Source organism: Saccoglossus kowalevskii, chromosome 8 (genome assembly GCF_978046115.1).
Source record: "Saccoglossus kowalevskii chromosome 8, keSacKowa6.1, whole genome shotgun sequence".
Classification (NCBI taxonomy): domain Eukaryota; kingdom Metazoa; phylum Hemichordata; class Enteropneusta; family Harrimaniidae; genus Saccoglossus; species Saccoglossus kowalevskii.
The window spans coordinates 21,751,792-21,823,880 of NC_140648.1; the positions used below are offsets into that span (position 1 = coordinate 21,751,792).

The window sequence follows — 72,089 nt, forward strand, 5'->3', positions numbered from 1 at the left end:
TATAAAAAGAATGCTACAAAAGCTAACCTGGAAACACTGATGGCAATCTGGCAATCGTCTGAGAATCAAACGTCGGTGTATCTTTACGGAATAGAGTGTAGATGTTAAAGATATACAGTCGCCGCGTAGCGCATTCGAGTTTTATATAAACAATGTCGTAATGGTATAGATGGGAATAACATGCTCATATACTTACATGTTTGTAGGCAACACACACCATACGCATCTGTTATCATATAACAGGACAAAAAACTTGGACAGGTCCTAGTTAATGTACTACTAGAGCACAATACGTTCATGTTATACTCGTCTTGGTAGGGTGTACCGCTGGGACACATTTTATCTGCAAATAATTGTCTTATAAACGTAGATAATCAAATAGTAACTTGTACAATTACAAGAAGCAAACATTAGAGCATTTTCACCGACTTGGGATAACAGTGTTTCTCTTCAACAGCATAAAAAGATTATTCTAACCTGTGCAAAATATATAAAGTGTGTTTTTCAGGATTGTATCAAAGTAAAGTTTGTGCTAATTTCTCGACTTAAGCTGTTTTCACCAGCTTTTCGACCAGCGGTCCGCAGCAGCTCATATAGAGCCCATATGAATACATTGTGCAGCGGTGCCTTGCCGGGGAACATAGAACGCTCCGTGACGTAGCTCCGCCCGAGAATACATACATTTATATCTAAATCATAATCGCTGGCTCAAATATTATACTTCACCGAACACCATAATGTGATAAGAGTCCTGTTGTTCAAAACTACGTGGTGTATTTCTACTTGTTATACAAAACGTTTAATGAATATACACGTACCACACAATGGTGTATCTTGACATGTAATCCGACCGTCTTTACAGTGACTGAAACGAAAGGAAAGTTGATAATTACAGTATGAAATATAGTTTTAGAGTATTGCTTGGGTTTGATGTTACAAACATGTATCTAAATGTTGAGTACGAGTAATTTCAAATGTTCAGTTTGTATGTACTCCATGTGACTATTCATCATTAGCTTCATTAACCTTGATGTGCAGATGAAAGAACAACATTTAATCATGGTTAAAGTTCAGGTGAATCGAATTATTGGTGTATGAGTTTTTTATATTATGTTTAGGACACCCCAAGTAGTCACTGAATAACACAATTTGGTTGTATTGGGTTAATCCATTATAGTCATAAGCCACACGACCGATCGAAATGATGTGAGTACTGCCTGCAGCTGTTACACTGTAAATGTCTCATGTGACCAACGGAATACTTTATTTGTGCCTTTCATAAAAGATGGGCCATGTTACAAATAGGGTGGAATTTTCAACATTCACCAGATTTCATATTTCATATGGGTCACATCGACAAACGTTAATAAAAGTTAATAAAAAGTAATCATGTTAAAAGGCATGTCAATGAATATATATATATACAAATTAAAGCAAATAACTTTCTCACAACTAACTACTCTAACTCACCATTCTGTGCAATTATCGTCAATATAGTAATCACCATTAGGTATAAATGGACGATTCACAAAGCAGCCCGAAATAGTATCTGTCGGTACAACAAATCGTAATAATATTCATAATTGAAAGGGTAAATTCATACTATTCATACAATTGTGGAAACTGAATTATATTAAAGATACTATAAAATTATTTTACCATCAGGACAGCACAGAGAATATTCATAGTTAGAGTCTGCGAGACAGGAATACCCGGATGGACATTCTTCAATAATAAGATTTTCAATTTGAGGAGTGCCACCACAGAACACTAGCGAACCATATGACATCAAATGAGCACCACCAAAACACGGATGGACATCTGTTGAAACACAACAATTTTACTTTGTCATCACATGACAGTACGATTTTGAGAATTTGAGATAATATAGTACACTAAAAAGTGTTAACAAATTAATGTTTAACATTTTTTGGTTATGTATATACTCAATCAACACACACTTTAAATCGATTTAAAAACAAAGCAAATGCTTCTACAATCATTGAGTGGAGAATAACAGATATAAAACTTCATTAAATAATTGATGCAGAACGAAAATATTTACATATCAGCATGTGTGGTGGATGATAATTATCTTAAACTACAAAAAAGGTAATACAGTGCCTTGATTGGATGTAACAGTAAAAATTTGCAATCAAACACGTGGCTGAATATAGATGTGAGTATGCTGAATTGCTATTTCACATGAGTTAAATTACTGAGTAATTTTGCCTTCACATATTTGAGAATAAATCTCTGAAATACAACAGGTTTTTTAAACATGCTAGTAATTGATTAAATTAAGAATTTTGAATTATCCTGTTTACAAGATTTGGAAAAAATATTATGATTAAAACAACTCACCACAAATCTTATCAATACACACAAACAATGTGCTTTTGCATAGACTGAGTTAAAAAAAATATTGTAAATTTTGACTTTAATCGAACACGTACTACATATATTACGTTAAACCCACATGGCAGATAATGTGTGGCATTATATATGTTTGTACGTACCATAAGACACAGTCCATTATACGATAAGAACCAGATGGCCAGAATGTTCTATCTCCCATCAGACATCCAGATGGTTCTATATAAAAGGAAAATGCATACATCAACTATATTTATTTTTTGTAGACTATTCTCTCACAAGGAATGGTATATATGATTTTGTCTAAATTAATATGTGTACAGTCGACATTGATACATAATGCTCACTTGTTCTGCGAGCATACAGCACTGATCACAACATTTTTCGAATGCAGCGCATTGTTCATTACCCATTGTTCATTGAACCAGGCGTACAATGTTGAGTGATAATGTAATACAGCAAATTTAATTGTACAGGGAAAATAAATCGAGCATATGTTTGGTAGGAATTTAAACCAAGTTTTATATCAACGAAAATGTCTGTACGTCGGACACGGTTCCAATATCGCAACCATACACAGGGCTATCAAACAGAAAAACACTCTACAGAATCAATGTCTGATTGCGACTAAGAATGGACATTTAATTCCATGGAATAAGTGCCAAAATACAATGTTCAACAATAATTGATAAATCATCGGTAGTCTGCACACCGCGAAATCGTGTCTATAATCATGTTGAGAGAGGGAAATATGCTTTCGTGGCCAGTGTCTGTGCACAGAACTATAACAATATAATGTTTTTTTTGTTTTAAATTCATTATTAAGCATGAAATATTTCAGATCCCTGAAATTGACAAAATCAAGAAATTTAAATATAAACACCCACCTGTTGATATATCGGGAGGTATATTTACCATCTGCTGCTGAATGTATAAATTATATATAAGTAGGTATATAAAAAGTATTACACTATTTTAGTTAAAATATTTTTTGTGGGAAAATTATACACTTTAAGTGTAAAATCATATTTACGAACACGCTTTCAAAGATTTACTCAATACGCAATAAATTCAAATAAAATTTGTTTCTTGGCAACCTAGAAAAATGTCCATACCAACGATTTAGTGATTTTGAAATCGTACTTTATTGAGTCAATATTTAACACAACATCCACAATTTTGATGAAAATCATGAATTAACATTGGCCACGTTTAATGGAATGAGAAAACCCACGGTCTAATGCCATTAAATCATTGCTAGGCATGCCATTTTATACATTTTGCAGACAATGTCCAGAGAATTACTCAAAGTGCTAATAAGAGTACATGGACGTACAGATGGACACGTGATTAAAAATTCCAATATACCAGACTCGTGGAATGATTCGATCTTAAATTTGCTTTGTATGATTTGTTATATATCTAAATAATTATACGTACCCTTAAATCACGTGCATTAACGACGGCAAAATAGCCCATTAATAGCGATAATAATGTAATCAATTTCATAATGACGAATTCTGAAATGAAACATACTACGAATATAAGCTGTAACAATTACATTTTAGCGATGGGTTTAATTAACGTTTCGTAATAATTACAAGTGGTATACAGCTGTACTAATAATCTACGGCGTTTGGTAGTGTTTGAAATAAAATATTATGGCACACAATCAATCAAATGTCATAATTCAGGAGAAAACCAATAAATGAAATGAAACACAGTAATAACAAGTTTAATGTTAGCGAACTAGTTTGCAAGCAAATTAGATTATCGGATCAACAAGTAGAAAACCAACATATTCAAGGATTCTTTTTTGAAATTTGTCAATGAAGCAGATGACACATGTCATGTATGGCGGTATGCCAGCTCTCTCGACCGGAGACGTCGTCGTCGTCGTCGATAACTCGCTAATTCACCATAATCGTGGCAGTGTACTGTTCTATTTTTATATCATATGAGTATTCATAATCACTCCAATTTATTCGCCCGACTTTAATGCAGCAGAACATGCTTTCGGAAATTTGAGATATGTCTGATGAGAACAAAGAATACGCGATTCTTCAGGCAGTACTAGAAATTACTGCTAATGTTTGTAACGTTTTTTGTGCACGAGTTTTTTAACAATGGCTCAAATTTCCGGAAGAATATTCAAATAAGTTGGGATGAATATAAATTGAATATCCATCTTTTGAAAAATCAGCTAAATAGTTCACCACCACGATTATGGTGAATTGGCGAGTTATCAACGAAGACGACGCCTCCGGTCATGAGCAGAGTTCGCGCGTCTTGGAAAAATTAAAAGTTAAAAAGGAATCTGTGTCGGTGAACCATTGACGAAGTTTGCATGAAAAGTCCCACGCAAAAGTTCGTTTTTGTCGCGCATCTTTAGATATACTCTGTTACAAACACTTGGGTAGCTGAATCCCGAATAATTCATAAATAAGATTCGGTAAGGGTAAATTCCCTGCAGTCTATTAAGATAGCTTTGAGTGGAGATTACATTTTCTTAACGCTGGTCCTGTCATCCGTTTGCATTTTTCAGGAAGTCGACGTTTTACAATGTTGAACACTACGATAAAGATTTCCCGTTCTCGACATTATGAAATTCTTCCTTAATTGGAAAAAAAAAACTGAAAAAACTAATTTTGACAAGATAATCTAGAAATTGATATTAAGAATAATTCATAACGAAATGTATTTTTGATTGACATTTAACGAAATTGTTTGAATTTTGAATTTGATGGCTGGTTCGAATTTAATTTTATGGTGATCAATGTTGCGTTCGAGTTACTAGTAATTACAAGCCTGGTTTACATTTTCTTGTCGTGTTTTTTTCTTGTTAATGTATTAATTATAAGTGCGTGGGGAAATAGAATAATTATATTGCGTGAGTGAAAGGGTTGATGAGACTCATGGTGTTTACACGTGGGGAAAAAGCCAGCTCCAAGGGGGAGCCGGTGATAAAAAATTACGTGTAAACAGACGAAGACGGCGTCGCGCCATCTTAATTGAAGCCGCACTAAAGGTGGTGGTTTCGAGCCAGCACCCCGATCTAAAAACAAGACCTTGCAATACGTGTAAACACTTGAAGCCGTCTTTGAAGAGCGTCATCACGTGACCAGCCTCGTTCTGACGCTTAACTTTCACATTTTGTCTATTCTGGGGGGGGGGGACATCCGGGCATTTTCAACGCATGGCAACCATTATAGTGAAAACAAAGGCGAAAACTCTCAGAAAACGGTACTTTGAGATGGTTTTTGAGACTCCCCTGAACAGTGTAACAAGATTACCTTTGTGTGTGTAACGTATATAAATTTGATTGTTCAGAATTACTTCAAAGTTCAGTTCTTGCCGTTTTCTCGAATTTTCACTGATTCTTCGCTCGGCGCTCTGCGTTCCTCCAGCAGCGCGCGCAGAGCCCTTAGAAATACGTGGTACAGTGGTACGCGTCTTAGCAACGTGGAACGTCTTGTGACGTTGCTCCGCCCCCGATGATAGTATTCTCCGCTTTTCTACTGAAGAGGGCGCAAACAATGATGACGTCATGCCGATCTAAACTAAACTAATCCAGCAATACGTGTAAACGCTCCATAGTTTTAAACCACGGATAAGGATTATTGACCGACCTAGTTTAGGCTAGCCTTCTCCCCACGTGAAAACACCATATGTGTCACAACGCGTTCTATTTTCTTCCGCGGCGCGTGGCCGGCGTTTATTTTGTTCCTTTATTCTCGAAAAAATATCTCTGGCAGCGTTTATTTTGTCATGTCTTACAACTGAATGTCCAAGCTGACTTTGTTTTGTCTGTAAACCCATATATAAAAACCAAAAATTGCAAAAATATTCATCACAATTAGAGAATTAAATATACCATCACGAAATGAACAAATCTAACAGAGACGTCCGCTCAAATTACATATATATTAAGTATCAAAGCAATAAGACTTGTAGTTTTCAAGAAGAAGTCGAAAAAGTAAAAGGTTGACAAGGACACAACGGACACAACGGACAATCACTGATATGATAAGCTCCGCTCGACAAAGTTGACAGCGGAGCTAATAAAACTGGCGAAATATTCCCGACTTTCAGACGTTTCATGACTTTCCGAGAAACAACTGTTCATCGTAAGGAAAATGATATTTCTTCTTCACTCGCACATTTATTCTCAGGGGATATACGATCGATGACGATAACTAAACCCATGAATAGCCATGTTTATATTTGTAGGTACAACGACAGCTCAGTGACGACAGCCGTAAACGTAAACTGGAAGATAACAGGGATGTTTTTATTACAGGATATAGTCTGTACATATAGTTTTTAACAAACAAATAAATTTATGCATGCACAAATAATTCTTATTGATGGTGTGTTTTTTTTCAATCCCTGGTACTTTCTGAAAAAATCCTAAAGTAAATTTCAACTGTACGTATAACGGTTTTGCAAAGTACGACGGGGCTTACGCGATATTCCACAATCGCCAGGCACCAAAGGGACGAAAACTTAGTTTATCAGCATGTTCTGAAAGTTCAATAAGCTTTGACTTTCGTGCATTAGTGCACGTTATGCACGCTCCTTGGAGAATTTATGAATTTTGGAACATTCTTCGAATTACAATTATTCAATATGTTACGCCCCGATCATTTAAAACACCCCAACTCACAATGCGCACGCATGCGATCGAACATTGCAACTAAATATTTTATTTCACTGGCCTTGATTTCCTGTATTCGACAGGACTGAATTCTGAAAGACGAAACATGCGAAGGGGGCATTGCAACGGACTTAGTTGATTGAAGTTTAATCTGGAATATTTCAATCCCAAATAATTAACATGTGTTGTATATGTCACGTATGTTCACAATGCGATTAACGATACACGTACTAACCACGATTCTGAAATATAAACTTAATAACTGATGGATGAAACACTATCTCTACGATGACTCATTGTCTACGACTTGTTGAAAATGTCCAAATTTCCATATTTATATTACCAATTAATAGTAAGAAACTCCCCTTATCTTTAACTGCAAAGTGTTGAGCTGGGACAATGTTCAGGCGGTGGGCACGCTCGCAAATACAAATAATGTGTAATAAAATACGCGTAAATGTTGAGTGTATAACGGTGCATTCAAAACAGTGAGCTAAAACAGGTGTTTCCAATTCTTCTACATGAGGCAGGCTTCTCCAATTAAAAAAATATGGCGTTGTTTACCGTTTAAGGTAAGGTTTAAGAGATGCAGTTTATTTGTGAATTTCAATCAAAAATAGTTTTTTACGTTTTTCATATAGATTTTTATCTAAAGAATTTTCTGTGAAAATTTGACCAATGAATTCTTATTGGAACACCGTTAAAATTGCTGTTTATTTTCTGGTTAAAAATAAAAAACACTCACACGTGGCAATGTTTATGTCCAATTGCCTAATTTGCATGAGTAACCAAATAACAGGACCTTTGATTGACAATATGCAAATCGAGATTGTACGGGTCATAGTTCATTCAATTTACGCGCATGTGCAATTATTCTCAAGTCAGTTCTCAGCAAACCAAACATTATATTTCCTCAGCGTTTTTTCCTAATTTTTATCTTTACATTATGCGTGGTGTGAAAAGAAAGAGTGGTAGAAAGAAGATTCAGATGATTTCTATGTCGGAAGAGGCAAAAGCTACACTGAAGGCATCAGCCCACCGAACGAAAAACAAAATCGATGTGAGCTTCCAAACATGACTTTCCCTGAAGGCATGAGTCCGAGTTTCTGATTGACTGAGAGATTTTATTTTTAAATAATTGTTCTCAAAAAATAAACTGAGCATGTGAAGAATAATTTAACATTGTTTACAGTGGTAACTGCTCATTGTCGAAACGAAGCTTACCCATTCACGCCAGTCACAATAAACATCATACTCTTGAATAGGCGTCAATGACTACGGTAAAACTTAGAAAATGACGCCAAAATACACCTTAAAAGTCCTTTTTTTTTTTTTTCTAAATCCAATCCAGAATTTACGGCAGAATCTGGTCGCTCAAATAAAGGGCACGTGAGCTTTGATTCTAACCGGATATATTGCACTGGGTCGGGGAGATACAAACTTGTGTGTATCTTTTGTCCAATGGGTACCTGTACTTCGATCATTCGCAAGTTTTGCTAGGTGGTGCGAGACAGCTTTGTTTGCAACCGGACGAACTCCGTTTAATTCAATGAAGCAAACAACTGACAATGCTAAAATAAATTGCAGAGGTACGCTAAAATTACTTGAAAACAACCAAATAATTTCAATGAAAAAAAAATCACAGAGAGAGGTAACTTGATACATTACGGTAAAAACTCTTTTGACGCGCTGACCGCTTCTCCGCGTCTGATGTTTTGTTTTCCTTGTCATAATACTTACTGATTGATGATTTTGTTTTGATTTTTGAGTTTTTTAGCCTGCAACTCGGTCACGACCTTTGCTTTTTCCGTGAAAAATGGGGAAGTTTACGTCAATTTGACGGACATTCCATCTTTTTTAAACTAACGAAGCACACTGTTTAGCACTCCTATTTTTTTCATTTGCCGATTTCTATTCAGAAAAATTCGACCGCTCGAAAATGCACCTTAATTTTGCACTCTTAAGACATGTCAGATTTCCAACACAAATTATTTAAAACCGGTCGAAATTTTAAAACTTTTACGTTAGGAGCTGGAGCTCTCTTCTTGCAGGCGACCGTCGCCGGTAGTACAACAGCATGTTTTGTACGTACATCCGTGCGCTGATTGTCTGCGACTGTCTTAGAAAATCCCTGAATAAGGCGTTGCCAAAATCGAAAAAAATATAAAAATGCCTCCTTAAAAAACGAACAGAATTCAAATATTTCTTTTAACAAATATGTTGCAGTGGGAAAAATGGGATTGGAAACGATGAACAAAACTTCTGTGCCTCGCGTTTCGATTCCAGGATTACGCGATTATTCATTATTGTGCGTTTGCTTCCTGGAGTTGGTTCTCAATACTACATAAAAATCATCAAGGATAAATAATTTAATATCCCACTTTGTACTCTTCACGATAAACCATAGGCTCTGAAATACTCGTAGATTTTTTATTGAAAATACATCGAAGAGAAGCCGTGATGTTTTGATCGTGATAAAAGGTCACCTTCCTAAGACCGCCCCCTGTTTAATAATTCATGAGATGACGTCATATTTACTGGGCATTGCCACGTGTTTTTACTGACCCCATCAAAACACTGGTATGCATGACGTATTTCTGATTTATATATTCAAGAGCAGTTGTTCTGGTCCAACGATTTTACATAAAATGTCTATGTCTATACGTTAACTTTCAATTTCAATAGTCTAGAAAGTATGACAAAGTATGACAAAGCCGTAATTCCCGGTTTAACGCGCAAATATACAAATTAGCCTTTTTCTCGTCTTCTATTTTTGGTGAATTCTTGGGTTTTAAATTAAAATAGCTGATAGACGCTTTGGCCATTTGCCTCGAAATTTTCACACATTATTGACAAGGTGTTCCCCCTTCAAAATGCGTCCGGACAGTTTATTTCGGCGAGTGGAACAAAAATAACAAGTCCGCAATTAACATGGATATATAAATTATGCATAAATAGAAAAGAGTGAACTTTGAGGTCATGCTGTGCGACTTTGAAAGCCGTTAGAGAGATGTGTGGACGCATTTGAATTAGTAGTATACCAAGGTATCCAGTGATGTAATTTTACCCACAAACGGACTTGAAGTTTTTAAGCTATTTTTTTTTAAACCACTTTTGTCCAAAAAAGCATATTTTTGACCCAAAATCAAAAACGCATTCTGGATATTTAAAATAAAGACAAGTTTTACAAAGTTTGTATAATAAGCTTTCGGAAAATATAGAACATGTTGGATATATAATACCATCTTCATTGTCTAATTACTCAATTAAAAAGCAAGCCAAATATACTGCATCTCTACCTTAAAACACATATTTACAGTATAGCAATTTGACATTAATAATGTCGTATATCTTATATCAGTGCTTTGTTACAAATGATGTTGACATACGCCTAGAGTACTGAATAGCGTGTTTTGGCAGTTTATAGTGGTGTGGATTTAAAGTAAAAACTATTAACTTAGCATTCCCACTTTGCAAATATGTACGGTACCACCCCATGGCCAATATGTACACCATAGCATTTTAAGATTGGTAATGAAAAATGAACTGTAGACTTTTTTTAATTCAGTTTAATTTAATTTGTAAATATGAGGCACTCGTCGGGTTAGAAGGGTTTGTTTGTTTTTGAGGGTAGGTTCTTTGTCTACTTTGTTCGTCTAAGGGATTCATTGCGTGATTTGGTATCAGTCTATCTATCTTTTTTGAACTGTTTACACGTTCTATGTTTTAGCTAGTTATGGGAGGGGTGATAGAAAAAGTTGAAACGCAACCTTACGACTGATGTGGTTGAGGTTTCACATGATTTGTTCTTAGTATTCTCAGTTAATTATATGCATACTTTTGAGAGATGCCCTGTAGCCTGTCAATTGTAGTAATTGCAATGAAATCCGGAAAACGTCTGTACAATCACGATTATGTAAATGCAACCCCATATCGTTTACATGTATTGTTATAAAATAATGCATCTTTTCTTTATTCTGCTAAAAGTAAAAAAAATGCAATATGGATCGATTATCATCGAGTTCTGAAGAAGTCGTCTATGGCATTACTCTAGAATATATTATGAGCTCAGATGTTATTTCTCCCAATATATGCGCATGATCCAGACATTACAACATTTCTTCTCATCACGACTTTCTACGACTTTTACATATGCTCCGTATGGGCATTTTTCCCATTGGACGGCATAAACCATACATAGATTTGCAGTGCATGAATAATGCATGTGAATCTATTTTTTTTAAATCGTAATATTTTGAAATTCTCAAATTGTACATTTTTAATCGAAATGGTACTATTTCGCATTCTATCCAATGCAAAACAAGACAAATTTGAATTTCACTGTGTCACATGGCAGTACAGCTTATCCATATAGCGTGTGTATTTTGGCACTACAGCCACTAGGCTTGGAACCCGATGAATTATGCATTCACTAGTTTGTAACAGCCATGTTACTCATATCCAAAACCTAAAAAACTGAAGATGGCGACAAAATTTGTAGTAGTGAGATAAGAGACTGATCATATCAACGACTGAATTGAAGATGGAATATTAAAAAAAAAATATTTTACGGGATTTTGTTGGCCATATGATTAGACGTCAGTGGGTAATTTATCACGGGTAAATATAATATTTGCAGCTGCAATAGAGTTGTTAGGAGTCAAGCTTTAAACGATATTGAGACACATTGTCCTAATTTTATATTCCATAACATAAATACAAAGCTTAAATGGTAGGTTTATGAATTAAGTGACCACATGGCAGACAGAGTTAAACCGAATATTTAAAATTGTGTATAGAAAAATGTGTTACCGTTACTTCTAATACAATGTTCATGAGAAACGAATAAAAGTAAAATGTGTACTTTCAAAGCAGTCTGGTTAAGTTTTCGTAATTTGCAATGAATAAGGCCGTATATTGCTTGTAAACATACGTCCAATATATATTGCGTAGCTGCATGTACATTTACCATGGCTTGATAGAAAGTCTTTCCAATTATTGTGAAAACTAGTAATTAATATCATAGAATCGCAAGAAATGGCTCACCACGTGGACCTGAAATACACAGAATTGGTTCACCATGTTTCAGGCTCGACAACTAAATATAAGACCCACAGTAAACGTGCAAGACTGTCAAATAACCGGAAGTGTCAAATAGACAGGTAAAGTAAACGTACGCCAAATTAACGTGTGCAAACCGTGGAAATACAGTGACATTAGAATTCATTTGATTGAGGGTCTAGTTATGCTGGGTCAATATGATGGAGATGAAGAATGGAATACAAAACAAATCGCTATCAAGGCGTTAATGAATAAAATATATATTCATTTTACAGTCACTTTATTTTATTTATCTGAATTGAAAAAATGTTTTGTTGTACACGGACGTCTATGGCAATTCCTGGCAACTGGAATCGTGTTCTAAGCTCATGTGCGACACATGTGTGGTAAACATGTATTTTCCAATAATCCAATGCGTTCTTTTAATGAAAATCACGAGTACGAGTTTTGACCTGGGTACAACGTGCACTAATTACAGCTGGTGACTCCTTTGATACCCTCCAATCAGCTTGGAAATTACATAGTTAAACTCGGTAAAATCTCATTTTGTACTAGTTGGCCGGCGCAACAGGCTAGGTAGTGTTAACATTTCGGAGCTTTGTCAATGTTGGAACGTACTAAAAAACGATTTTAAAACCAAGGAACGCGTATGTGATTAAAAGTCCCGAAAGTTTGTTTATGTTGCTCTTGATGTTATATGCAAGTGAGTTGCTGCCCTCAGTTCGTGACTTCCTGTCCTGGCTCCCTGATTTACCTAAAACGAGATTAACTAGCTTAGCAAACAACAAAACAAAGCTGACAAGACGTCGGCAGTGCCAATTACGTAATATTGTCTCTGGTGTCTCAACTATTCCCGCGAAATACCCTCTCGCCGCGAAATCCCTAATCACCACGAAATCCCCCCGACTTGTTGTGTCTGCTGTATTCGTATATGAATTTTTAATTAGATTATGCAGGCCACGTGCACATTATGTTCAATGAGTTCAACAGTCGTGTTAAAGGTCATACACAAAAATGGCGCAACTTCTCGCGATTGTTTCTCATCGCGGCTGGAAATATACCCGTCAAAAATTTGCTTCCAATTCTTTCCAATGCCGTTATATGCAAGACTTGATAATATTTCGGGAACTGTTCAACGATCTCTTCGTCTGCTTGTAGTATAGATGGGCGGAGCGCTACTTGCTTCTTACGCTACACTGCCGCAAATCATACCGCCCTCTGATAGGTTAAAAGAAAACTACTCACTACCGTACTAGCATTAACAGTACACGCTAAAAAAACATCGTTTTTTATGATTCTGATAGAGGGCGGACGCCATCAGTCAGGGTGACTTCGAGTGGATAAAACATTTTTTTTTCAATCTAAAATCACACAATTTTTTTAAAAATCGTCCCGACAGGAACCAGTTTACGTACGGTGTGGCGGGAAACATGTACACAATAAAGAGTACGTTTAACACGACAAGAGCTAACAATTATTTGTAAATGTTTCCACAATTCATGATGACCTAAAACAAGCAATAATGCAGAAGGAACGAGTTATCTAAAATCAAAATATTAAAAAATACAAAGTTGGAGGGAGGTTGTTGGTACAATAAATGTCATTCTCCCTCCCAATATAGCGGGCGTCGTTTCAAAGGTGATCTTTACATATTGCAGGAAAGTGAATAATAAACCAGCTGTTGTTGTAGTTGGTGTAGTGATGTGATAAAGTCAGAGAGGGGCAGTAGAATGTTCGTAGGATGTCGGCAGAGCATGAATGGATTTATGGATATGTTGGTTGACAGTGGATTATGATTAGTATGTTTGCCTTTCTATATGAATTACGTGATGGCAATGCAGAATATTGTCACCAAGATGATCTTGCTAACTATACTGTCTCTAGTCAATGCAAATGGGTATAGCTAAGCCATACTGAATTCGGTTGTCGAAAAGAGTATATGCCATATTAATCACATGTCAAAGAAATAAATTTGGTACTCCACTTACAATGCGATATGCATTCGCAACACATTCGATGTGCTTACACATTCATTGTTTAAAGGGATATTGTATTTTTTCATCTAAACAATTAAACCAAGATTTTACCAGAGAAAGACTAACCTTAACATTTGAAAAGTTGTTTTTTGCAGACATAATTAGCGCGTAGTCAAATATGAATCTCAGATAACATCAATATCACTTGTCTGATTGATGCAAGTGTCTTCTTAACAAGGCAATTATTACCCAGAATGACACGTGCTCAATGTTTTCGTATCACCTTTTTGTTGTATACAGTAATTGTTAATTTACCCTGTTGTGTGTTGAATAGTCTGCCAATGGGTATGTTTTAACTTTACTTCAATGGTGGTCATATTGTTGTCGTCCGAAAAGTGCGAAAACAACAACAGCAACAACAACATTATTTACAGGCCGAGTTTATTTGAATAAATTCGAAGGAACAATTATTGAATATTAATTAGCTGTCGTAACCAGCCATAGTTATTGATCGTATAGTTTATTTGCGAAGAGGGGGTTTGCCGATTAAAGGATGACTTAAATAGATGAATTCAATGAAGTGTTATCTCAGCCTATTGTCAGTCTTTCAGCGGTAGCCTCGAGCTCGACTGCCTCGATAACTGTAAAGAAAATGAAATGAATTATTTTAATTTTATAATATTTTATGGATGTAATAATCACCTTTATTGTCAATAACATCCATATACATGGTATATTTCATGAATAAAACGAGATTTCCAAACTTGCTTCACATGAATTGTTTTACAGTAGTTTCCAAGTTTAACTTAAGGCAATTCAAAATTCCCATCTGCTTTCTGAGATACGTAGTTGTATTAAATGTAGAAAATTGTGACTCGGTCAATTTTGTCGTTTGCTTTGGTCCGAATATCTAGAACTTAACAATATAAGTTGTTAAATAAAACGTACCTGTATCCCCACACAGAATCTTTGTGCACGCCCAAGTTCCATCGCTCGTACAGTAACTGTCAAAGGATATAATAATTGTCATTAGACTGATGTAATTTAAGTGGTTGGCTTACATGTGTTATTATGATGGTTCAACTGGCCACTATAGAATCAATATACACACAGACTGTTGACTGCTTGGATTGGCACTTCAGAAACGTTAATTTGACATAAGGTTGAAACGGATCATTAAGCACGAAGACGAATCTGGTGGATACGTTATGGTAACGAAATAAGACCAGGTAGCATTCATTATTTTGTGTTGACCACGATTTGACATTTTCAATCAAGCTAAGAATGTTATAATTATAGCAATCGCTCAAGAACTTTTTGCAAAATTATTATTTCTTCATTTCTTTCTTAATTTCCTTGACATTATTGCATATGAAGAAAAGGGTCCTACTATCATCCAGAATGCATTTCTCATAACATATCGAAACATTGAAATGACAATCTGTCAGCGCCCTCGTGATCCAACCTGAGAAATGTAGCGTTTTAACGTTTATAAGTACTTGGTTGTTAAACGTACTGTAAAACATGTCGAAAAAGCGGCATGCAATTTTAGCAAAATGTGGTAAAATGTTGATTTAGCGAATCTCTTTTGTCATTGTTGATTTCTTTGTCTGGCGGCCATTTTGAATTTATAATAAAGTCATTAGCGACATCTTGAATTAGTGAATGAGTTCTAAATTCGCAAAAAAGACATGGTCGCGAAAAAGACATGTTTTACAGTATGTATTAAAAAGCTATATTAGTGATGGTGTGAACAATATGACTCAAAACCTGGTTAATAAGAAATCATGCAGTATTGTAGTTGCAAAACACAGTGTCGGCCGGCACAACTGCCACATTACTGTAAATTACTCAATTGTTTGAACTCAACAATATATATGTAATGCAGCTAAGAATAGAAAATTGAGAGATGTAAAACCAAATGATGGATACACATAGCAGCGAGATTTAGGTTCCGGTTACGGATTGTGAAACTTATAATACGACCGGTGCCGACAGTCACGGCTATTCGATATCCCTGAGTACAGTCCTGTAGGTTGCCTTCTTCCACTGATCATTCGGCCCCCACATTCCTGAGAAGTCGAATAGACTGGGAATTCGACACTATTGTGAAGAAATGTTCGGGCGATTAAAGAGGCATTCAGCTTTGCAGTTAAAAAATGAGAAGGTCGATACGTCCAACTATTCTAAATACCTTAACAGGAAGGGAAATTACATAAGAGACCTACTACGGTCGATCAAATCAACATTTTCCAATGTCAACCGAAAATACACGCCGCCATCTTGTTCTTGACGTATTTATCAACAAAACGTTGTTTCGTTGCGTAAAACTAGATTTTGTCAATGCTCCAGTACAGTAGGTTCATTTTTCGGCCACAAAAAAGGTATTTGTGATCGCTAGATTGGTCGAAAGATGTTTTAGCTGGTTACCGTCATGAAAACGGCAGAACGGTTCTCCGCCATATATTTGTAGGCGTGTGTCGAATCCTCGGTCTATGCGACTTCTCAATACTGTGGGGGCCGAATGATCAGCGGAAGGAGACCAACCTACAGGACTGTACTCAGGGTTAGGCTATTCGACTACATGACATCAGAGCATTGCTGGCTTTGTTTTATTTGGAAAATTGTTTTACATAGGGTAAAATGTGGGAAATTGCCATACAACCAAATATTGATCTTTTTCGCAGTTCAATAACATGTTATTATAGTAATGATAGGAACCGAACATTTGAAAATAGTTTAATTGAATAAACTGCCATATTAAGTACAAATATTGGGACAGAGATTAAAAATAATAAGCCCCAGACAGGGTGTATCATAACTCACTCATTTCTGTCAGTGTCACTAAATATTTTTGTAATACTAATACAGTTTGTTTACTCCTTCTGGCTTCACCCGCTCTTTTGAAGTTGCTTTCGCTTACATGCTTACTGGTTGCATGTACGCTTTCCAATTTACAGATGCGTTATGAATTGAAATGTCCCAAACGATTGGCATGTAAATATTGGGTTCAACGTCCACACTATAACTGAATCCATCAAGCAATGCAACAAAATTAAACAAGAATATATAATATATGTTTGAAAATAAGCGACTTCGAACCAAGGTGTTAGCATAATGCAATATAGTCTTTTGAATAAAAATTAATAATAAACGTATCTAGTTCATCTATAGTATTACGTAACGAATGTCCACTACATTCACTAATAACCTACCAGGTATTGCAGTCTTCTTTTCTGCCATCGCCTTCCTGGAATATAACGCCCTCATGGAAACATATGAACATAGGATCCATACAAATGGTGCCACATATTCCAGAAGCACAGCATTTTTTCTTCCCCTGGCAATCGGTATCATCTTGGCAGTCATAGTAGCAGTAACCCTTTGGACGGACATCGTCGATAGAAGGTACCATTGGGCATTGTCCGGGTTTATTAGGTTGTTCTGGAAGGAAGCATTGTGACGTTCAGAGCTCTCAGGAAATAATTTTACACCTCATGGAAACGCTCAGGTGCGAATGCAGCAATCACAACTTTGTCTGTGAAATGACAAGTTCGTACGTGATAGTTAACATATTTAATGTATAAAAATACGTACCGTCACAACAGTATCGAACTTTGTAATCATGACATTGATCACCAGCTGGCTGATCTTTGTCAAGACAAACAAATCCAGGATCGACATCGTGATGTAGGAATACCTGCCCGGTGCTTGATGAAGGTTGTTCAGTGGCGGCGACAACAACTTGGATGAATAACGGATTTTTACACATTTCATTTGGATATTCATCTTGGATTACGGCGGTGATTTCACGATCTGCATCTAAACCTTCACATGGTTTATCGGTGTTGAACCATTTTGTCCACTTGTCACAATCTGGCTGTTCTGTGTAGTGATATTACATAAATGAAAAACATGGTTAATGAGACGAGACAGTTTTTCGCTTATAATAAGTATTCAATTCAAAGTAATACTCAAATTCAAATATTCAACTAAAATAACGTAAAAACATTATTTGTTGTGAATATTGATTTACCAGGACAACAGAATCTGACTTTATAATCTTCACATTTCTCATCGTCCTGTTCTTCATTCAAACAAGCAAATCCATTAATGATATCATTGCTGAGTAACACATCGCCTGTTAATTCAGCTGGTATGCCATCAATAGTCTGGGCTTGAATTGCGCTGGGTCGTTTACACGTCTTTTCACATAGTGTTGCTAGCGTTTCTAAATCGCCAATCCCTTCTTCTGGACTGTCTTCGTCGAACCATTGTGACCATTCACCATCACATGGGGGATTAGCTGTTTGAACAAAAATTACACATATAATACTGCATATTACACAACGTTATCGGACATGCCACAACGAGGAATCAATGTTTTTAACCACGGGACAACATCTCAACAATTATCGGAAATCCCGCGGAACACGGTGACACAACTATTTTACAGGAATTATTGATTAATTTGTGACTCAGAAAACATAACATGTGAATGTATACCGGTTTTCCTGCAATATACAATATAATAAATGTGTTACCTGGACAGCAGTATCTCACTCGATAGTCAAGGCAAGTGTTATCTGGCTGATCTGCCATCCGACACACAAAGCCAATGTCCGGTGAATAATGCAAGAATATTTCATCAGTATCTTCTGCAGGAATACCGTCAAGGGTCTGCACTTGTATCGCCGATGGATCGGTACACATGTTATCACCATACAACTCGATGGCAAGTGATGTCGTTTCCCAGTCCCCAGTACCTCCTGGGTTATCTCTATCGAACCAGACAGTCCATGCACCATCCACACATTCTACAAGTATATTCCAGGCATACATTATTCATGAAATTTTAATGATTCGCGATTATTCATGAACTAAATGAGTAGTGTGCACTCATCTGTATTTGGACAGCACACTGATGTCAAGTCAGTTGGATGGGTGTAACAATGGTAGCCAAATGGACACTGCTTATCAAGAGAATCACAACCAACGGGACTCCCATCAGCACCAATTAAAGGAATTCCCATAGGGCAAGGTGGTTGAACTATAATATTACAAACACCCACGCAGTAATTATTAGTGAGCCATAGAATATGTAGTACACACCACGGTGCATTTAAATTAAATTTTATATCAACTGTACTGCACCTTACCCGTTTACCTACGCTTCTCTATACAAATTAATATTATGGAAACATTTTTACATAGTGACATTCAATAATGTTTTAGTCTCAGTAGCACTTCTTGAAAATTTAACTTACCACAATCAGGGTCCGGTTTGCAGTACCACTTGCCGTTTCTACATTCGCTAAATAAATTTAAACAAACGCAGTTTATATTAAGTGTTTCAAGATTATGTGCAATACATACAACAAGGTACAAATTGTTATCTGCTATCGTTGATGTAATTTTGATTAGGCAAATTTCTAATCTAATGGTAATACGGGCACAATACTGAGAGCATATTCGAAATTACTACACAAATGCCCCCGGGTAATGTCGCGTCAATGTTCGTGTGGATATATGTGTATATCGGTAACACCTTAACGGAGCGAAACGACCACTTGGCGTAGTCATAAATGCAATCTGATTAAAATCCGATGTAGTGTACGGGCTTTAATTATTTTGGCTATAAACTTATTTTAATTTTATTTTTATTACTTTTGTTTTATTATTTTACTTTGATTTTCTAATTTTTTTAGAATTCCGCCCTACATACATCTGACCCGATGCCTATGTAACGATATTTCCAAGAGACCCACTATCGACGATTTTAGTCAACGAATCACAGATCTCCTTCTATAGCGCACATGATGACGTCACCGGGCAGAGTCAGGTAGCAAACACACTCAAATAAAATGGCGGATTATACCGACGTTAGCGACCGAGAAAAACACGGCTGATTTGGACTGGACACATCGCAATTGATCAGGAAATATTTTTTTGCTCCAGTTTTCTGCGTCGATGTCGTGGGACGGTAAAATCAGGTTGCATTGTTTATATAGCTATTTACAGTGTTCTAATCCTTATGATTTACTTAGTTTTTTTGCTTCCATTCTAGATAATTATACTCTGCGTTTGATGTAAAATTGAAGCGATGACTGAATAAACGAACCTTGGCTGGCGAAGATGTATCAGGAAGTGGGCAGGACTCCAGAAGACGTACCTACACTTTATGCAATTTTATTTTAATTATGCTAATTTATTAATGACGTGGCAGTTTCTGTGCTCATGAATATTCATTAATTTGTGGGTAAATACATTTTGAAAGGGGCGATATATTATTTTTGTGGGAAGAGTTAGAAAGGGGGGGTCAGTAATCATTCGGGGGTCAATACAAAAGAAGGGACCCATTTGGAGAGCAGCCATGCTCCTCGTGTCTGTTGATGCACGTGACCTACAGCTGTCAACTGTGTTCGTTCTTCGTCGACTTCGACTGGCTTCCATGTGAGTTAGTATTCTTGTGTTCTGACTACAGTTTTTGAATCCGCTGTTTAGGTTTTTAACGTCTTTCGTAGGAGTGTCCAATCCGTGATTCGAACTTGCGATCTTTGAGTTCCCAGCGCACTGTCTTGTCCACTGTACCACGAGTGTCTTCACACAAGAGATAGGATTTAAGTTCTATTCATAGGAGCACTGTTTTCACTAGCAGTCAGAAAACATGCTAAACATACTGGATTCGAACCAGCAATCTCACATTGTGATCTCACATTGTCTACATTGTAGATGTATCCACTGAGCTATGTGGGTAGTCATGCGAATTGAATAATTTGTTGTCATATTTAGCTTTATTGCCAAATAGTGTTTGCGAGATAAAGATGGGCAGGCAAGGGAATTGAACCCGGGTCCTCCTGATCACTATGTAGGGATCTGATCCACAAGACCACGATGGATTGACTGGTTGTGTTTGCACTATATCGTGTGTGTATATATAGAAATACAACATATTTCTATTATTGAGTTACAATTGTCCAAAAAGTTGGCAATTTTGTGTTTTACTTGTGTAAACTATATACATGGCATAACCCGTTAGTGTACATTTTGCCAATTGGGTGTTTGCCATTTGCGTTGCCCATACCTGACCCGACCCTAACCCTAATGCCAAGACACGTTTCTGTTAATAATTCCGTTGCCCATACCTGACCCGACCCGACCCGACCCGACCCTAAACCTAATGCCAAGACACGTTCCTGTTCATAATTGTTCAATAATGATACTCTGTTGTGCACTGTCTGCGGGTAAGTTGCATTGATGTCAACTGATTAAACAAGTCGCGTTTAAGTAATTTCCACTATTAACAAGTTGTTACATTATGACAATAAATGTGTGGACAAATATTTTAGACTTATTTTGGTGTAAACAACTCATTTGATTAATTCCAACAATTACAAGTTCTTAAATTGACAAAATGAATGTATGGACAAATATTGACCATTATACTTGTGAGTAAATACCTGTTGTTTAATTTCCACCTCTACAAGGTTGTTAAATTGAGAGAATAAATGAGTGGATAAATATTTGATACTTATTTAGGTGTAAGAACTCGTGTTTGACCAACTTCCACCATCGCAAGTTGTTAAAATAATGAAATAAATATACTGGTATCATTGGATATTTGATTTAATTGTGAAACTTTCTAACAAAGAGTTAACAGCTGGCTTCGAACCCTCAATCAACAATTCCGCAGACACAGTATAAATTCCACAACACCACAGAAGATATTCGTCTGTTCCCTGAATTGTTTTCGTAATATAGGGAACGCCATCGACACTTTAACAAAACTTACCTTGACTTGGGTCTTGTTTATCTCTTGTGACTGGAAACTGTTGAACAAATTGTTCGTCGTCCAGTTTAAGTTGTAAGTTATTTTATTATTTATTCATTCAGTTTTGTATGGTGGAGTTTTGTGAGGTTTATTATTATCGCGACGTTCTTTGCTTACTTTTTTACGGTTTGAAAGATTTCAGTTTATTTGATTTACGTTTTTACAGTAGCTCTGAGCGGGACTCGAACCCACTGTCTCTTTCAAGCTAATTTTGATGGCACGCTTGTGTACAACGCCACGACGTTGGTCGTTAAGTGGTGTTCATTTTTCCAACTACTCCAGTGTTCCGATGAGTTGAACGGAAAAGCCAAGACGATTGCTCGTTTCTGATTGCTTCGGTTCTGGTGAGTGTGTATCTAGTGTGATTCGAATCCGTGTCGTTTGTATTGAGCGTTTTTTTATTTCCCATGTTGGCTACGCCGTAATATGCAACCACTTTCCCGTTTTATTGTGATTTTGAGAGTGTTTAATGATGTCTTCCTCGTCCGTCACGCCATGACCCAGTTTCAACCACACGGCCATTTTGCAACAAGTGCGTGACCCTCGGCGTCACCCGACTGACTATATGATCGTTGTGTTCAACTGTTAAAGCTAGGATTTATTACCGTTATTATCATTATATTGTCACATGATTTGTTTTACCTTATGTGCAATGTCTTAAGTATCTTTATTGTAATTTCTATATACCAATTCGTATATACCGAGGAAACGACCCCGATTGTAGGTCATGTATTTTGTGACGTCACCAAATCGTGTGTAGGTACGGCTTCTAGATCCGTGCCAGCAAGTGCACACATTTGATGGAAGTGAAAAAAATATTCAATGTAATGACAACAATTGTAAAATGCTGTGGAATTTCTTTTGTAAATAAAAATATACTAGCAATTTTCTATTAATGGTTTATTCAAGTGGGCAAAATATAATGTACAGAAAGATTGCCCGTAGAGTATCTCTACACTGAAAAGTAAGCAACCGACAGCCTGTATAAAAGGGAGCTGTGATTGGCTGTTACTTACGCGATATTTGAACGGGACTTGTATAAGCGTTGGATCAGATGCATGTAGGGCGGAATTAAACAAAAAATCAAAGTAAAATAATAAAATAAAAAGGCATTAATAACAAAAGTAATAAAAAATAAAATTAAAACAAGTTTATAGCCAAAATAATTAAAGCCCGTACACTACATCAGATTTTAATCAGATTGTCATAAATGGTGGTTACAGTGAGTGTAAAGTAATAATATTATTATTGTTTTTTTTCCGATAAGCAGTGTCCGATGTTTACAGCAGTGCAAAAATGTTGAAATTTGTTTCGTGTGATGTTATACAAAGTACCCCCACCCCTTCGTCGGATCACTGGTGTCATTCACTAGGAGTGAACCAATTACTGCACGGACAGGTTTGCCAGAACGTTATTTTCACCCAAGCTGATTGTTGGGTTTTGTTTTCCACTGATTCTGCATGAGATTACAGTGCCAGTTGTTGGTAATGTCGGAGCTAATAACTGTTGAGTTCGACCACATGTTTTTATATACGAATTATTTTTGCACCTATTGTAAAACATCACACAGTGATTATCGGAGAAGCAATTACAATATTGTTACTTTACACTCACTGCGGGGAATACATGTGTGGAGTAGACGTTTTTGCTGCTTACCATATTTCACAGTTTTCTACATACGTTTCAAATGGTCTGTAGTAAGTACAGTTCTTTTCACAGTAACCTAAGAACGGATTTAAAGAGTTTTATAATGGCGTTTGTCGAATACTGTCATGCAGCATTCAATCAAATCACCACATATTACAAACGTCATAGCACCGGGCATGTAAATATCATCATTATACTAGTACAATGTATAATGTTAACACACAAATATCATGTGATATATATTTCTTAATTATACCCATACCATTTCCAATTTAAACGCTGAAATACCTTCAATATAATGTCCACCCAGGCATGAAGGAGGCGGGCAGTTTTCAATGTCCGAACAGCAAAGGTAATCCTGATCAGGATTTGCAATACACTCATCGCACGATACCCAGCACACTTCCGGTACAAAATCGATTGGACAAGGACATGGTCCACCTGTGAAAACAATCATTGTCACACATTGCAACACACGAAAACAATTACAGTCGAGCAATTCGAACTTACTATTGTATTACTTTTGAAATTGAAATGTCTGTATGCACGACATTTTAAAAGTAACATGTACTCACCGCATGCCAGGTCAGGTCGACAAATCCAATCCCCTTCTCTACAAACGCTGATAGAAAGTATACAAATGTTTTGTTCAAGAATATTTAAATCCAGTCTACGATTGTAAGTTTCGTATTAGTTAAATCTAATAAGTCTAATAAGTCTAATAGAACTTAAAGGGCGGTCGTAGTCACGCCAGGCATGCACGAGACATATGGGTCTCATATAAACAAAGATGGCGACTTGGCAGATCAACGAGTACAAACTGAGACGTTACCAAGATTTAATTAGGTATTTTAGGTGATTGGAAGGTATCAAAGGAGGCAAGTCGCGCTCAGGTTAAACCTCGTACTCATGATTTCCATTAGAAGAGCGCATTGGATTGTGGGAAAATACACGTTTATCAACACAAATATCGCACTTGAGCTGCGCTACGACTGCCGCGCTTTAACCGAAGATAATCAGAAAAACCAATCTCTTACCATATTTCACAATCTTCGTTTACTACATCTCCTGGCGAGTAATACTCGCAGTCCAACTCACAAAATCCTTCAGTGAAAATTAAGAAAAATTGTGAGTGTCTATAATTATTAACTCTTTGAAGCGCAAGGGTTAACATGTGTCACCATTCGCAATTTCTTTATATTTTCAAATATATTTAAGTCCATTTGAGCCAAAATTAGAAATAGAAAATAAATATACATGGGCAAAATATTGTACTGAGGTGGTGGGAAATGTGGTCCAAAGATTCTGGCAATCGAGATGTTTGATTAGGTCAGAAACAGCCATACACGCTCATGTACAGGTTGTGTGAGAGAATAATTTTGGAGGCGAACATACGGGTTCTCTGGGGGGGGGGGGATAATAGCATACATTGTGATAAATTATCCCCGAGCACGGCGTTGCAATTCCGTGGATATGGTATATCCATTATGTTACGTTGTATGGTGATATTCTCTTGATAATGAGTGTGTAGTAGATTTCATATATTTACCATTTTAGGTAATTATAATTACTACAACGGGCTGATCGGTACCTGTACCTCGATTTCTATGGTCTACTTAGTTGTTTCCACTTTAAACTTTTGTAGTCGCAATTGTATTATAGTCAATTCAGTTCCGGGACATAAACTTGAGCCATCCAGATCCAGGCATACAAGACGTGACTAAAGCCAATGAAAGGACAGGTTTCGACTAAGCACAGAAAAGCAAAGGTCAGCTGATATTCTCAAAGCTGTTGTATCTATACTATAATTTCAATTACCTGGCGTGTATACTCCTCCAAGACATGCTGGTGCCGGGCAGCTACCGTCGTCGCAACAAATATAGTTTGGCGTCGTTGATGCATGTTCAACACAAACGTCACAATTCAACCAACACATTTGCCCCAGAAATCCTTCAGGACACGGGCATGGTCCATCTTTTTTTGGAAAAAGATATAATAATGATATTCACGTGATACTAATCACATGCAGTGCTGTGTGTTAATATTCTTGTAATATCTATGCCATTACGAGTACACAAATGACATGTTGCTCACCGCAATGTCGTCTACACGCTTCTTCTGTTTCAAAATTATTGTTGTTTCCTTCACATCCTCCGTATATGAACTCTATACACTCATTTATTTCACAGTCGAAGTACCATCTGGAAATGGAACCTTTACACGTACCAGGATCAACAGGTAAACAGCAGTCACCTAAAATTTTAAAATATATATCTGTAATTAATTATTACTGAAATGAATTCTATCATTTTGTTAGGAATCCGTATTTATAAACTGGGATACTGTAAATTCCATTTGCACATTGCTTACCTCCGCATTCTTTTTCGCAATCTGCTCTAGTATGAAAATTGTTATCATTCCCCTGACATCCACCGTAAATAAATTCTTTGCACTTGTTATCCCGGCAATCGTGATACCATCGTGGCAAATATGCTTCACACGGTCCAGATTCAGGTTCAAGACAGCATGGGTATTTATCTGTACAATTAGATACCGAGCTATTACTATTTCTGCAATACCTCTGTTAATGACATTCTGTACACATTGCGAGAGATCGAATCGTACATTTTGCACAAAAATGTGTTAGTTCAGTATATATGGCCATAATACATTTCTTACGAGCATGACCCTACCTGGACAACATGCACCATATTCAAAATTAAGCACACAAGAATATCCAGTCGGACATTCTGTAAATGCGCAATTGTACGGGTATCCAGTTTCAGCTAACAAGGGCTTCTCGCAAGGAACCCAGTCTGTTGGTAAAAAAACAGTGTGTATTATACAATAGTAGTCAAATATTACTACGATCTGATCTAAAACAGTATAACGATTTCCTGTCAAACTGATGTCACAAAATACTGTTTTTTTTGGTATTGTCGAAAAGTACAACAAACTGGCACAAAGAAAAATATAAACTCGTAGCTGTTGGCATAAAAAATAAGGCAAGTACATAATACGGAATACATGGTGGAGTAAATTATAATTAATTCAAAGTAAACATTTTAATACTACTGTTGGACTAATGTTTGTATCATAAATGTAGCACCTAACGATATTCACAGAAATTGCTGGCGAGTTTCAAGATCAGACGATCAAGTGAAATCAACGTTCATATTATAATGTTTAACTTAAATCCTACCACTGTTACAGCATATCCTATCAATGCATGTGAAGCCATATACATGCAAGCAATCTGCATCTGTCAAACACGTGACTACAATACCCAATTCGTCCGTTTGTGGAGTAACACAAGCTATAACAAAAAATCAAACGAGAGAATAGTAACGTTATACATTTCCCGGTGAAGATGCGCCAGTACTGTTTATGTAAATTACCGTTTGCGCATGCAATGGACACGAAAATAACATTGTGACGTAAGCCATAACAGAATGTTTCTTACTGCAAGATGGGTCTGTGGTACAGGGGTCCCATTCGGCGTTTGTGCATTGACTGCAAGAAATAAACATTGTACATTAGACAACACAAATTACCTACGTAAATATAAATGAATTGCCAATCGATTTATATACAAGGTATTTCAAAAGTATATACCATTCTGTGCATGGTGGCACTGTTATAGTATCTCCTGGCATAAAGTATTCACAATCATATCTACAGTAACCTATAAAAACAATAGAAAACCACAATAATGAGCGCACATGTAGTACATATTGTAATATATTATACATGGATGAACACTTCCGGTCATTTGTTGAATCAAACTGGTGCTACAGATTGAACACATTTGCACTTGTATGTCGCATATACTGCATGTTACCATAGTAAAAACTAACGTGAACATAACCCACCAACAGTATTAATGAATCCAACACAGCCTCCTGGACACGCTTTCTCATCAATGCAACAAATGTCGTATGGCGGATGGTTCATACAATTGTCACAGTTGGATAGGCATACTGGAAAGCTATCTATTGGAATGCGAGGACAGGGGCATCCAATCGGATCTCCTATAAACAGGACAAACGGGAATCACGTGAAATTAAATGTACGGTGTGTCAGAGTGTACTTTATAGCAGTCGGTTAAAACTAATTAGTGTACGGTACTCACTGATAGGACAGCACACCGATAGACCACTCGAATCTAGCGCAGTGCATTCATATCCTATGGGACAATGCTTTATTCTCGTTGCATAGTATTCTGATGTCAGAAGAGCTCCTGAACAAAACACTGTTCCAACACCATCTTCTACATATGGATCACCTCCGTTCGGACATATTTCATCTAGAAAGAAAAAAACAAAAACAAATATACGTTTTATATACTATACTTAATTGATAATTATAGGTACAATAACTGTTGTTTTTAGTGATGTTGTTACTTACCACATGGTAATTTCTCTATGCATGCCATGGCGCCGTCTATACATTTACTGAGAATACGAACAAAACATTTACTAGTGAGAATGTGATCGCCGATCCATGTGCTACCAATCATATTTTCGTCAACAGGTTTTAAGATGGGGTTTGCTAATAATTACTTCACGTTCACTAAATATGAGATTGAATAGAGAACAGCAAAGAAGATGCTACGAAAATACACTGTTTTAGCCGACATTATTATTGAATCTGTAATACCCACCATAACACACAGTCTGGCATCAGAATCACTTCGCCATTCGGAATCAGAACTCCATTAACAACGCAATCTCCAGCTACAGATATAAATAAATACACATACTATCAACGCTTGATGTCACCAATTATCCAGTATGGTGGCATGCGACAAGAGTTACGGTTTCGCATAAATGTTTTGCGTGGTCATCCAGTCCATTGGCATCGTGTCGGTGAACAATAGTTTAAAAGAGAATTGCAATAACAAACACCACTGAAGACGATTTGTAGTGAAAGAGAAGACTTACAAATTGCTGGACAGCATATACTGTATCCGAGGTCTAAGGCATGGCAAAAATAATCAGCCGGGCAATTCCCTTGTGTAAGACCCAATGGTGCATCCAGTGGAAGTGTACAGAAATTAACATCTGTTCCCGTACTTGTATAGTAATCATCGCCATTGGGGCAGATGGGTTCTGATGGATCTATAAAAAAGTGCGCTGGTATTAAAAAGACAGGAAACAACAGAGTAATTTGTAATAGGTCATACAACTATCTACAAGCAGTATATATACTTGCAAGCATTTCATAATATTGTTTGTTGTTGGTTAATTTGCTTCATCGACCAGAACTTGTATATATTGCCATATTTATTACGTTAAAAATTGCTGTTGAACTTGAAGTACTAAATATTGCCGGAACTTACCACAGATAAGACCAGGGGGATACAAACATACAAATCCACCATCCCGGCATTGACTGGAGACACAATCAAAAACGTTAGTGTAGTGATATTGCACGATTGTCAATACTACTTGTTTATGTCATTATCACGTATAGGCAGTGTACTAGCGCATGGGCAGTAATGGGCAGCATGTCGTTAACTGAACAATAATAACAAATATGTGAAACCTACCAGAGGGCGCAGCCCCATATCACGGTTCCACCAACTGGGTACGCAACGCCGTTATAATAACACACATCATCAACTGGTAAATAGAGCAAATGAATGTATATAAAATTACGGTCTTGAACACCCAGAAAAGATGTGTTTTTTTTCTCTAAATGAGTTACGTTTAACAACCTAGTTGGCGGAGAAAAAGCAATAACATTTGAAAACACTTGCGAAGATGTGTATATGTTAATTAACCCATAATATAAATGAGGAATAAATTAGAGACTTTTTTATTTATTTGTTAAAAGTAGCAGTTCGTAACAATTAAATTTGTCGCTACTTGGCACAGTAGACATTGAAACGTTACAATCCTTGTATAGCGTTTCAAAAATGTAATTGTGACAAAATGTAATATACGCGCTTTGCATACGTAGCATGGGACAGGACAGGAACTGTCACGTCTTAAAGTCTGATTTCGTAATGGAAAATGAAAATAAAATATGTAAATACTTACGTTTCAGCGGGCAGCACACACCGTGCGAACTCGTTATCATGTTACAGTAGAAACCACGTGGGCAGGTCCGAGTTAATATACTATCAACACCAATTGCAACGGAGCACAATGCATTCATGTTTTGGTCGTCTTTATAAGGTTGTACTCCACTGGGACACATTTTATCTACAGATAATAAATTCAAAAATGAAGTCTAAAATTTAAAACCGACTAGTTCAAAATAAAACTGTTTATCTACAACTTTATTACAATTCATCTGACACCGCAATGCGATAAGAAAATGTCTATCGCATGATCACGTGCACACGGTGCATTCATTCAATTTTATGACGTTTATACCATTATCGAACAGTAAACGTAACACGTCATCAATTTATGCGTATTTGAAAAGGACAAAAGAGCGAAAAAGAAAGATCGTTGCGAGAATTGGCAGTCACTGACACGGTTAGACGCCATTCCCAAGTAGCATAGATCATAATGTGATGTGTGTCTTTATGAAAATGGGACTCATGGGGTGTATTATCCACTCGCCCTCGATTTGTGGATCCTACTAGTCCATGACGTCTCTAGCGTCAACAAACAAGTGATATGTGATAACAAATCCTTTTCACATTTCATATGCAGAGGTTAATGGATATACACTTACCACATAACGGTGTGTCTTCACGTGTAACCCTACCGTTTACACATTGACTGAAAAGAAACAAAGTCAATATTATAATAACATCTGGATTACGACAAACATGTGCAACAAGATAACTTGATAACGACAATACGAAGTAAAGTGACATAGCAGAAATGCCCGGATGTCAAGACGCCCGCAGGAGAACAAACATTAAACTATGTATGACATATGACATCTTCCTCATCTGTGTGATGTATGCAGTATTAGAAGCAATTAAATGACATCAACAATCGAACAAAAACAAGTTTGAATCTAAGTGGAGCAAATATATGTTACCAACGAACAATTTAGACCCCTAAATAAATGTACGAGCACGGGGATTTGAGAGCTGTCAGTTTATATTCGACTTTCAGTTTCTGTGTGACTCATCCCCACTATACTCATTAAAGCCGGTGAACGTTCAAAGGAACGCTTTCTCTATGGGGTCAATCTAAACTAAATAAAAACTGGTGTGAATATATTTTGAATAGGAACGCATAATATCAATATAAACATAATAATGAAAGCCTTGAATCCCTAAAATGTAATTAATTTATATGGAATGCTAATAAAGATATGCTTCCAAAAGTTCATTTTCATTTTAAATAGTTTCTTACGCATTTTAACTCACCATGCATAACACTCGTCGTTAATATAGTAATCACCATTTGGTATATAAGCATTATTCACATAGCAGCCCAAAGTAGTATCTGTCGGTACAACAAATATAATATATTAATATTCATAATTGAAAGAGTAAATTTATACTGTCCATACAATTGTGCAAACTGAATTATATTAAAAATATTTTACCATCAGGACAGCACAGAGAATATTTATAGTTGGTATCTCCGAGACAGGAATACCCGAATGGACAGTCTTCTATAATAATGGATCCCGTTTGAGGAGTGGTACCACAAAACACTGTATAACTATGTGAGGTCAAATGAACACCACCGGGACATGGATGCACATCTATGAAAGGAAAACTTTATAATATAATTTCATTTCTTTATCGCAAGCCAATTTGACATAATACATGAAACACGCTTGTTTAGACAACAATAACAATGTTGTAAAATTGACTGATACTATATCCATGAAGAAGTACTGACTTCAAAATCATTGGAGCTAGATTGATCGTGAGGAAAATCATAATACTTAATAAAATTTCTAAAAAAAATCTGTATGATTTGATTGCACATGCTGTTAATAAATTATTAATTTGCTTAACTAAAAATGGATTAGTTTAAGACAGTGATGTGTAGAAGTCTATTCTAAATTACATTTCATCATGTGAGGTAGGTTATGTAAGAATTTATAATATTATGTCTTGGTTACTGTACATGAACAATCAAACTCCGTGTATTGAGTGCTGGTACCATGATAATTAAATTACTTTGCAATTTTACGTTCACAAATCTCTGAAATACGAGACATCTTTTATGAACATAGTAATGATTGATAAACTATGAACTAAAAAAGTATTAAATTTAAAGGATTTTGTGGTGGAAACTGTTTAAAGGAACTCACCGCATATCTGTACAATGCACCTAAACGCCGTGCCTTGACACTGACTGAGTAAAGAAAGTAAATTATATATTCAAAATAATAACACATACACAAATAAAACAGAATTCACTGTCGTGTTTACTTTATATTACAATAAACGTGAATATTGAATGAACCGTGACATTATAATATTGCATTGTACTCGTACATACCATAGGACACAGTCTATTATACGATAGGCACCATCTGGCCAGAATGAACCATCACTCATAAGACACCCATACGGCTCTACATAAAATGGGGTTAGCAATATACAAACGTTACTCCTATTGTTAACCAATGCGAAACCGAGGTAGAAAATAAGTTATGATGTCATTGACATTGTATGTCCACTGTTTCTGGGGTGAACTTTGTTGTTATTATATCGACTAAAGCATATATTGAAATGTCATTGTATGAGTACTACAATATACATTGATATCAAATTCTTACTTGTTACAGCAACCTTGCAACAATCATCACAACATTTTTCAGAGGTACCGCAGTTCCTGTCACTTATGCACGGGACACATATTTGGTCATCATTACCAATTCTTGGACATTCGCCAAGGTGATCTAAAAATAACAAAGTACGGAACGACAATAGCATCAGAAGTAGGAACATTTGATAAATGCGTTTAAAACTCTTTAGCCCAACTGTGAAGAGGAAGTATAAAAATATACAGAGTACGTGTATTAAAGTAAGAAATTCAAAGCTTCCGTGATTATAAAACAAAACAAATCTTTAAGAAAACCAAAGCTTCAAAATAAAAGCTATAAGGTTTATACAAACAGCTGACGTGTGAGTGTTATGGGACTTATTTTTATAAATGAAGTGGTGGATATCTAGCGTAATTACGGTATAGAAAGATAATAACTAACAATAATAATAATAACTAACTTTGCTAAACTACGAACATGCTGAACAAGGCAAACACATCAAACAAATTAAGGAGCAATTCCAAATAAAGTTCTAAAAGATGGATATACATCGTTATTTGTTGTGCCACATTTCCCACTCATGTTTTGATATCAAGATCACAGGGTGTATCGTTTAGATTTTCAAATACATGTCAATAGTTTGTAAAAAGCTTAATGAAATATTTGATTTGTTATTAAAATATGTCTATACGCAGACGACACTTTTGACGTTCTAAGTAATCAAGCTTAGCCGAGATAAAAACAGTTTGACAACATGAGGCGGGCAATTCCCAGCCTGAAGACTCGAATCATGATTGCATCTTTATATTTAAGTTTGTTACAACCTCCTTGGTAAAAAGTGTAACTTTGAATGTAGGACTTTTGAAATCGTAATATTTTACGATATAACAAGAGTGAAAATATACTGGAACATTTACTTGCGTGCAACAAATTCTTCAGTACGGTTTATTATATCCAAGTAGTATTATAATGAGGTAAATCATCAATGATATTGACTCGTAGTTGTAGTATTAACTATTTTTGACGTATTACAAAACATACACTTTAATGATTACCACGTCGATCTAGCTTGCGATTAACCCGAATGCATAATTTGAGCTGTGGATTAATGAACAACATTAAACCTGTAAACAAAGGTAAGTCTGCTGAAACATTTCTGTGTTCCAATGTTGCAATAACATATCCAACCACAAATCCTCAAACAAAAGTCTTATAGGGAAATCTACAAGTCCAAGAACACAAAACAATTGATTGACAACCATTGATAAAACGGCACACAAAAACAAAAGAAAACTACATAGTCAATAAATAAGGTGGTACTCAATGGTATAATCAGTTATGGTATAATTACCCGAACAATCCAATACATTGCCGTCAGCATCATAGTATATAGCGTTACAACCACCGCAGTAATCAGCTTCACATCCAGCATAAGGAAGTTCGCATGACGTCACATCACATGGATCCACTGAGCAGTTAACTAATGATCCATCGGAACATCTCAATTCTAGAATAATATTTCAAATATATGAAATGACTTTCAACAACACAGTCGTCACTACAATCTATATGATGCCTGATATACTTTATAAACTATTGTTATTATAATAGTATTTCAAACTATTTTACAAACATTTCACTAAATAGGGTCAAATCGTGGAGGTAAAAAGAGGTTCAAGGGAGATAAATAGGCTTCAAATTATGCAACCATTGAGGTACATACCTCCATGTTGCAACCAAGAGAAAATACGAGTTTGTAAAAAAAATGAGCCCGAGCTATAATATATCAACCCACGAATGCAGATTAGGATATAATTCATATCACTATTAATCAAAGCTCTCCAAATATATTGATATTGATTTGGATAATATCTTACCCAGGCTATCACTTCACACTATCGATATTTGTAACACACCGTGTAGTTTTGAATAATCAGGAATATCGTGTTAATACGTTGAAACAATGAACAAAAATACTCACCAGCAGTGGCGCTTATTATTTCAACTTGCTGGTGTGTCGAGAAAAAAAAAGTACGGCGTTAAGTTTACACTGAGGAAGGCAATAGATGTGATATACAACGTGGATTTGAAAAGGCATGTGTAATCAGGACGTAAAATGTATAGAGAAAGTAAAATTGTTATTATACTACATACACTTGTGTTTTTGCACTATCTAATGTTTTTTCACTTAGGTATTGAAATGTTCCCAATATATAGTGTCTTGGTAACGTGCATTCAATTTAACCTTCTGTCGAAACTAAATTTTCGTTTAAATGGCCGAAGACAATCAGGGGGAATATATATACAACAACTGAAATGAGTATTTATTTAATTATACTTACCCTTAAACCGCGTGCATTTGCACAGGCAATTACGCATGTGTAAACTACCAATAATAAACTTAACTTCATGTTGCAGACAACTGAATGAAAACATGGTGAAAAATTTAGTGTGATAAAAAACGTAAATTAATAAAGGCAATAAAATAAAGCGCACCGATTCGCGGAACACTATGAGCAACAGCCAATGAGATTATACTAGTGCATCGCCTTGTTTCGTTTCATTAATGTATTTAAGGGCGTGTTTATATTTGGAGTAATGTTTGATGACATGATTACTATTTTCTGGAGTTCATTTATTTCGTGGTTTTTACACGCTCCAGGACGGGTTGTCGCCTATATCACTTACACATTGAGATATAGTAAATTGTCGCTCTGCCAAGACAAACAACTCAACACAGTCAACAACCAGTTCTGACGGAATTTGCCAACTTAAGAGCACACTAAAAGTATACGGATAATTGGTAAATGTTATCAAACCCATAATATTTAAATATGTTTTAGGGTGGTTGTAGTCGCGCCGCGTCCTGCTCGATATGGGACTCATAGCGACATACACAACGCGTGTAAAATCCATTGGTTGCAATACATTTAATTCGAAGACGCGGCGCAGCGCGACGACCACCGAATTTTAAACGCGACTTACCAACCAATGTTAGATAACCAATCACACACTAACAAAGCTATAGGGAGTGCACTCAATAATAACAAGTGAAATTCAATACATTAATAAAGATTCGAGATTTGCATATTTATTGTTAATTATATTTGTGAATAATCAAATTGACCAGATGTTAATAGTGTATATATCATTTCAGCAGCAACCTTGTATCCTGTTTTATGCATAATTACTTTCTACCAGAAGTTAATAAAAAAGGTACACAACCAAGCAAACTGATTAATATTTGTCGAAAGAACATACGTCACCGTGTAATTAATTTCCACATTAAGGTCAGTGCTGCCGAATGCAATGCATAATAAAATGTATTTATGTTTTGATACAACGAGCGATCAGATTTAAAGCGTAACGAATCAGATTATTATTTCAGTGGGTCTGAAGTTGTACATACGTTTGGATTTTCGTTAGTATTTAGTTACTCGTTCAAAATTTACACGAGAGAACGTACTCGCGCATTACCATATTGAATAGAACACCTGATTGGTTGGTTGGTTGGTTGGTTGGCTGGCTGGCTGGCTGGCTGGTTTTTTCATTGCAATTCGGATTGAGCGTCAAAAGAGATTATTTAATTAACATTACACAATTTGTTTAACTTCATTGCAAGGCATAGCCGCAAGGGTATGTCCGTCAACATGTTGATTTCAACAACAACATTCACACTGTGCTGAAACAAATACAATTCGGGATTACACGAAAATAAACGATGGACAGCGAATCAATATTCAGTTAACGCGTTAACGCTGAAGGTTTGCTTGTTCGGTAATACTTTCAGTACTTATTTTCTAAGCTAACATTCTCGATATTATGAGTCTACGAGGCGAAGTACCATATCGACCGAGTGTGGATTCAAACCACACTAGTCACTGTAATGACAGATTGTTGTTAACATAGGGAAAACCTTCTAAAAGCGCGGGAATGTCAATTTTTTTAAGTTAATTTAACTCGCGTAAAAATTCAATTTTGACAAAACTTTTAATGATATGAAGATTCAAATAAATACGTTGTAGTCATTCGTGTTTACGAATTTTAGAAGCATCTATCTGGTCAAAAACATAGAAAGGCCGACAAATCCTGAAACGTATGCAATAATAAATGTTCGAGTACAGCGTAATGCTGGTTTATTTGTACCCATGGCAGAAATCGAACAATTTGAAATTTGAACAAACCTTGGCAGTCGGTCTGTCTTTGATAGCCGAGATTTGAAATGTTATTATTAGTTGTAACGTATTTTAGTACAAAACATTAAAATACTGTATTTGTTTTTTTCCGTAAAAGCCGTGTTTTTTCGTGTAATTTATGTAAATGTGTCGATGTCACGGTCTTTTGTTCACGTTGGAAAGCAAAAAAAAGAAATCTGCGATTTAGCCAGAGATTGCGTCTCAAAATCGCACAACGTTTATAATCACGAACATTACTACATAACGGTCTTATTTTGAAATAAATAACCTTAGCAATCGATTGTTTATATTCGCATAGTATTATATGAACACAAATTGTGTTGCCACGTCATTACAATTATTGAAATATTGTGTTTCTAGAATAAAAAATACTACAGTCAGTCTTTAAATCCGAATCAATGGCTCGTGCCGTACATACAGTCTCGCTTGTCAGACTTTGAATTTGCAATGCTCGATGATACTGGATCCGCTAGGGCGCCACTCGCGGTGAAGCTGCGTGACATCGTGCTCTTGTATTACCATTCCAGCTATACACCCAATATTTGTATTAACCAATTGCCCAATATATATATATATATATAATGTCGTCCAAAAATCTACATTCTCTGTAGATAACTGGATCGTTATTTGATGCAGGGAATCTCTTCCAAAATAACTGATTCTTGTTTTCACCAGCTGCTTGACATTCACGTACAGCCTCTTTAACGACCAGCATTTTATCTATATATTCTGTCCATTTTATGTGCATGATTAATTGGTATTATTGACACAACATCTAGTAAACATAAAGGAAAATAAATCGCTCTACGTTAAGATGTATCTATATGTACGACTGACGAGAAGCTCAAAATAAAATTTACAATAAAATTTTACATCAAAATTAAACAAACTAATATATATGAATATATATATGAATATATATCCTACATTCCATGGAGTGTGGCATGACAGTTTACACGCTGATTTATTTCGGGCTATTTTTTCTAATTATCACTGAATCGGGATTGAACGGAGGCGTGAATCTGCATAAATAGTGCGATGTATAATTAACACACAATCTTAAGTGGTCAAACTTAACCAGACTGTATTGCAGATTCCACGTCTAAACAAAATCTCACGGATTTCTCACAAATTTACACATGATTTACAATCGACAGGATAACGCAAGTAAATATCCGGCGACAATATCCATAAAAAACAATACTCTGTGACCCCAAACCGTTTATCGTCGGGATACGCTGTATATTATAGGACGGATTCGGTGTACTGTATCAATTATTAATTAATGGTATTCAGATTGTAATCCTGCAAACAATTTCGTTTATAATATATATCCCTGTAATACCACTTGTTAGCCTGCATTATGCTTTCATCTCAAATACAGTGGTGTACAATGTTCCCATGATGGCATCCTCCGAAATATTACATTTCAATATACAAGTATATTCATATGCTTACGAGATTCTGTCAGGCAAAACATGTTGCATGAAATTCTCGTGTATTTTAATCTGTCCAATTTAACTTCCGGTTTATTTTGTGACGATAACGAAATGTCTCACTTTTTTGTAAAACCAAACTGGAAAAATAAAAATAAAACTTTGCGATAAATATTTGTTTATGTTGCGACGCATTATGATTAGCAGGATTAGTAGTATAGTTTACACATTGACACCTATTACGTTATCGTCACCTTTATCATTTATAGTATTGTTTCCGTGACTTTTGTTATACTCTACATTTTCGGGCGTGTCGTCAACTTTCATCGTTTGACTATTGTTATCATTATCACCATTTTCATTAATGTCGTTTGCTTCATCAGTTTTATCAAGACTAGCAATAGTAGACTGATCAACAGGTATTCAGGGTCGGGCGGGTTTTACTATTTGGAAGAGAATGATCGCGAACTGGGTCGTTTGAAGTTTGCTGTTGACTTACTGGGCAGTTTCTCATATGTCCCTTTTTTGACACCTGTGACAAACAATATCATCAGTTGACAAGTAGATACGATATTGCCGCTCTTCATGAGTGACATTAATGACACCGTCTAGTTCATTATTGTCGCACAGCATATAAACTTGACGGCGAAAGGATTTGACGTGTTTCAGCTCGGGTTGTTTGCACCCGAGTGGAATTAAGCGCAAATTGCTAAACTTTGACAGTTCAGTTTGAATAATGTGATTTAGTATATATGGGGGTACACCTGAGAGAATTATTTTAGTGGCAGGTTTAACAAGGGGTTGCACATGGGTAAAGCAGTCTCCCACTGACAGGCCAGCTGTACAAAAAGTTTCCACAGCGTTCACAGAGTCAAGAAAAACAATAACACTTCCGCTCACTCGGGAAGCGGCAATAATATTCACAGGTTTGAGAATAACAGAAATACTTTTAACATATGCATCAATTGATTCACATTTCAGAGCATGCTTACATGTTAGCCCAGCAAAATGGTTAACACGTGTACTCGCCGTGGAGGCCGCCATCTTGGAAAGGCCCCACGACGAGCAAACTAAAAGTGAAAAACAAAATCAACTAAAATACGGTAGATTTTTACCGAGAAAACAAAATGTAAAAACGGCAGTAACTAAGAAGTATTTACAAAACGTATTGGAATAAAATTAGTCACTTACTAAGTATTTGAAGCAGAGAAAACGTGTTTTTGCACAGCTCTAACAACGCGTGCCAGTCATGCGTAGTTAGTTAATTGGTTGGTTAGAATAGCTGCTTTTCACCCTTGACACGCAGATCGCCGCAAACCAACCGATCTGACACATACCGCGCGTGGAACTATGGGAAAAGTGGTCGGAACTATTTCCACACTGTGCCAACACAGATGGCGCTATTCGGTTGGTTTGCGGCGATCTGCTTGTCAATACAATTGAGAAACATTAGACCTTTAACCTCGCAATTTACATACATTTTAATGTTAATAAGATAAGACATGCTGATGAGTGTTGTGCGGTATTTTAATTGATCAATTCATTAAAGATTCAATCTTGCTAAAAATAAGGAGAGAATGTGTTCAAAACAAGAAAAAAATACTTGTATATAGTTCCACGGAAGAAACGCTGACTAAAATGGTGGATGATTGATATTTAGCCTTCAGAGGCTAGTTATGCGTCATAAGACACAGGTCTGTGCTGAATAGCGCCACCTGTGTTGACACAATGGCTTTTCACAAACAATTGTCATAGTCAAATGATATAGTATATTTGATTGCAGATAAAAAATAAACAAACTAATAAACACACGTGAAATTATACATGGTTTTATTACAAACCTGCACCATCATGAAATCCCTATTTAACACAGACCAAAGACAGAATTGCCAGAGAGGGCGGCAAAACTAGAATTACTTCCAATGTCATGGTATTTCACTAAATCTATGATGATATACTGATGAAGTTTACACTTGATAACATTCTCTTGTAATTTATTTTGGTGTTTTCTATAAAATAATTTATCATGTGAGTGTACACATGGCGAAAGCCAGGTTACAGCGGTATAAACACGAGACGTGTGTCCCTTGCAATGGTTATTTCGCAGTAACACTCTCTCTTAATATTTTATTTTATTGAACAAAACACCAGAAAATAAGCAAGAGACTATACGCAAGTCTAATTGATTTACTGTTTAATGTAATTTTCACTGATTCATTTCATGATATGAATAAATTAGGTAATTATGAAACAGTAAATGCTACTGATACAGGGAACATTTATAAAATTATTACCGTCACGAGGAAATATTTTGACATCATCATTATAACAACTCTTCATCTGTACTGTATCTCAAATCATATGTTACTAAGTGCCCGCGTAATTATAAAATCTACTAAACAAAATGTTAATCTTTGGAGTATAGAAATGGAATAACATCTCAAGCCCATATGTGTTTGATTAGGAGGTGACATAACTATAACTGACATACTCGAATTTACCTTTAATAAAAGGCCTTGTTTACTTTAGTTATTACAACAGGTATATCGTATGATGCGCTTATACTGCCCAACGCCGTTGCTTTACATTCGCGTTTGTACAGTAAGGCAGAGTGTCGTAATTTATTGTCATTTTAACGTCAACTATTCTATTGATACACATATAGATTTATATGGATAATTTTAGGTAATCAAGATGCGGACGCTACCAGTTTTATTGAGAATATCGATTGGGGCAGCATGTAGTTTTATTGTATGCAGGGCTGTGGTGAGTATGTCATATTATCGAGCATAGATTAGATTTCAGAATATCTTTCTTAAACGTCTGTTACCCAAAAAAAAACAAACATTGTGATAATATACATTGTTATCGCACATTTTTTATACTACATGTTATTGCAAACCGATGTTAATGGAATTGGAAATTAGATCTGTGTCATAAAAAACGACATTTAACATTTCAATTATCCTCTCTCTCTGACCCGTGTATTTGTATATTGTTTAATTACTTTCATACTTATACAGTGCTCAAAAAATGTTCATTTCCAGGACACATTCACCCGCCCCGACGGTACCAACTCTGTACAATGTCTAACGAACCCCTGTGAAGTCACTCAGTGCGAGCGATATCCATACGCACGATGCGAGGTTGATTATTGTGGGGGATGTAAGACAACATTCATCGACGATGATGGTAGCGTATTGGACTGCTCTGGTAATAACTATTATACGCTGACAGGCTTTAACAGCTACATTATAATTCATTATATATATATACTATCCAGATACAAATTAAGCTAGTCAGAAAATAAATAAACAAACAAACATACAACTACTTTCAGATGATAATATATTTGATATGATATTTTTTCTCAAATATAACGCTCAGCCATATTAGTATGTTTGTAGAAATATATACCCGATATTCATGACCGATTTCTTATGTTCACCTATTAATTCATTTTCAGAACAAAATGATGATCCATGTGCGACAATAAGATGTGGATTTTATGCACAGTGCAAAAGGGGTAGATGCGTTTTGAATAATCAGAAGTATTCGGCATATTGCATATTATACGCACGCCCAAAATTACAGTACTTCCATGTGCGTGTTCTCGTTAAATCATGTATAAACCAAACTTTGTTCTTTTACATATTTCAGCGACATACGCGACAGATGCCATTCCCCAGGACACGTTCATTTGCCCAGATGGTACTATGTCTGTACAATGTCCGACAAACCCCTGCGAAGTCACTCAGTGCGAGCGATATCCATACGCACGATGTGAAGTTGATTACTGTGCGGAATGTAAGGCAAAAGTTACCAATGATGATGGTAGCGTACTGGATTGTGCCGGTAAATTTAAGTTTGCATATAAGCTGTATGTCAGGCAGGCTATAGCATTTGCATCATGATTTGGTATCTATAGTAACTGAAACAAAACGAGGTGGCCAGGAACTAAATAAATAAACAAACTTTCTAGATACACAAGTAAGACAATGGGATATGATAGTTTCATCTATAAAAATAAATAATCTGGAGCGGATAGACATTTTTCTGAAGCATAGCGCTTAGCCACTGCATGCTTTTGGGAATAAATCCCCGATAATTTTTTATAGTATTTCAGGCAGTGTGGCTAGACTTAAATTTAGTGACTGATTGCCTTAGATTAACTAATTTAATTCATTTTCAGGACAAAATCCCGATCCATGTGCGTCGATGAGATGCGGATTTTATGCGCAGTGCAAATGGGGTAGATGCGTCTGTCCATTCGTGTGTTATAAAGGGTATATACCAGTGTGTGGCTCTGACGGTAATACTTATCGAAACGAATGCTCATTGCGTGTAACCGCCTGCACAAACCGACACAATATATATGTACAGCATATGAAAAAGTGTCAGCATGGTATGCATATATATATATATTTTTACAGTTTCCCTTTGATTAATGAGAAGTATCCGACATATAATACAGAAGTGCACAGCCACATTTCCATCTGCATAATATTGTTCTTGAAGTATATCCTCAAAATTTATATTTCATGCCGTACTGTTATACGGCGCATCAAAACTGTACGAGTATAAGATGTAACGTGTATGTTCTACGTATGATATAATTATTTTGTATTTCACAGATAAGAATCGATGTACAGGTTTGTCACATTCAGGTCACTGTAGAGCAATGCTACTACGATGGTATTTCGACCAATCAACGGGAACGTGTGAACCTTTTATCTACTCGGGGTGTGGAGGAAATAGAAACAGGTTCTGGAGCAAGTGGAAATGCAAACAAAAATGCCCGGACTGATTTGCAGTATTGTAATATCTCTGCCGCGGGGTTTTTCATCTTCTTGGCTGTGAATGTTCACTTGCAGAAACTATTGATTGCCCTTTATATAGCAATATAGTTATTCACGAGTAGTTTTACGAGTGAATTTTGACAATGCCATCGGATATTTGATTATTGAGTTCATGCAATATAAACCTTGGATGTATTAATGTGTAATAAATTGATACTATATGAAAAATAATAAATTACTTTTTTTGAAGATCAAACATATTTTTTTTTAAATTAGCTTTGACACTTAGTTGCAATTGCAATTGTTTTTCAAAACAAAAATTATAACAGTATATATAGTTAGCAAATTTATAAAGTCGAAAAAAATAAATCATTAGTTATCTTCCCTTGGAGATAATCTTTCAATACAACGAAGTTTGTATATGGAATTCAAAGGAAAATTTCGCTTGATTTAAGTATACTTACCTGTTGCAATACGATTAACCAGCATAGCCATTCAAACATCAGTGGTATCCTAATCGTCATTTTTTGGGCCGTGATATGACATACATGACAACGTGTATCCATTTTATCAACGTGCATTCCCCTCATTGAGTAAGTAATTTGTAATATATGATTATTATCATATGATTAAAAAATGTGTACAATAAACACGAATTGCGTGTCGAGACATATATTAAACTTATTGAGTTTGCTTTAATAATTATACTAGTATAGGAAATCAGTGATTATAACTTTGACAAACTCAAAATTCATAAAAAGAACACTGAAAACTAATTACATTTGGCATGGTATGATATACCGAATTCTTTATAGAAGGTACCTAGGATATTTTTTTTCTTTTTGCGGCAAAGTAATAATAAACTCTTGGCTTTCAAGTACACAAGTCAATTTACTTTGAAGACCAAATTTTGAAAAGTGTAATTATTTATTACATAGTGAAATTGTCTATGTACTTCAAATAGTCTTGATTTTGTATGTTGAATTATTCAATGTAAATGCTATTAATACCAGGATGTTGGTACAGCTAATATGCGGTTAACATAGCCATTGAATTTAATAGGCATTTTGTCTGAAGTTCCCAGGACATCGCTGATACGTACGCAGATCGACTTCGTTATTTAGTATGTACATCTTTACAGATTGGAAGAATCCAATTTGTTTATCAATCAATTAATGGTAGTGTGTGTGGAAAATTCATTGACACGTTTTACAAATGCTAGGTTAATTGAGTCGATATATTGGACTATTATAAACGAGAATACCCTGAATTTATTCAATTTGTACTGAGTTGTACTCCTGATCAAAACAAGAACATTGACTTATTAATAGGTTGCACGACAATTGGATGATCGGGGAATTTTGACGAGTTGCCAAGCGACGAGGTATAATACGAAGATGTAGAATAACACAGCGCATTATTGCGTGGTGACGTGTATTTACCTAGATACAACTTTGGACAGGGTTTAATTGATCTGCAACATACTGTCTAAATACAATTAGAAGAAGATGCAATTGGCGATTAGAAAGTCCGTAAATAGAAGTACTTTTTATTATCAAGTTACCAGCGTTTAAAAACCAAGTATGTGTAAAACATAAGCTCAAAACCGTTTCATATTCAGTATTGTATAATTCCTTGTATGGTTGGAAAAAACATCCCTGAAAAATAAAACATCCCTGAAAAATATACGTTACCCATGTACCTTTTGTCTGTGAATAGTGATAACAATTTTCATAAATAATATTTAATGATCGTGACATCAACAATGTTGTGCCACTGTGTGGGACCAGACGTTACTATTATGTATGGATAGATATCACGTTCTTTTACGCCGTGGCATTGTATGTGAGATGACAGTCCGTACACGTATGACCTGAAAGTAATAACCACGCCCATTCAGGAATTCACTCCTTTATTATTATTTATTAATATGTTATGTTGTTATTATGTACTTAATATGTAAAATCCACAAGTTTCTTGCCCAGAGTCGAATTTTTCTGAATCTTGCCTTTGAACTAAATCTCTTAACAAGCGCGGCTATCGCAATGTTTTTTTTTTTCAAACGTGTTCTGTTTAACTCGCTGGACACGCCTATAGAGAGATACCCTACCATAAATTAATACTAGCTCACTGTCAGAGTGATATATCCATGCACAGAATATAATAATAACTAGAGGCAGAACAAGTGTAAATAATGAGCACATATACACTGTGTACGAGTGAGTTTAAAATGCTCCGAATACAATTTACTATATTAAGTTATGCATAATCAAAGATTGCAAAAATTAGTTGAGGGTAAAGCAAGTTAATTCAGTGGGAAAAAAGTCACAATTGATGATCATAAATAATATTATGTTGCTGAAGTTATCGTGATTAACGTGTATTTAAGCTAAACAAAGAGCATCGTCCGAAGTCATGCACGGCATATAATGGTTTTATACGTTCTACTAGATCGTGTGGTAATTACTGATCTCACACAAACACGGCATACAAATCACCAAGTAATAGCACAATAGTGATTTGGAACATGTTACATATTGTTTTAACCACAAGGAAGACCATAGTAAGATTGAAGTTATTTTTTTCTATTTTTGCACCAGTTTAGTCTCCGTCAAGGTAATTTTTTTTCATCTGCATATATTTTGCCCAATAATCAACACAGATATTTCTATTAGCGTAGATTGGTCCTCGTATTCTCTCCCAGTACATGCGGTAGGCAGTTTTTATTTGTAACGTACATTTCAAAAACGCACACTATCTAATCGTTTTATATAACGTTGGTTCCTGGAACACTTTTTTTTAACACGTGCGAATCAATCACATGCGATACAATGTTGGATAACAAAATTATAACTTGGGACATCAATCATATAGAATAACGTGATTCATTAACAGATTATTAAAGTGTGTGGCAACGTACATTTCACTTGACCTTACGATGACAACATTTCAAATAAATTGCTAATAAATATGACGCAATATTATAATAAATTAAATGCCGTAAATTAAAATGTATTGTTACAGTATTCGTGATTATATCAAACTGACGTATTCGACTTCCGCATGTAATGGAAACATTTGTTTATAACCATGTGTTATCTTATTCCAGCAGTGAAACAGTAACGTAATGTCATATTTAGAGGTAATACGTAACATGGATGGATTGTGAAATAAGAGATTAATAAAAATTCATTTTAGTGTAGGATGCATGCAGCATATATAGAAACTTTCGTATCAAACTGCCCGGGACCATCTATACCTCCTTATTGTGTTTGTTTGAAAATATCTATATCCGTACGGCATTATTCTGATTAGATATACATTTACGAATAATGAAATGTTTCGGTGAAATAAATACAAAGTTATAACATGGCGCTCTAGGTGTGGTGCAGTTACTATGATGAAATTGTTTGCACGTGTCTGTTGATCGACTTAATTAGTTGATTACGAGCGAATGGCTGTGTTATGTCTGTCATCGTTTAGGCCCATTTGAGGTCCTGGACGGAACTCGACTCAGTGATTTGGAACTAATTACGAGATAACCGTCGCTATTCGGACTGCTATTTCTGACAGTTGGTATTCGCAGTTATTAATGTAGTGAACGATTAATCAAAATATATGACGTGTTCAGTACTTAGTGTGATTGGCTGTATGATTGAAGGCCACGCCTTAGAGTCTTAATACTTCTTTGTAATTGGTTAAGGTTTTGAAAGTGAATAAAGTTGTTTTTAGTTGGTCTTGGCGAGTACACCAGGACAGACGCAGTCCTGGAGAGTCTTGACGCAGACTTGGGCGAGTCTTGGGTCAGCCTTGCGATAGTCTTGGGGACTTTTCCCCAGGGCGCTGTGTCTTATAGAGTGCTCGACTGACCGACTAAGACGAGAGTTGAAACGTATTTCGTTGTGTGCATCTTATTTGACTGTAAAGTTTAAGTGACGTTCCCGATCCCGAGTTAGACCACGCCAATTACACAAAATATGTCCATGAAATGTTGTATAAACATGACCATGAAATGTTGTGTAAACAAATGAATATAAAAACAAGCTGTGTTCGCATTTTTAACGCGTGATAATAATTAGTGACAATATTAAATAGTTCAGACAACACATTAACATGTTTGCCTACGTCATCCTGGGATTGTATATTTATAACTTGCTTTTTTCACAGTACGTAAACAATGAAATTGTTTTAACATCAACCGACTTCAACAAAACGAAACGAAAATACACTTATTTCAACACAATCCGTAGTTATCAGGCTGTATATAAACCTAGAGTTGTCATACAACCTTCATGCGTACAGTCACAGTGACAAAATGTTCCTAACTTTGTGACGTCAAACTATATTATATGAGACCAAATCGTGCAACAGTGCCGTTTTAATCGCCGTAATACGAAGATTTCGAACTTGATAACTAAAAATACTCGGTTGGTGCAACTATAATAACATATCGCTGAAAAGGATACAATGTCTGCCGATTACCAAAACCTAACGCGCCTAGATGCCACGCGTAACTAACTAAAATTATCATTCAATTCATACGCGTGGTTCACAATTCACAGAAGTTTGCTCATAAAATATCACTTCATAGAGCTGTTTGGTACTCGTGACGTCATGGAATGTTTTATTCACTTATCTTCGGTTTGTGAATAGCACTGACGCGCAATTTATAACCAACTTCCTCAGAAACTAGGAGTACGACTCAACATTCCACGGTGCCGTGATTTGTTTTCTTGTCCTCCTATTAATCATGGCAGTTCCGTGTGGTAAAGTGCATAATGCACATTCTAATGCCCTGTTTGGTGATTTGACAATATATATTGTTTGTAATTATAGTAAATATGAATGTTTAGGATTGGTTCATCAGATATCAGCAAAAGTGCGTTTTCGTCTGAAGTCGCATTTACGGACTCCACTTCATCATTGAATCTGAAGTTTTTCAAGACTCCACAGTTCACTAAACATATTTTTCCCATTCTATATTTCTTGTTTACTTTCTTCACTAAGCGTATGTTAAACGTTTTGACATTTACTGATTCGTACTGCTCGGCTAGGGGAGATGTTCATAAATGACACTGGAGCCGCGAAACTACGGCTGGTAGGTAAGCGACTCGTTTTATCACTCGGACATTTCAGTAGCCCAGGTGATTCAATTTATGCAAATCATAGCAACGTAGTCGTCGTTTCCACATGGAAACGCATGTCAAATAGTAGGTCTACAAACAAACTTCAGTGACACGCATCATAAACTCATCAAATGCAAATAATGTATCTACTTCTATTATAGATAATGAGGCCAATTATAGATGCCGACGTTATATTCCAGACAGCAGAGCAGTATAAGAGTATAACTTATACACATAACACTGGATCAGTTGGCACATTTTCCTCCTAAAAAATGAAGAGTTGTAATTATATTTAAAGGTTATAAACAGCAAGTGCGAATAAAATATATCTGTAAACCATTTGTCCAGTCATTATTGACTTAGAAAAAAATACCTAAATTAAATGCGAAATACAGCGAAGATTGGAAAGTCTGGTCCATGTGAGAATGATTTGGGAATTCTTGGAAACTGACACATTTATTTTGCTTGGCTACCATGGTAATATATTTATGCGTCAACCATACATGTGCACTTTCTCATAAATGATTAGACAGATCTTATTATCACAGGCTGTACTTTCAATCAAGCGGAGAAATTGATTGGCAATTAAATAACCGCTGACTTGGAGCAAATATTATAGCATGATTATAAATAAATAATATCATAAGTGACAACTGTTCACAACCTAGATACTAATTATATAACGATTTGCAGTAATATTGATAAGTTTGTTAAGTTTCTGTGTGAACACGAGCATTGGACATTTGGTAAGTCTATGTGAAATTCATAATTCATTATTACGATGTTTTTGACAAAACTAAAACCATTTTGCCAATTTTACTCACAGTAAAAAGGACCCCACCAATATTCGTATCAGAAACAACGTATTACGCGAAACGAGTTGAGCAACGTGTCCATTGCACATTGCGTGGTGACCGCATATAAGTATACGCAAATCAAAACAGACAAAAAACTTACGGATTTCGCAAATGAATCCTTTCTTTTTTGTGCAACACTCATCGTCAATTTTGAATACTGGGTCGGTTCTCGGATATTCCCTTGAAGAAAACAAACTTTCTGAATTAGTCATCTGAATACTGCGATGTCGGTGCCGATGAGTGTAACGATAATGATAACTGCTTTGATTCGATGCGTTCGAATTCTTATTATTTTGTACAGTTTGTGCTTTTGAATTTAATGCACAGAAAATCAATCAATCAATCGATCGATCGATCATTCGAATCAGTCAAATTTCTGCTGACTTACAAAATATTGCTCACCGAATTTACTTACCACTAGTAATCAATCAATCAATCAATCAACGTTAACAACAGACTGTATGTATGAGTAATGTATGTTCAACATTTCAACGTGATATTAACATAATATACTTCAATATGAATGTAAATATAAAAATTATCTTGATACTCTAACACAAGTTTCATCCGAGTATTAGACACAAGATAATAAAAATCAATGTCTTATATGAAAACGTAATAACTAAGAAATATTTACCAGAGTTGACAGCAATCTTGGTCATGATCTTCATCCGCGCACCTGAGATTGACCTTGTTGTTGGGATTGTTTGGGGACCATACCATATCTTGCGTTTTCATAGCTTCCCCGGTGGTCCACGTAAAGGTACCTTCTATGTCCCGATCGTTGCAACCAATCCAATAACCGTGTTTAGGTGGATGACTGTACACTGTCGATGACATCAAAAACGTGCGCAGTGTATTGCGTACTTCTTACTTCTCTAAAACAGCCAGCGATGAATCAAACCCATCAATACTATACTGATCTCTACAGTAGTCATCAGCTGATTTCCACATCATGATTGGGCTGAGAAATACCTTGAACAAATCGTCTCCAATACAAAGTTCGTCTGAAAAAAGAATATCAAAAGTAGTTCAGAGTAGCACTATAGCAATTCCCATTAATAAATTTCACAACCGCAGCTGCAACGAGATATGTATGTTGAGTAAAGATTTTATTAACTAGTGATGAACTTAAATTCTCATTTCAATGTGAATACTTAATTATTGCCTAATTGTTTAACAATATCAACACTTTAATATAAAAATATTTTGACAATTTTCAAACGGCATACAACTTCCTAGTACATTTATCTACAGTACAACAACATGCTTCATGATGTGATAGGTTATCACACTATCCATGAAGATATACATAAAGATACACATTTATGTAAGTTACACCCTAGCCGATAAACGCCGAGACCACTTGGACGATTTTTATCAATGAAAATGGATACTAGCTACCCTGCCAATATGTGTACAGAAACATACAGTCGTCATTTTAATCGAATCTCTGTACTAAAATTAGTTCACTGTGTAGCTAAAAATATACGCAATATAATGGGCTCTTATTACGATTCATATCCAAACATCGGATTTCGTAATCTAGCGTAGTTTCATTGCCACTGATGTACACACACGAAATACAATTTTGAAAAGTTTCTCTACATGCCGTCAAATTAGAAGACGTACCTTCAGCAGAATCATTATATGCCACATTCTGGACAGAACATGGACAAAACACGCGTACTTCGTAGTTCTGACATAAATTAATGGTTGTCATCATGGAAACATATCAAACCAAACGATAAATGACACTGTAGAGTTTGTGATGTCTGGTCCCACGGAGTGTACGGCTCTACCGCGGCACGACACTCCATCTCAGAGGGCGAGTCACAAATTTGATAATTTAGACGAAGATCTTCTATCAATTCAAATTCACCTACTGCTTCAAAGTCAACCAGACCGCCATTCTCGTCGTCCATCCATTCGGTCCATACATCACAGGCTGGTGGAACAAAAAATGCGTTAACTATCGTCAAAACAAATACATATGAAACACTGATACACACGCACCAGATATTATAAAGCGCCACAGTCACTGTGTAGTGTAGGATTTTCGTGTTGGAGTTGTCAAAGCGTTGTTCACGGCTCATGGTGTTCATCTCGAACGCGGCGCATTGCGACAACTGTAACACTTCAACATCGATGCTACTGATTTATTACGGTTCAAATATCAACAAACATTTAATTCAAAGCCAAACGCCACTAACAGATCGAAATCCGAAGACTGGTGAACGTTGCACCTGGACAACGTCCGTTAACTAGTGTTAACGTGCGATTAGTTACACTGCAACGGTTGTTGTTTCTGCGTGGCCACTATGAGCGTGTGTTTTATTTGTGAAAGGAACATCGATGGTCTGATAATGACCAGTGCTGATAAATCAATCGTGATGAAAATATGAGAGAAAATTTGCACTCGCAATTTAAGAATAACCTTGCTTTAAATGGGTCTGATTTACTCGTGGTGCAACACTTGTAAACTAAACAACTTTGCGATTATAATGAATGATACTGCATACTGTTGCTGTAAATAGCAAAACAATTATGACTATATAATATATATTGAATAAATAAATAAAGATGATAAAAAAAAATAATAAGTACTACACCTTCTTCTGCCGCATTTGTCTGAAGTAATAGAAATAAAAAAGAATATGTTTATGCATTGACAATATCGGTTATGCAATATATTAGCAAATCGAAAATACATCTTAATTAATATTATAAGTTATATACTCGCAGTAATCGAAGAGAATAAATGTATTTTGTGACATCTTACCTTTTGCAAAGATGTGAAAGAGAAAATGCACAGGAGCAGTACTAACAGTAGCATGTTTCAGGATATGAAAGACTCCGTGAGTCAACGTACGACGATTTTATGGACAACGCCTGACCCGATATGCCATTTCATATGTGATTACAGGCAATTAATATTCTAATTTATTTTGTGAAGTGGAGTCGCGTGTTTTGCAGTGTACTTGAACATTAACAGTTCTCGAGTTCTCGATTCATTTGTTAACTCTCCCCGATGTTGCTATGCCAATATAACTGAACACAAACTAAGTCATAAATACAAACCAATTCCAGCATTTCCTGTTGTGTTTATGATTGAATGTTTAATCGCCCATTATCGAAAGATAGCATCATTGTATATATGCGTTTATATGGTTACTTCGCACCAGTGTGTATCGATCTAATTTCTTTTTCATGTTATATTAAATTGTTAAGTATAAAAGTAACGTTGAGTACGGTGCAATGCGATATGTGTCTGCTTACTTGCTTATTATTTGCTGAAGTCTCGAGTTAGAATCCCGTTTTGCTTGATTAATATGCGCTTAATGTGTTTGTAGTGTTTGTATATGAAGTGTATAAGTTATTATTTACGATCAAGCCTTCGAAGAAACAGTCATGTTCTTAGCAAGCGTAGTTTTTCCCCCAGAAATGGAAGATGTCCATGAAAACAAGACAGTGTAGAAAGCATGATACTTACATGTACGCTATCATTAGGGAGTGTATTAACTGTTCCTGTTATCTGCACGTAATATCTCAATGGCCGCGTGATAAATAATTAGAATTCAGGGCACGATTGATCCGATGAAAGATTCACATCGACGCGACGAATTGCAAAGAAACAGCCAACAAATTTGGATAATCGCAGCAAAATAGATATTCCATCTCACACCCCCACACACACATGAAATCGAACAAATGATACACATATGCCAATGCACACACGTATTCAAATAAGTGATAAAAATATTCCCCGGGAATGAGACTAACCGAGGTAACAAGCAATACTTTAAATGCTGCATTTTCTGCCAAAATAATCTATAATGTCTTTGTTAATATTAAATGATACTGACACGGTTTCAAATTAGCTACAAACTCTATTCAATGTTCATTATCAATTATTTTTTGGTGACACTAATTGGGATTTGCGTTCAAAGTGTTAAACAGTAGATATTAAACAAAAATACTTCATTTGATTGATTGGTGAATGATGAATTTAATTGAGAATGTGTCGGTAATTTACATATCATTTATATTGTAAATGATTACTTATCATTGTGTATAATTGTCACGTCTTATAAACCACATATACCATTGTGACATCGTCTTCTATGGACGTGCGCAATATCCCGCTGGAGATAAAATGTAAATTTTATAATCAGAGTATTTCGAGTAATAGTAATAAATGTACTCTGTAGTAGTACCACGTATTTTGTCTTTTGTCTCCCATATCACTGAATATGTTGCATGCTTCTTAACGTAATTACATGTTATGCATCTTTGGGCCGACGAAACGCAACAGGTAACGATATTAATACATCAGTGATGCAACACAAAGTCTGGATAATGTAAAATGCCACGTTTACGTTTATATTTTACAATAAATAATATTTCACATACAATATCAAAGAACACTAATTAAAAACGCTCCAAAATACCCAGAGTACAGTTATCCGTATTGACTCTTCAATAGAGAAAATAATTGTTTCTAAGTGTTCATTTCGTTTTCGATATTCAATTATATTATAGTGAACTTACGAACTTCACAGATGAAAGCCTTGTTGTCTGTACAGCAGGAATCATCCATTTTGAAGGAAGGATCGTTTTTTGGTCTTTCCCTATAAAAAACATTATGACAATTGACGGATCAATACGAAGAAGCTCACAGAGTACACCCATTTATTTGTAATTGCAGGACGGGAGAGATTACCTGAAGAATGACTTTTCAGAAAATGTTTGAAAAAAAGGAAGTTTGCAATCATAATATACTAATTGGAATCAACGTACCACAGTTGACAACAATCCTGGTCCCCATCTTTTGCATCGCAATTACCGGTATATTTGTTGTTTGGATAGGAATACCAGGCACTGTCTGGCACATTAACCTTCTCTCCATTCAACCATACGAATATGCCTTCGTTTTCCTCGTCGTGACACCCAATCCAGTAGCCTTTCCCTTTTGGGTCGGAGAAACCTGGAACATTCTTTATGAACCTTCTCACAGAGTTTCGTACCTCATTAGATTCTAAATTAGCTAAACCGGCAACGAAGCCTTTTGGAGCGAAGAGGTTCTTGCATTGTATGTCTGCATCGTACCACGTCAGGGAGCCTTGCCAAACCATTTTATATAAATTATCACCAACACATAGTTCGTCTAGTATAAATATAAATAAAATCATAAATATTTGCAACAAATTATAACTGCCCTACTAAATCTAATGGTTATCATTTTGAACGCAGTTTTACAGTCGATCCGTGGCTAAAGTATACTCTGAATTGTGAATCTAATGAATCATGTTATCATAAACAATCGACAATAGATAAAATCAAGCAAGTCGTTATTAGTTAGTTTGAAACTTCCCGGTATTTCATGCTACTACAAAGTGTTAAACAAAATACAAAACGGACGCCATTCTTACCGTTTTCCAATGGCAACGGGCAACACAATCGAATCTTGTAGTTCATACAAGGGGAAACATTGTCTTCATGAAAGCATATCAATCCATCAGGTAAATCGCAGTGTATGGTCTGTCCAGTTTCGTACGATAGTGTATACGGTTCAAGCACTGTACGGCACTCAATACTGCTAGGGGTTTCGCAGAAATCATAGAGGCTACGAAGATCAGGGAGGTATTCAAATTCACCAAGTTGAGGGTCAACAAGACCACCATTTTCGTCATCCATCCACTGCGTCCAATTCCCACACTCTGTATTTTGAAATCAATGTTACTTTATGAAGTATTATTTTAAAACATGGCGCGAAAAGATAAAAACGAAATAGAATTGTCGGTTAATATCAGAAATATTATTTTTCAACTTACGTATAGCCGAATATACAATAAATAAATAACTATAATTAAAATAAACACAGTAAGTCGTGTCTTACCTGTTTGCGTATTAACCTAAAGGAAGTAAATAGTAATATATAAAAATTATATAACAAGCAATTTCTGTATATTTTAAATGCAATTATATAATACTGTAAATACAAATTACAGATCACTATATTATATAATAAAACATATATTCTGTATAGGTATTGTATCAATGTAAAGATAAATTATAGATCGCAAAATTATTGTCAGACAAATTTACTTACGCTAAATGCCCATGACAAGACTAAAAACAAATGTACGAACCACCTGAATTGTTGCCCATCCATACTGTCGGTAAACTATCAAAATTATAGTAAGTTGCTGTATTTATATTTATTCATGGATATCGAGTTCTGCCAGGCAATGTTAACTACAAATTACCCATTCTGTTGACATCAAAGGAAGTCATCATGGCCGCGTATATTAAAACGGATTCATTTGCCAGCACACTTTGTAGTTATTACTCATACAAATATTTCGATACAATATACAATCAGGAGTTTTATTTCAATTTAAACAACTATAGTATACATTTGGTGATTGAAAGTGTGTGTTATGCAATTTACAACAAAAACGCCGAATTAAACGAAACCGCCATTATTATTATATCATTAGGGGTTTTCTCATAAAACAGGTTCCACGCAATATGTAATATTATTATTTTAAGTTTCGAATCCAATTTCGACTTTATTTCAGTTCATAGACAGTTTTATTATGTTGGGATAAATGCTTTTCAAGGAGTATTCTAAATTATCACATGAACGAGCCAAGTTATTTCTCCTTGAACAGAAACTACGGCTGTATACGTAGCCTGGTCGTTCTATGTCATACCCGTCAAAACAGACGAAAATCACAGATGAATAAAACAGAATGTTTTTTTTTTATACGGCAATATATATCAAGTTTGTAATACTATGTCACCATACGAAACGTACAGCATTTATTTACCATACGAAATGTACAGCATTTATTTACTCAGACTGGTTGGAAAAATGCACGTAACGCCAATGAAAACAAACTAAAAAATCATTGAAGAAATCGACAACTTGGCTTGTTCATGAGATAATAATAATAGACGTGTATTCTAATCAGCTGAGGAAAATGCTAGTGCTGTAAAAGAAGAATTACTGCTTGTCGTCGACTCGTAGTGACACGGTTCTACGTCAATCGTACTATTAGATTATTTCTTCTCTAAAACATGAATACTTTAGTTAGTAATTACAAGAACACGTTCAGCTACAACAATAGTGTGTAATCGATCAATTTTCACCAGAATTCACTTTGATTCACTTGAATTTCCGAAACGAAATATAAGTGAATAATATACGGTTATTATGAGTCTAATCCTCCAATTATGTTGAACTTTGTCAGACTGTGGCGATTTAATTCTGCAAATGAGTCAGTGACCAGTAACGCAGCTGTTCAAATTAAAATAAATATTTATAGTCATATTAGATATTTCAAAGATTGATTGGGTGACTGACAAGTCATGTTACAGACAATTGAACGATTTCTTTCATAAACGTGAATTAGCTATAGCTGTATTTCAACAATGTGATGTATATGCTATGCATAAATTAAATTGCCAGAATATTGTTTATTTTTTACGTGGTGAAATTTAGTAGGAATCTAGATACATACTCCTAAACAGATGTACAGTTTAGTATAGAATAAGTGCAATTACAACAATAGAGAGGTTTAGCCAGCACGTATTCACGTCAGGAGTTGCAGTTGGCGATTAAAAAATCCGAAAAGAAAAGTATGATAAATTATCAAAATGTTACCAAAATTATGAAACCTTACATATGCTAAATTAGACCATCAGTATAAAATGAACACAATTTAGTCATATCTGTTGAATTCTACAATTTCTCATCACTCTACATTTGAACATTATATTTAATCTAATGTTGGTAAAGGTGAAATTTGTGAAGGTGACTGTCATTATGTGGTAAATTACGTCATTATGGATGATGTCATGATGTCATGTTTCATAATTACACAGCTACTTAGTCGGTTATTTCATCGTTATCTGAAACTGACGGATATATTGTCACAGTTGCTATATTGACAATTTTCACAAGCTTTTGTTGCAGCTACATTTCATTGTACCGCATTCTGTTGAACACTTACATCAGATTATCTCGAGCAGTGTAACTTGCGCAGAAATTGTGTCAAGTATGTCGCCATATACGTTCCAGTCCCACTCATTGGGATCCATGCTGTTGTCATGCCATATTCACTGCATTACTTGTGAATAAGTCTATCGAGATGGATGATTTGCGGCTTCCTCTCATGTTTGCATAATGACACTAGCGACACTATGGACACTACCTTGAGTCCCCTTAAACAAGCATAGCATTGCCTTGTGGCCAGTGGTTTCAATAGTACCTTGATTCGTCTATAGTGATCTTTGAACATGCAGACAAGACAGAATTGCCCTTGGTCAATTGTTAGAGGACATACTTTTGTCGAGCTTATAGATGTAGAGTCACTCAAAATCTTAATACACATTTGATTTCCCTTTGATTTCGGCAGAACGAAAACAACGATCCTTGCAGTCCTTTGCTCCATGATACAGTAATACTAGTAACAAGCATGTGTTTTTTTCCAATATAGGTTGTTGAATTGTTTGATAAAATTAATTGTAATGGCTCATCGATGATAATTTTGCTTTTCTGTTGTATGCGGTTTGCAATCAGGTAGATGGCAGTTCTGTTCATATCATTTGAGAGAAAATCATCACTTGTCTAACAAATTTGGTTGGAAATCTGACATCTGATATATTGACTTTATTTGTAACTTTTTCTGCGCTGATGTGTATTGTCCTTATCGCATCCGTCAGATATAGATTAAATGAGAAGGATGCATATGTATCAGCAATTGATCTGTACGGGGTTCTTTCTTTCCGTCACATTTATTTAACTGTATCTTTTACAATGAAAGGATTTTGAACATTTATATTTATATCCGTGATAATATTTCTTAAAGTTGTCTATCCAGAGAAACTCATAGTTGCTGTCGACATAGGAAGTAAAGTAAGCAAATAACACCGAATAAACGGCAAGGTAAAGACTATGTCTAATTATAGTAAATACGTACTGCGTGCGTGACTCGAACCGGCGCTCGCGTACGGCACCTAATCGCCTAGCTTCACGCCACTACACGTCTTCCCCTCGGCCACCGGGCATCCCCAAAAAAGGATGCTTAATAACCGAGCTTATTACGTGCAGAGAACATGAAACCCGTCCACGCGATACGCGCCACACAGCATGGCCAGAATGCGGCAAAGGCCTTCAGATCTGGCTGTAGTAGGATGGTGAAAGTAACGGTACAGCATTTTAACAGTGAATAAGTACTGAGAAATAATTTTTAAACTCATAGTTGCTGTCGACATAGGAAGTAAAGTAAGCAAATAACACCAAATAAACGGCAAGGTAAAGACTATGTCTAATTATAGTAAATACGTACTGCGTGCGTGACTCGAACCGGCGCTCGCGTACGGCACCTAATCGCCTAGCTTCACGCCACTACACGTCTTCCCCTCGGCCACCGGGCATCCCCAAAAAAGGATGCTTAATAACCGAGCTTATTACGTGCAGAGAACATGAAACCCGTCCACGCGATACGCGCCACACAGCATGGCCAGAATGCGGCAAAGGCCTTCAGATCTGGCTGTAGTAGGATGGTGAAAGTAACGGTACAGCATTTTAACAGTGAATAAGTACTGAGAAATAATTTTTAAACTCATAGTTGCTGTCGACATAGGAAGTAAAGTAAGCAAATAACACCGAATAAACGGCAAGGAAAAGACTATGTCTAATTATAGTAAATACGTACTGCGTGCGTGACTCGAACCGGCGCTCGCGTACGGCACCTAATCGCCTAGCTTCACGCCACTACACGTCTTCCCCTCGGCCACCGGGCATCCCCAAAAAAGGATGCTTAATAACCGAGCTTATTACGTGCAGAGAACATGAAACCCGTCCACGCGATACGCGCCACACAGCATGGCCAGAATGCGGCAAAGGCCTTCAGATCTGGCTGTAGTAGGATGGTGAAAGTAACGGTACAGCATTTTAACAGTGAATAAGTACTGAGAAATAATTTTTAAACTCATAGTTGCTGTCGACATAGGAAGTAAAGTAAGCAAATAACACCGAATAAACGGCAAGGTAAAGACTATGTCTAATTATAGTAAATACGTACTTTTTTGGGGATGCCCGGTGGCCGAGGGGAAGACGTGTAGTGGCGTGAAGCTAGGCGATTAGGTGCCGTACGCGAGCGCCGGTTCGAGTCACGCACGCAGTACGTATTTACTATAATTAGACATAGTCTTTACCTTGCCGTTTATTCGGTGTTATTTGCTTACTTTACTTCCTATGTCGACAGCAACTATGAGTTTAAAAATTATTTCTCAGTACTTATTCACTGTTAAAATGCTGTACCGTTACTTTCACCATCCTACTACAGCCAGATCTGAAGGCCTTTGCCGCATTCTGGCCATGCTGTGTGGCGCGTATCGCGTGGACGGGTTTCATGTTCTCTGCACGTAATAAGCTCGGTTATTAAGCATCCTTTTTTGGGGATGCCCGGTGGCCGAGGGGAAGACGTGTAGTGGCGTGAAGCTAGGCGATTAGGTGCCGTACGCGAGCGCCGGTTCGAGTCACGCACGCAGTACGTATTTACTATAATTAGACATAGTCTTTACCTTGCCGTTTATTCGGTGTTATTTGCTTACTTTACTTCCTATGTCGACAGCAACTATGAGTTTAAAAATTATTTCTCAGTACTTATTCACTGTTAAAATGCTGTACCGTTACTTTCACCATCCTACTACAGCCAGATCTGAAGGCCTTTGCCGCATTCTGGCCATGCTGTGTGGCGCGTATCGTGTGGACGGGTTTCATGTTCTCTGCACGTAATAAGCTCGGTTATTAAGCATCCTTTTTTGGGGATGCCCGGTGGCCGAGGGGAAGACGTGTAGTGGCGTGAAGCTAGGCGATTAGGTGCCGTACGCGAGCGCCGGTTCGAGTCACGCACGCAGTACGTATTTACTATAATTAGACATAGTCTTTACCTTGCCGTTTATTCGGTGTTATTTGCTTACTTTACTTCCTATGTCGACAGCAACTATGAGTTTAAAAATTATTTCTCAGTACTTATTCACTGTTAAAATGCTGTACCGTTACTTTCACCATCCTACTACAGCCAGATCTGAAGGCCTTTGCCGCATTCTGGCCATGCTGTGTGGCGCGTATCGCGTGGACGGGTTTCATGTTCTCTGCACGTAATAAGCTCGGTTATTAAGCATCCTTTTTTGGGGATGCCCGGTGGCCGAGGGGAAGACGTGTAGTGGCGTGAAGCTAGGCGATTAGGTGCCGTACGCGAGCGCCGGTTCGAGTCACGCACGCAGTACGTATTTACTATAATTAGACATAGTCTTTACCTTGCCGTTTATTCGGTGTTATTTGCTTACTTTACTTCCTATGTCGACAGCAACTATGAGTTTAAAAATTATTTCTCAGTACTTATTCACTGTTAAAATGCTGTACCGTTACTTTCACCATCCTACTACAGCCAGATCTGAAGGCCTTTGCCGCATTCTGGCCATGCTGTGTGGCGCGTATCGCGTGGACGGGTTTCATGTTCTCTGCACGTAATAAGCTCGGTTATTAAGCATCCTTTTTTGGGGATGCCCGGTGGCCGAGGGGAAGACGTGTAGTGGCGTGAAGCTAGGCGATTAGGTGCCGTACGCGAGCGCCGGTTCGAGTCACGCACGCAGTACGTATTTACTATAATTAGACATAGTCTTTACCTTGCCGTTTATTCGGTGTTATTTGCTTACTTTACTTCCTATGTCGACAGCAACTATGAGTTTAAAAATTATTTCTCAGTACTTATTCACTGTTAAAATGCTGTACCGTTACTTTCACCATCCTACTACAGCCAGATCTGAAGGCCTTTGCCGCATTCTGGCCATGCTGTGTGGCGCGTATCGCGTGGACGGGTTTCATGTTCTCTGCACGTAATAAGCTCGGTTATTAAGCATCCTTTTTTGGGGATGCCCGGTGGCCGAGGGGAAGACGTGTAGTGGCGTGAAGCTAGGCGATTAGGTGCCGTACGCGAGCGCCGGTTCGAGTCACGCACGCAGTACGTATTTACTATAATTAGACATAGTCTTTACCTTGCCGTTTATTCGGTGTTATTTGCTTACTTTACTTCCTATGTCGACAGCAACTATGAGTTTAAAAATTATTTCTCAGTACTTATTCACTGTTAAAATGCTGTACCGTTACTTTCACCATCCTACTACAGCCAGATCTGAAGGCCTTTGCCGCATTCTGGCCATGCTGTGTGGCGCGTATCGCGTGGACGGGTTTCATGTTCTCTGCACGTAATAAGCTCGGTTATTAAGCATCCTTTTTTGGGGATGCCCGGTGGCCGAGGGGAAGACGTGTAGTGGCGTGAAGCTAGGCGATTAGGTGCCGTACGCGAGCGCCGGTTCGAGTCACGCACGCAGTACGTATTTACTATAATTAGACATAGTCTTTACCTTGCCGTTTATTCGGTGTTATTTGCTTACTTATCCAGAGAAACGTTCTTCAAGCCTGTTTGCAAGTTTTACTAACTTAGCCTGTCTGTTCCTTTTCATTTGTGAATCAGTTGCCTCATTTTTTTGTTCACTTGATATATACACCGTATTATTGAAGTTCTTCAAGGCAAAGTTGTAGTTCGAGGATATGGGAGGAGACATTATCAACAGCTCTTCAGTCATGCCAATTCCTCTAGTTATTTAAAACCAACTTTACTCTTCAAGGACCACATTAGAGTTCACTCAATGGCCAATCAGAGCCAAGACCAACTCATTACTGATTAGTGCAACTAATGAAATCTATGTAAACATTTCATGTACATTGCAGGACATTCTGCATCTAAAGTACTTCTCAGGAGATAAATATATGCAGATTTAAGTAAATTAGCATTCCCAGCAGCAGCAAATATAGGTAAACACTCAGATATAGCTTGGACGATACATTTGCCAGAACTCTTTGTGATCAGTTTTGATGATTTATCGGGCAACTTCCAACATTCGTTGATAGCTGGGCCACACTTTGCCTGTTTTTGTACTATTGGATAATTAAAATTTTAGCGCTTCAATAAATTCTGATTTTAATAATGTGTCCAAGTCAATTAGAGTATATAGTCTTTCAATTTCTTGCCTGTTCCAGATTCAATGACATTGATGCATCCTGTATATCTTATTTCTAAGGATTCCAGCTAAATAAAGTGCATTGTCCGAAGACATGCATGATATATAATGGGCTTATATGAGTTACTAGACTGATCTCAGCAGCATCTTTTAAAATATCTATATTAACCGAAGAATTTATTACGAGACAGCTACACAATCATTTTAATCACAGAGCCATGGGTTTAGATACAATTAAGACTACTTTTTCTGAGGTTTCGGAAAATGTAATCCCTTTTTCTTTAACTACTTTGTTCAATCACAGCATTTACCTGATGTGTTTATCCGGACATGTGAAAGCTACCAATTTACAAATCATGGGATAGATCGAATGTTAAAATTCATTGACCCAATTCTGGCACACAATTGGCTAGCACAGATATGTTCATGATTCGTTCTGCGCATACTTAAATACTAACAACTCTATTAATGATGTACAGTTAGGTTTTCTAAAATCGTTTTCTTGCCAGGCTGCTCTGATTAAAGCCATATATTCAGGCAAATGTGTGGTGTGTGTTTTTCTCGATCTTTTCTTTTCTCGAGGTGTTTAATTATTTGATCATTGACTATATCATGTTATTACAAAAGCTTGAATGTTATCCATGCTCTAATGAATCAATCATACGGGTCTCATCGTATTTGAAAGAAAGATCATAGCGGGTAAATATCAAGAGTACACTTTCTTTCCCCAGGAGTTCAATCTATTTATGAATGATCTTAATCTGACTCCTGTCACCAGTTGAATATGTATGCGGATGATACGATTATTTCCATGTTTGGAAAATCTATTAATATTTCAATGTTATTAAATACTGATTAAACTGTAATACTAGTACTGATATTCTTTTTCCATGGGTTAACAAAATAAACCCAGTTTCATGTGAAGTCTCTTTTACAATTACAGAATTATCTAATGTTACCAGAGAAAAAGTCCTCGACAAGTACTAGAACAATATGTTTTTTTAAGTAATTCGAATTACAGATTGTTTCAATTAGTTTATGATATCAAGTGCATTTCTGTTTAAAAGTCGTATGTACTGACTTCACTTTCTAATTCTCCAAAACTTAATATCTTCACAGTGGGAGTATGTTGAATTATAATAGTTATCTTATTGTCACAGACCTCTCTAACTCTATGTATCTATGAAACAATACATAATGCGAAGTATGTATGAGAGGTGCATGTTGGGGATATTCAACTGTATAGACAAGACAAGAGCTTGTCTCAAATACATGTCTCATAACAGACATCTCTGGTAGAGTGTTCATCTTGTAAGTCTTTATTGTCACGGGGTGGGGAGCGTTTGGCGATGATATATATCACCACAACCGACACTGTACAAGAAAAGTAACAACAGTATGATATATACAGTTCATTGTAGTAATTATAGATAACCGTAGGAATTGTTTTGAAATGAAAAAAAAAACATTGTTGCTGTACTCCATAGTAGTTGTACTACTATAGGGTGGTGTATATATTGTATTTGTTTGGGGAAAATGTGTATTTGTGTTAATTTGGTAGTGAATTTGGTGATGCACATCCGTTGTGTCAGTGAAGTGCTAGTTAGAATCAAGGTGCCGGATATTCACCCAATAGTGTAAATCAAAGTAGTCTTCTCTGCTTTCCAAACACGTGGTATTAGGCTTAGGGGAAAAGCTTACATGTGTACTTGAAATTATCAGCTAAGACAAAAGACATTAGAAATGATAGCAGTGACTTCAATGACACCCGGAACAAAAATGACGCCTGGCTCGGACCCATGGCTGTAGACTGACGTGGTGGACGTATCAACTCTCAGCACAATAACGCTAAGATAAACAACTGAAAACTGAGAACAACCGATAATATGATTGCTCATAAGGATCGATACAAATCCGCTCTAAATAGGTAATTTTCCGTTCAACTGCGTGATCTCGCTTATTGCGTGTTCGAAACGAACCGAGCGTCTGCAGCAAAAATCGAAAAATTTAATTTTGAACCAGTTTTTTTTTTCCGTACCTCAAAGTCGAAAGGTCGATTTTTGACAGGGAAATGTTACATTTAGTTTTCTTTACTTCATCGAAATTCACCATCATCAAATTTATACAGCACATTATTAAGCGTGGAAATACCCCCAGAATCCATTGTCGAATCTGGCGCCAGGTTTGACGCGATTTCTACGACGCTATGACCTTTGTTTATCCTGGTTTGACGTTCAATTTCAAGTATAACACTGGATCTCGCAGAGAGTGGGGAATGGTCTATAAGGTAAAACAGCGGGAACATGAATATCTTCTCTCTCAAGCACACAAATAAACGAAAAGGTAATAAATATATGCAAATACACACATGCACACAAATAAATATTCACAGGGCGTCATACGTCATTTGATGAATGATGACTTTAATTATGATGTAATGTGGCGCTAATTTACATATCAATGATATTTTAAATAATTACTTATCGCCGTCTATAATTGTTACTTTTTATAAACCATATGGTGGTGTGACGTCGTCTTCTATGGACTTGCGCAGTATCCAGCTGGAGATAAAATGTAAATTTTATAATCAGATAGACGAAATGGGGAGACACGATCTACTATAATATCACATCATATTGTTCTGAGCAACAACAAAAAAACTCTCAAAATTGTTTCCGTCTTGCCTGTTAAATAGGGAAAAAACAGTTGAATCTATTTTGATCTGATAGTTAATCATGTTATGATAAGCTTACGAACTTCACAAATGAAAGCCTTTTTATCTGTACAGCACACATCATCCATTTTGAAGGTAGGGTCTTTTTTTGGTCGTTTCCTATGTATAAAAATATAATGCATGAAGTAATAAACGAACCAATACTCATAAGTTACGCGTTTCGTTTTGTCCTAATAAAGTGACTTGGTAAGATTACAGAGTACGCCACGTACGTCACGAAGTGTTTAGCTGAATAACACTTTATGGAAAATGTTTGAATAAAACACAGATTGCAAGCAGAATATCGAAATTAGAATCAACGTACCACAGTTGACAACAATCCTGGTCCCCATCTTTTGCATCGCAATTACCGGTATATTTGTTGTTTGGATATGAATACCAGGCACTGTCAGGCACATTAACCTTCTCTCCATTCAACCATACGTATATGCCTTCATTTTCCTCCTCGTGACATCCAATCCAGTAGCCTTTCCCTTTTGGGTCGGACAATCCCGGAACATTCTTTATGAAATTTCTCACCGAGTTTCGTACACTGTTAGATTCTAAATTAGCTAAACCGGCAACAAAGCCTCTCGGAGCGAAGAGGTCATTGCATTGTGTATCTGCGTCGTGCCACTTCAGGGAGCCTTGCCAAACCATTTTATATAAATTGTCACCAATACATAGTTCGTCTAGTATAAATGAAAATAAAATCAGTACTGTTACAAATTCACGTAATACAAATTAAAATTGCAATTATTTATCTAGGGGTTAATATTTTGAATACAATCGGTTCTAAGTCACGTCATACTATCGTACCTCATACTATGAATCTATTGAATCAGTTTATCATAAAACAATCCACAATACATGGAATTAAGCAAGTCATTAATTTAACTGGTATCCCATGCTACTACAAACTATTAATGCAAAATGTGTACCCTGCTTACCATTTTCCAATGGCAACGGGCAACACAATCGAATCTTGTAGTTCATACAAGGGGACACATTGTCTTCATGAAAGCATATCAAGCCATCGGGTAAATCACAGTGTACGGTCTGTCCAGTTTCGTACGATAGTGTAAACAAGCACTGTACGACACTCAATACTGCTAGGGGTTTCGCAGAAATCATAGAGACTACGAAGATCAGGAAGGTATTCAAATTCACCAATTGCAGGGTTAACAAGACCACCATTTTTGTTATCCATCCACTGTGTCCAATTCCTACACTCTTCATTTTGAAAGGAATATTAAATTAAAGATATATTTTAAAACTTGTTCTCAAAGCGGAAGGATAAGAGCGAAACAAAATTGTTAGTTTAAAGTAAATCAATTTCATAAACAAGTTATTACCACAGATGATATTTTTTGACTAGATACAACAGGAAATGTCACATCAAATAATTTCACATTTATTATATATCAAGTTCTAAAGCACACTCACTGTGTACTATACAATCATACAAATATACAAAAAACGATTCTTACCACTTTGCGTATCACCCTAATGAAAGTAAAATAACATACATGAATTTTATTGGAAATAACATACATATATTTAAAAATAAATCATAATATTAGTGATATTTTTCAAGTCCAAGAACAAAAAACAAATGACTGACAGCAATTGGCAGAACAATCCACAATAACAAAACAAAAACAAGTGTATGTACACTATACACTAAATCCATAGTAATTATAAATTGATGTTGAATGTTTCGAAGTGTGAGCACAACCTGCGCCACTTGTGACACCCACTGCATATCTTTTTGTGCCATAATCAAAATAACATAAAATACATTTTCTGCATAGTGTATGTGTGATTGAATAATGTAAATACGAATTACAGTTTAATAAATTATGGTGTGACAAATTAACATTTACTTACGCTAAATGCCCACGACACGACTAAAAACAAATGTACGAACCACCTGAATTGTTGCCCATCCATACTGTCGGTAAACTATCAAAATTATAGCCTCTGCTGTATTTATATTTCTTCATCTATATCCAGTTCTGCCAGGCGATGTTAATACTTAGCCAAATACAAATATTAACTACAAATTACCCATTTTGTTTACATCAAAGGAAGTCATTATGGCCATGGGTTATAATACGGATTCATTTGCCAGCATACGTTGTACTTATTACTGATACAAGTACTTAAATACAAATACAATATGTGACTTCATTTCACTTCAAACATCTCATTTCCCCCAGTACAATTTGCCAATTGGAAATAGGTGTTATGCAACATACAACAACACGGCTCATTAAACGCAACCGCCATCTTTATTACATCATTATGCTTTTCCGGATACAAAGAATCCCACGCAATATATAACATTGTTATTTTAAGTTTCGAATCCAATTTCGATTTTATTTCATTTTTTTTATCATGCTCGAATAAATTTTCTCGAAGAAGATTACCAATTATTTACGTTCTTTATTTTTCAAAGCAGGCGCAAAATTTAATTTTAATTAGTAACTATGTTACGAGTGAAAATTTAGCTACGCAAGAGTGTGTAGTTTACTCTAGAAACCGGCTTTCCACAGAATTACTTATATTATTATATTTTGACAAGGGATAAGTGAATAACATTGCAAATTAATATTACCAAGACATAAAGGGTATCTTATGAGTGATGCTACAATATCAGATTTATTAAACGATTAAAGTAATTTGCGTTTGAAAACAACGATCGTAGTTCGAGATCGTAGAGAATAAACTTATTTTTGAAGTCATAATTTTAGTTCCGGATTCGAGGATGGATTTGTAGTATACCTAGTACTTTTAAAGTTGCTGCCATTTCGCGTTTCGCGAAGTATCGCCACGCAGCTTTTATATGCGGCTTTATATCATACACGCGTTCTCGCCGACACCTGAAACAGGAATATTGAAATGATATTAGGATTTGTGTGTAAAACCACCAATATCCGATATTCAGCCATTATGTAAAAAGGTTAATCAGTGATTTTAATTACATAATATGGAGAAACGATTAAAAGCGAAGGGTGAAGTGATAGAAAGTTATTGAATTGATGTTAAAGCTAAAATCATAATACAACATAATTACGGCTATCTTTATAACATCATCATGTTTTTCGAATAATTTATATTAATTACCAGTTGATTGAACAGAACGAAAAATGCGTTACAAAACTACGTTATTCCTCTTGAAGATCCTGACTACCCATACACCCACAGCACCGTGTATTTTTAGAACAATTATAAGGCCGTATTTGATTAAGCTACCAAGTAAAAGTTCCTGGTAGAAGCTGTGTCTAATGTTATTTGGAGATATGACAGATTGAGTAAAACTGTTTACACTAAATCATCTGAATAATGATAGGAAGTATACATCTCATTCAGAAACTGGTGGTCTTCCAACACTTTACTTTGAATCAGTTAACATTACAGTCAAACCTAAGGAAGAAATGAACAGACTTCGTACTGAGATTCTACTTTGTCTTTGCCACACACCTGTGTATGAGGTGCTTGGTAATAAAAACTGAGTTGTGTTCAACAATGTTCAACACTCTCATAAACACTTATACAACATGATCAACACTTTATTTCTGCAGATGTTGTTAGCTTTGCTGAGTCACGTCTTACACAACATGGTAATAATGGTCTACCCGAATGTCATGCTGTAATCCGTAATCATCAGCGACAAACAAGATCATCAACTCGGCTTAGCTACATACACTAAGGACACACGAGATACTTTCAGCAAACCATTACACGTCCAAATATATTGAGATCTCTGTGGTGAAAGGTAAACCACACAGTAAAGAAAGATCACAATTAGTTGTTTATTGCAAAACAAGTTTTCAAATTTGAAGGCAAGAATGTAGATTATTATAGATTTGATAGACACAAATTCTGCGTTTCTTATCATTAGTGATTTCAACAGTAATGCTGCAGCTACTGGAAATACAACAGTGATACAGTGATACATTGATATATTGACCTTGCATTTAGTAATGTACAATGTATCTTTAAAATAAATGATTCATTTTTATCTGATCACAAGTTGACAATACAGCAATAAATATTGTAATCATTTCCACCCAAAACAGCATTTATTTCATTTTCTATGTTTTATCCAAAGTAATAATTTTCACAATGTGATATCAGTGGTGTATTGCAGTGTGTAAATGATGCAGTAATCACAAAGTGATATCAACATTTCAAGTATATTTCTTATGCTATTAAAAATGGCGAACTATACCTGAGAATACAACACATTTAGTGTGTAGTTCATCTGCGTGTAGCTGAGCTGTTCTATTACAATAAGTTTTAGAGGACATTTTCACTGCAACTGCCACTCATCAACGCTAATATCACACCGTTGCGAATGACAACTTTCCTGAGAACCCCGAAACCCAAATAACTTTGTGTCGCAGAACAATGCAAGATGTAACAGGGCTTATGGGTGGTGCATGCCGGCTACTCCCTTCTGAAACAGAATACGATTTCCTCTCTCTGAACCATAGCTTCCGCACTGTCTGGCTTATTACCCTTTCTTTTACTTTTAAGTTCCGATCCTTTCTCCCTCTTCACTTTCTGTGATTGCATGAACTGTTGTTGAAAAAACGATCAATTTCACGCTGGTAAGTTCTAAGCGTATCTGGTTATAGTTAGAACTATCTTGTTGTCGGACACCGGCATAACAAATACCAAGATAGCCATCAGGTGAATTTGGTGTATCTGCTAAAATGGGTAGTTTTCACCATTTCATAAACTAGTTGACGGGATTGTTGGTACTTTTTTGTGGTGGTCTTCTTTTGTAGTTGGTGAATCAGTTCGAACATACCGATGTATGGAAACGTCACATATGGCTGGGCAACTTTGTTTTATGCCTCTTTGCTATAACGGTTTAATCGACATGTTATTAAACGTTATGTCAGGTATCCGGGATCGTTACGTTCACAAACCTTTCAACCAAGCAAAGACACACACAGATGATATTACTGTCAACCTCTACTCTCCACAGCCTCGTGTAGAACTGACTTTATTGCCTCTGCAAAGCACAGTCTACTACATGGAAATTTAAGATCTTGAGGCGTGGCCTCCACACATTCCACTCATCCATCACACAAGAAGTATTTAACACGCCATTATATACTTGATTAATTGTTTACTATATTGGAAGACTACTCGTATAAAACACTGTCAGGATATACTCGTGAGGTGTCAAAGTTATCATGCGTAGTAAAAACAACAGTCTGTTGGCAAAGTTGATATCTTTAATTAGTTCCTATTTCCGTTCAGTACTTTGAATATAAGCTCAAATGATAACAGAATATTAGCGAGCACGAATGATCTCATCCCTCTCTTTCACCGGAAACCAATAATCAAGTCCTAATCAGTGAGTTTCGTCGTAATCGCCAAAACACCTATCAATATCTAACCGCATGAAAACATTATCATGACATTACCTTGAATTTGACCTTCAATCACATTATCCTGATCGACCTGTTCTGCAACTAAGCTGTTTTCCAGGTGATCTGCTATATTCAAACACCGGATGAGATATACAAATATGTTTTTGACAGACGACATTTATTTCGCGCTAAAAACATCATCATGTAAAATAGTACGCCCCACTTTTTTCTTCAAATCATTGGTTTTATTAGTTCATCAACACACAACAAACCTTTATTTATTCAATAATTAAAAAAAAGTATTTCAAGTGACGTCGCATTGTGGTGGTATGGGTTTTTGATCTTCCCTGTCTTACGACATACTGTCGGGTGATATGAAAGTTATGCATGCATTTGATAATGAACGATATCAATATTTCTTTTTTGATGCTTGTCTTTCGCGGTCTCTGAGTAGTTTCCGTAATATCTTCCCACTTGGTGACTTTGGAACTTCCTTCACAATCTCAACACCACCTCTAAGTTTTTTGTATGAGGCAACACGTCCTGTGTGGGAAAATAAAAAAAAACGACCATTGTAGATCTATGTAATACCTCTCTAAAAATATGTTTACGTGAACCTCATTATTCTACCTTAAATACATTAGAGATTTTGACAGGCTTGAATATCGCACAAAAACGAAAAACACTATACCGTCTATAAATCTAACAACGTCTTCTGCGGTAAGCGTGTCAGTTTTTGACACAATAATTGCTGTAGGGAGTTCACCAGCATACTCATCAGGTACACCGATCACAGCAGCGTCTTGTATTTCAGGATGGGTTAATAATATATCTTCTAATTCCGCTGGTGCAACCTATAAAGACACTTACTCATCAAAATGATAAGCATTACAGATAAATGTAAACAACAAATTGCAATATGGAGTATTTATTTTAAATGAATTGATATCAAACCTGGAACGCCTTGAATTTTATGAGTTCTTTCAATCTGTCTACTATGAAGAAATTTCCTTCAGCATCATAATGACCAATATCTCCTGTGATGATAGAGAAATGTGGGCTTCAACAAAATTATTGGGTTCTTATTTAATTAAACACTTATATCTAAGTCGAGACATGATAATATGTGTGGCAGTATAGATTAAAAGACGCACAGTCAATTGACTGTGAATGATTTTATTATTCTATTGCTTTTATTTGTCATTGCATTAATACAATTTTAAAAAAATACGCCAAAATAGTAGTAAACTACAAAACAGCGTAGAATAGATTTGTGCTTGCAACGTGTCTCGGTAATCCTCTGATTAAGCAAGAAATAGTTCTTAAGTGATTCTTGAAAGAGTTTGAACACTACGATAAAGACTTTCCGTATTCGACAATGTGAAATTTTACCGTTTTTTGAGGAGAAACAAACTGAAAAAAAAACTAATTTTCACAAAATAATTCAGAAATTTATATTAAGAATATTTAAATGATAACGAAATGTATTCCTTGTGCACCCATAAATAATTTCCATAGTTACAGATTACACAAGAATATTACAGAAAAGATATGAGTTGCTATATTCTCTATCTTTTGCCTTTTATTTGTCTTGAAATATGTGTTCAACAACTCGATCATTTCGATAAATATGATTTTACTTGGTAAAAATACTGTATTTTTCTGCATAAAAACAAAGGAATTTCACAGTGTCGAAAACGGAAAGTCTTTATCGCAATATTTTTACTGCTATTTCCTTCACTAAAATTGTTTGGTTTGTACTTTTTAGTGATTTTAATTTTGTTCAAGGGAATAAAATTGAGCCCTATATGACAACATATGTACAATTCACTAACCTGTATGTATCCAGCCAGTTGATTTTGTTGCCGCTTCATTATTCAAGTAACCTTTCATTACTTGAGGACCACGAAAACACAGCTCACCGTCTCGACCAATTCCAAGGATCTTTCCCGTTGCAATATCAATCACCTAAAATACAGATGACAAATCTGAATCCGAGCTTTAATAAGAGTTGACTATATCACAGAAATTCCTGGTACTGATAATCCATTTGGAACAGATTATATTATATATATATATATATATATATATATATTGGTTTGATTTTGTTCATTTCATTGGCCGTACAAGGTATATCTATTTGTAAATTGATTTAGTGATTACATTCTAACGAAATAACATCAATGCAATTATATATTGTCATTAATGTAGCCATAATCC

The 72,089-nt window shown here is 36.1% G+C and overlaps 4 protein-coding genes and 1 pseudogene across 5 annotated transcripts; all 5 read right to left on the reverse strand.

Annotated features, from left to right (window-relative positions):
• Positions 1–14,494: 14,494 nt before the first annotated feature.
• LOC102800936 (uncharacterized) lies at positions 14,495–39,252 on the reverse strand. Its single transcript, XM_085502343.1, has 36 exons — positions 39,072–39,252; positions 34,591–34,670; positions 34,230–34,257; positions 33,600–33,755; positions 32,261–32,383; positions 31,981–32,056; positions 31,790–31,833; positions 31,070–31,231; positions 30,888–30,966; positions 30,239–30,285; positions 29,593–29,757; positions 29,100–29,172; positions 28,890–28,942; positions 28,492–28,668; positions 28,212–28,284; positions 27,956–28,002; positions 27,681–27,854; positions 27,421–27,579; positions 27,164–27,233; positions 27,012–27,061; positions 26,751–26,864; positions 26,242–26,364; positions 25,919–26,086; positions 25,643–25,801; positions 25,367–25,522; positions 24,586–24,652; positions 24,124–24,170; positions 23,837–23,989; positions 23,558–23,624; positions 19,338–19,384; positions 18,615–18,887; positions 18,107–18,376; positions 17,668–17,955; positions 17,286–17,514; positions 15,019–15,074; positions 14,495–14,711 (listed from the first exon to the last, which is right to left on the reverse strand). Exons 2-36 carry the CDS (start codon positions 34,657–34,659, stop codon positions 14,659–14,661), a joined length of 4,095 nt encoding a protein of 1,364 aa, XP_085358469.1. The 5' UTR covers positions 34,660–34,670; positions 39,072–39,252; the 3' UTR covers positions 14,495–14,658.
• An 8,721-nt stretch (positions 39,253–47,973) lies between these two features.
• LOC146739395 (lectin BRA-3-like) lies at positions 47,974–50,554 on the reverse strand. The gene is made up of 4 exons (XM_085502347.1): positions 50,295–50,554; positions 49,300–49,669; positions 48,763–48,842; positions 47,974–48,070 (listed from the first exon to the last, which is right to left on the reverse strand). Exons 2-4 carry the CDS (start codon positions 49,500–49,502, stop codon positions 48,051–48,053), a joined length of 303 nt encoding a protein of 100 aa, XP_085358473.1. The 5' UTR covers positions 49,503–49,669; positions 50,295–50,554; the 3' UTR covers positions 47,974–48,050.
• A 2,092-nt stretch (positions 50,555–52,646) lies between these two features.
• LOC146739396 (salivary C-type lectin 2-like) lies at positions 52,647–54,839 on the reverse strand. 2 transcript variants are annotated; one of them, XM_085502346.1, is made up of 6 exons: positions 54,775–54,839; positions 54,562–54,577; positions 54,320–54,382; positions 53,463–53,829; positions 53,214–53,293; positions 52,647–52,807 (listed from the first exon to the last, which is right to left on the reverse strand). In XM_085502346.1, the coding sequence occupies exons 1-6, from the start codon at positions 54,835–54,837 to the stop codon at positions 52,785–52,787; spliced, it is 612 nt and encodes a 203-aa protein (XP_085358472.1). In that variant the 5' UTR covers positions 54,838–54,839; the 3' UTR covers positions 52,647–52,784. The 2 variants fall into 2 exon arrangements, with proteins under 2 accessions (XP_085358472.1, XP_085358471.1); XM_085502345.1 differs by having other exon boundaries at positions 54,095–54,382.
• A 9,327-nt stretch (positions 54,840–64,166) lies between these two features.
• On the reverse strand, positions 64,167–65,715 carry LOC146739397 (uncharacterized). The gene is made up of 4 exons (XM_085502759.1): positions 65,427–65,715; positions 64,802–65,168; positions 64,517–64,596; positions 64,167–64,324 (listed from the first exon to the last, which is right to left on the reverse strand). Exons 1-4 carry the CDS (start codon positions 65,713–65,715, stop codon positions 64,302–64,304), a joined length of 759 nt encoding a protein of 252 aa, XP_085358885.1. The 3' UTR covers positions 64,167–64,301.
• Positions 65,716–70,112: 4,397 nt separating this feature from the next.
• Positions 70,113–72,089, reverse strand: part of LOC146739398 (uncharacterized) — an 8,803-nt pseudogene continuing 6,826 nt past the window's right edge.

Bases quoted from the DNA above. Each gene is read 5' to 3' on its own strand.
- LOC102800936 (XM_085502343.1), bottom strand. From the start codon at position 34,659: ATGAAGTTAAGTTTATTATTGGTAGTTTACACATGCGTAATTGCCTGT. The intron at 32,384-33,599 runs GTAATTATACCA...TGTTATTTTTAG, and splicing joins CAATGTATTGGATTGTTCGG to ATCACCTTGGCGAATGTCCA. The intron at 28,669-28,889 runs GTAAGTTCCGGC...ACTTTTTTATAG, and splicing joins TCCCCCTGGTCTTATCTGTG to ATCCATCAGAACCCATCTGC.
- LOC146739395 (XM_085502347.1), bottom strand. From the start codon at position 49,502: ATGTCATCGACAGTGTACAGTCATCCACCTAAACACGGTTATTGGATT. The intron at 48,843-49,299 runs GTAAATATTTCT...GTTTTCTTCAAG, and splicing joins CAAGATTGCTGTCAACTCTG to GGAATATCCGAGAACCGACC. The intron at 48,071-48,762 runs GTAAGTTTTTTG...TTCATTTTTTAG, and splicing joins AGGATTCATTTGCGAAATCC to GAGGAAAATGTGCCAACTGA.
- LOC146739396 (XM_085502345.1), bottom strand. From the start codon at position 54,837: ATGGATGGGCAACAATTCAGGTGGTTCGTACATTTGTTTTTAGTCTTG. The intron at 53,830-54,094 runs GTAAGAATGGCG...TATTTATACTAG, and splicing joins CCCGTTGCCATTGGAAAACG to ACGAACTATGTGTTGGTGAT. The intron at 53,294-53,462 runs GTACGTTGATTC...TGTTTTTTATAG, and splicing joins CAGGATTGTTGTCAACTGTG to GGAAAGACCAAAAAACGATC.
- LOC146739397 (XM_085502759.1), bottom strand. From the start codon at position 65,715: ATGAAGAGTGTAGGAATTGGACACAGTGGATGGATAACAAAAATGGTG. The intron at 64,597-64,801 runs GTACGTTGATTC...TTTTATACATAG, and splicing joins CAGGATTGTTGTCAACTGTG to GAAACGACCAAAAAAAGACC. The intron at 64,325-64,516 runs GTAAGCTTATCA...TTTTATCTCCAG, and splicing joins GGCTTTCATTTGTGAAGTTC to CTGGATACTGCGCAAGTCCA.